Source organism: Triticum aestivum, chromosome 4B, assembly GCF_018294505.1.
Source record: "Triticum aestivum cultivar Chinese Spring chromosome 4B, IWGSC CS RefSeq v2.1, whole genome shotgun sequence".
NCBI classification, from domain to species: domain Eukaryota; kingdom Viridiplantae; phylum Streptophyta; class Magnoliopsida; order Poales; family Poaceae; genus Triticum; species Triticum aestivum.
In genome coordinates this window covers 623,950,954-624,023,042 of record NC_057804.1, presented here as the reverse complement: position 1 = coordinate 624,023,042, position 72,089 = coordinate 623,950,954, and the positions used below count along the sequence as shown (strand labels likewise).

At 46.6% G+C, this 72,089-nt stretch overlaps 2 protein-coding genes and 1 non-coding gene across 3 annotated transcripts; 1 reads left to right on the top strand and 2 right to left on the bottom strand.

Moving 5' to 3' along the window:
• Positions 1-38,456: 38,456 nt before the first annotated feature.
• On the bottom strand, positions 38,457-43,825 carry LOC123090295 (uncharacterized). Its single transcript, XM_044511666.1, has 5 exons — positions 43,441-43,825; positions 42,743-42,799; positions 42,062-42,150; positions 40,943-40,972; positions 38,457-39,143 (listed from the first exon to the last, which is right to left on the bottom strand). The coding sequence occupies exons 1-5, from the start codon at positions 43,823-43,825 to the stop codon at positions 38,457-38,459; spliced, it is 1,248 nt and encodes a 415-aa protein (XP_044367601.1).
• TRNAP-AGG (transfer RNA proline (anticodon AGG)) lies at positions 40,248-40,319 on the top strand. The gene has a single exon. It is a non-coding gene; the product is annotated as a tRNA-Pro (tRNA).
• Positions 41,765-44,704, bottom strand: LOC123093667 (uncharacterized). Its single transcript, XM_044515677.1, has 2 exons — positions 43,282-44,704; positions 41,765-42,150 (listed from the first exon to the last, which is right to left on the bottom strand). The coding sequence occupies exon 1, from the start codon at positions 44,630-44,632 to the stop codon at positions 44,240-44,242; it is 393 nt and encodes a 130-aa protein (XP_044371612.1). The 5' UTR covers positions 44,633-44,704; the 3' UTR covers positions 41,765-42,150; positions 43,282-44,239.
• Positions 44,705-72,089: the final 27,385 nt, after the last annotated feature.

Genomic DNA, 72,089 nt, shown 5'->3' with positions numbered 1-72,089 from the left:
TCTTTGATACGAGATCGGGCTTCTATAAAAACTTTAATTACTTTTCTTTAGAACATCCACCCTTTCTGTTACTTGCTCTTACCAAATCACTTATGGTTGAGCTTGTGCTTCAAAACCATCTCTTAATACTTCCATGGAGCAATCGAAATCCAAATAAACCATCCCATAGTTTTGTTTACTTTCCCTTATCAATCAATACCTAGGGTGTGGAAGACTTTTAATCATCAATAAGTGAGGAGACTTACTTGATGGTGCATCTAATATAATTTTTCGATGAGTGCAATGAAAGTGCTCATAAAAATAACCATTGCTTATCAGATAATGGGTTTCTCTCTCGATCATAAGGGGCTTAGAGTAATGGTATATCTACTTAAAGAAAGTTATGTGTTTTACGTAGGCTGTGACGAAGCCATGTACCTAGGGTAGGGTCACGGACCTGTCCAAAGTATCCTACCCAAGGACATCTCTAGAAGAAACTACCTTTCAGTCGACCTGGAAGGATTCCTCTAAGACAGTCGACCATGAAGAGTCACTCGACCACCAGAAGTTCTAGGGTCACTCTACAGCCAAACGGTCTGTTATTAAGTAGTCTTTATGGCCATGATATCACTTTATGTAAGGCGTTATCAGTAACGTCTGGCCTTTATGTACATTGAACTCTCTGCTACGTGGGCTGGCTGGGGTCCTGGCACACTCTATATAAGCCACCCCCCTCCACAGGCAGAAGGGTTCGCACCCCTGTAACTCTCACGCATATAATCCAGTCGACCGCCTCCGGGCACCGAGACGTAGGGCTGTTACTTCCTCCGAGAAGGGCCTGAACTCGTAAAACACTTGCGTGAACAACTACTCCATAGCTAGGATCTTGCCTCTCCTTTAGTATCCCCTACACTACTGTCAGACTTAGAACCACGACAGTTGGCGCCCACTGTGGGGCCGGTGTCTTAGCGATTTATTGGAGAAGTTGCAATTTTTTCCGATCGCCTTCATCATGGTTTCAGGTGGAGTTTTGGTCGAGGGCCGCGAGATCCGTCTCGGCGCGCTCACGTTCATCGCCGACGACTCTACCTGGCTTCAGGAGGCTCCGCTCGACGTCGATGCGCTCCCAGTCCGCGGAGCGACGCACTTTCGCGCGTGCGTCCGCGGTGTCCTCCTGCGGCAACCGTCGATCCAGTATCGACCGGTTTTTGTGTCATTCTCCCTCCCAGCTTCCCGCCGGCGCAAGCGCTCCGGTCGGTCGAGGCTTCAGCGGTGGGTGAGGCACGCGGTGGCTCGCCAGTCGACCACCGCCATGGTTTTAAATAGCGAATAGCGGGCTGGTAGCGGATTGGGGTCCGCGTAGCGGAATGCGGATAGCGGGTGATATTGCGGGCGCTATATCCACATAGCGGATTTGTAAAAACACTAGATTGTTGTGTATATTTCTAGATCCTTCACAAAAAGTAATTACATTTAGTTTGATCAATAGCGGACGCTCTTGCGCTGGCGCTATTGCGGACGCAATAGCAGATGCTATCTCCGCTATTTGAAACTATGACCACCGCCCAAGTCACGGCAATCGAGCCCGACGAATCTCTCTACGGCCTGTTCGACCTGTCGACTGGCTCCGCAGAGACTGCATCCGAGTGCGACAACAGTGCTCCAGCGGTGGAGGTCCTGATGGTCAATGGACCACACGGTCCCCCCGGCTTTCCCGGTGCCGAGGGAGGTAACGACGGAGGCGATCCATCGCATCCCCATGAGGAGTACCTTCCCGAGCCCCTCAATTCGCTGTAGAGGGAAGAACTTCACCGCCGGAACATGGATGCCCTTCATACTCCTATCGTTGGAGAAACCCCCGAGGCTCGCGCCTTGGAGGACGCGCACTTGGCCAACCTGGCTGAGCGCACTCGACTGGAGAACCTTCAGCGAGCACTCGACGAGCGTGCGCGACAACGAGTCCCTGACTCCAGTCGACGTCAACTCTTTCCACCTCCGACTTAGGTATATCAAACTCCGATTCAAAATTTAGCAGCTGCAGCCCGTATAGCAGAATCAATTCAGCCTTCCCAGTCAGAAGCTGGCAGAGGCTTGATGCAGATCAGAGATTTGCTCCGGGCAGCAGGAGATCAAAATTCAGCTGTATCACAGTCGCGGAACAGGATCCACAGCAAATCTGTGGCTGCGAATACGGTCCAGTCGGCTCATAGCCCCAGATCGCCCCCGAGGCGTGAAGGGCGTGGAGACCGGCACGATCAGTACAGGAAGCGTGAGCAGTATGATCACCGATTCGATCGCGATGATCGATGTCGAGTGCCCACCCCTCCCCCTAGGGGTGGATCCTACGTACCTCGACAGCAGGATGATAGACGCCAACACAGTGGCGAGCGAACAATTCCAGTCGACCCCAGGGAACCAGACTTTGATGCGAGATCCATCATCGTTCAAGGTCTGGTCGACCGGAACAGAGCTCACAGAGAGGGTCACGACAAAGATGTACCCGCCAGCAGCCGAGTGCATGTCTCCGGACCAGAGTGTTTCAGCAGAGCCATCAGAGCCGCAGTGATTCCCCCCAACTTCAGGTTGGCGACTGGAGTCAGTAAGTTCAACGGTCAGTCTAAGCCTGATACTTAGCTTGAGGACTACCGAGTGGCTGTCCAGATCGGCGGCGGAAATGACGTGGTGGCCATGAAACATCTACCTCTTATGTTGGAAGGGTCAGCCAGGGCATGGCTGAATCAGTTGACACCCAGCAACATTTACACGTGGGAAGATCTCTCCCGAGTGTTTGTCAGAACGTTTGAAGGAACATGCAAGCGACCAGTAGGACTGACGGAGCTGCAATCTTGTGTGCAGAAGTCGAATGAGACTTTGAGAGATTACATCCAGAGATGGATCACACTGCATCACACAGTAGAAAATGTATCTGATCACCAAGCAGTCTGCGCCTTCAAGGAAGGTGTTAAGTACAGAGAGCTAAGCCTGAAATTCGGTCGAACCGGAGACATGTCTCTAAGTCGAATGATGGAGATAGCCACCAAATATGCCAACGGTGAGGAAGAGGATCGGCTCCGGAGCGGCAAGCACAAGTCAGTCGCCCAGGAAACTGAAGGAGGGAACTCTAGTCGAAAGCAAAAGCGGAAAGCCGAGCCAACTGCTCCTGGAGAAACCTTGGCCGTGACTCAAGGAAAGTTCAAAGGAAAGCCCAAAGGACCTTGGAACCCCAAGAAAGTGAAGGATAAAGAGGGAAATGATGTGATGGATTTGCCGTGTCACATCCACATGAAGAAATATGAAGAGGGTAATTTCATTTACCCGAAGCATACCACTCGACAGTGTCGACTTCTGATACAACAGTTCCAGGGGAAACAACCCAAGGATAAGGAAAAGGAGTCAGACAAAGCTGAGGACAAGGGAGATAGTGACGAGGAATACCCTCAGGTCAATTCTACTCTGGTGATTTTTGCTGACGTTGAGAGCAAAAGTCGACTGAAAGTTATAAATCGAGAGGTGAATATGGTTGCTCCAGCAACACCCAATTATCTGAAGTGGTCTCAGACGGCCATCACATTCGACCAGTCTGATCACCCGACGCACATAGCCACCCCTGGGAGGCAAGCTCTGGTGGTCGACCCAGTCGTTGAGGGCACCCGACTGACTAATGTGTTGATGGATGGCGGCAGTAGTTTGAATATACTGTATGCTGAGACGCTGAAAGGGATGGGCATTTCGATGTCCAGACTCAGCACAAGCAACATGAGTTTCTATGGAGTCATTCCTGGCAAGAAGGCCGCATCACTCGGCCAGGTTGCTCTCGATGTGGTTTTTGGTGATTCCAAGAACTTCCACAAAGAAAAGCTGACATTTGAGGTTGTAGATTTCCAGAGTGCCTACCATGCTATTTTGGGCTGGCCAGCTTATGCACGTTTTATGGCTTAACCATGTTACGTGTACCTCAAATTGAAGATGCCTGGCCCTAAAGGCGTTATCACTGTTACTGGTAATCGCAACAAGGCAGAAGAGTGCTTCCAGAAAGGCTCAAAAATCGCCGATGCTCAGATGGTGGCAGAAGAGTGGCAGGAACACCAGAGGAATGCGGATCCGAGTGATTTGTTGCGAGCCAAGAAGCCCGCTACGGAATCAGCGTTTCAGTCGTCCAGTGAGACAAAACCAGTTCACATCCACCCGACCGACCCCAACGCTGCTCCGACTCACATCTCCACAACACTCGACCCCAAATAGGAAGAAGCGCTCATCCAGTTCCTCCGTGAGAACTGGAACATCTTTGCATGGAAACCTTCTGACATGCCAGGTGTACCCAGGGGGCTGGCTGAGCATTGTCTGCGAGTCGATTAAAAGGCAAAACCTCTCAAGGAACATCTGCGACAGTCCGCCGTCCAAAAAAGGAAGGCTACTGGCGAAGAGGTAGCTCGGCTCTTAGCAGCAGAGTTTATCCGAGAGATTAACCACTCCGAGTGGCTCGCCAATGTTGTCATGGTCCCCAAAAAGGACAACTCACTTCGCATGTGCATTGACTTTAAACATATCAATCGAGCCTGCCCGAAAGATCATTTTCCTCTTCCCCGCATTGATCAAATAGTCGACTCGACTGCGGGATGTGAGCGACTGTCTTCCTTAGATGCCTATTCCAGGTACCATCAGATCCGTCTGTATGGATCCGATGAGATCAAGACAACTTTCATCACCCCATTTGGGTGCTTCTGTTATGTCACCATGCCATTCGGCCTCAAGAATGCCGGAGCCACGTTCATGAGGATGATTCAGAAGTGTTTGCTCACTCAAATCAGTCGGAATGTGGAAGCATACATGGATGACATTGTGGTCAAGTCACGGAAAGGTTCTGACCTGCTGACTAACCTCGGTGAAACATTTGCCGACCTCGGGAGGTATGATATCAAGCTTAATCCATCCAAGTGCACATTCGGAGTTCCTGGCGGAAAGTTACTCGGTTTTCTCGTTTCCGAACGAGGAATCGATGCAAACCCAGAGAAAGTGGGCACTATACTCCGAATGAAACGACCTGTGCATGTGCACGATGTTCAGAAGCTTACTGGTTGCTTAGCCGAAGTCAATTCATCTCCCGTCTCGGTGAGAAGGCATTGCCTCTTTACCGACTGATGAAGAAGTCAGACAAGTTCGAGTGGACTCCTGAAGCTGACGCAGCGTTTGCAGAGTTAAAAACCCTGCTTTCCACCCAGCCGGTGCTTGCTGCCCCAATCAGCAAAGAGCATTTGCTGCTTTACGTTGCAGCCACAGGACAAGTCGTCAGTACAGTACTTACGGTCGAGCAGGAAGAAGAAGGGAAAACCTTCAAAGTTCAGCGCCCAGTATACTATATTTCTGAAGTCCTGACCCCATCAAAGCAACGATACCCTCATTATCTGAAGCTTGTATATGGGATTTATATGACCACGAAGAAAGTTGCTCACTACTTCTCTGACCATACCATCACAGTCGTCAGCGACGCCCCCTTATCAGAGATTCTGCACAACAGAGATGCAACTGGTCGAGTGGCAAAATGGGCGATTGAACTCCTTCCCCTTGATATCAGATTTGAGGCAAAGAAAGCTATCAAGTCTCAAGCAATAGCAGATTTCCTCGCCGAGTGGACTGAACAGCAGTTACCGACTCAAGTTCACTCGGAGCACTGGACTATGTTCTTTGATGGCTCTAAAATGTTGAATGGTTACGGTGTCGGGGTAGTGTTGGTTTCTCCCCAAGGAGATAAGCTCAGATACGTACTCCAGATTCACTTTGACTCCTCCAACAATGAAGCAGAATACGAAGCACTTTTGTATGGGTTGCGTATGGCCATTTCACTCGGCGTCCGTCGCCTCATGGTCTACGGCGACTCGGATTTGGTGGTCAACCAAGTGATGAAGGAGTGGGACGTCAGAAGCCCAGCTATGACTGGTTACTGCAACACAGTAAGAAAGCTGGAGAAGAAGTTCGAGGGGTTAGAGCTTCATCACGTACCCCGACTGAAAAATCAAGCAGCTGATGACTTGGCGAAGATAGGTTCCAAAAGAGAAGCCATTCCTAGTGGCGTATTTTTGAACATGTCCACGTACCTTCGGTTCAAGAGGATCCTTTCACCGAAGAAGCCCCGCAGCCAAAAAGTGCCATGGATCCGACTGAAGTTGAGGTCCCAGCTTTGGTTGACTTAATCATGGAAGTTCTGGTTATCACTCCCGACTGGACAGTGCCTTACATCGCGTATATCCTAAGGAAAGAGCTCCCAGAGAATGAAGAAGAGGCTCGGCAGATCGTCCGTCGATCCAAGCCTTTATTGTCATGAGGGTACAGTTGTACAGAGAAAGCGCGACTGGAGTCAGCCAGAAATGCATAACACCGGAAGAGGGTCAAATGATTCTCAACGACATCCACTCAGGGACCTGTGGCCATCACGCGTCCTCTCGGACCATCGTGGCTAAAGCATACCGAGCAGGCTTTTACTGGCCCAGAGCAAATGAAATGGCAAAAGAGATAGTCGACAAGTGTGAAGGATGTCAGTTCTACTCCAATATGTCACACAAGCCCGCCTCAGCCTTGAAGACCATTCCAATCGTCTGGCCTTTCGTTGTTTGGGGGTTAGATATGGTTGGACCACTGAGAACTGGCAGGAGCGGCTTCACCCATGTACTGGTGGCAGTCGACAAGTTCACCAAGTGGATCGAAGCCAAGCCCATTAAAAATCTTGATGCTAGCACTGCCATCAGCTTCATCAGAGAATTGATATTCAGATATGGAGTTCCGCATAGCATCATCATTGATAATGGGTCAAACTTCAATTCCGATCAGTTCAAAGCCTTCTGTGCTTCTCAAGGCACTCGAGTCGGCTACGCTTCAGTCGCCCACCCCCAGTCGAATGGACAAGCAGAAAGAGCAAACGGCCTAATTCTCAAGGGACTGAAACCCCGGTTGATGCGTGACCTCAAGCACGCAGCAGGCGCATGGGTCGACGAACTTCCATCAGTTCTTTGGAGATTGAGGACTGCTCCAAATCGGTCAACTGGGAGAACTCCATTCTTTTTGGTCTACGGAGCTGAAGCAGTTCTGCCAAGTGACCTGCTTCACAATGCACCGCGAGTCGAGCTCTACTCTGAAGTCGAAGCAGAACAAGCCCGGCAGGACGCAGTCGACCTTCTGGAAGAAGAAAGAGAGATGGCCATGATCCGGTCGACCATCTATCAGCAAGACTTGCGCCGATTCTACGCCAGAAATGTGAAGAGCCGAGCCTTCCAGGAAGGAGACTTGGTCCTCCGAGTGGACCAACAGAAGCCGCACAAACTCGCCCCTACTTGGGAAGGCCCCTTCATTGTTACCAAAGTTCTCCACAATGGAGCATACCTTCTTTACAACGTCGATCGCCAGATTGACGAGCCACGAGCTTGGAATGCGGATCTGCTCCGCCCCTTTTATACTTAAGTATTCACTCGGATGAGTTGTAATAAAAGTACTTCTGTAGTTTATTTATCAAAGACAAGAGTTTTATAATTTTCCCAGTGATTGTTGTTACTTTTGTTCACACAAATCAGTCCCCCAGTGGGTGGCTTAGCTGCGAATCCGTTTCGCCTAAGTTTGTAAAAAAATCCTTACCGAGTGGTGAGCCAGCCTCCTGCTCGGAGGCTTAGCTGCGAATCCGTTTTGCCTAAGTTTAAACAAAATCATACCGAGTGGTAAGCCAGCCTTCCACTCGAAGGCTTAGCTGCGCATCCGTTTCGCCTAAGTTTAAACAAAATCCTACCGAGTAGTAAGCCAGCCTTCCACTCGGAGGCTTAGCTGCAGTCCAAGTACTCGCCTAAGTTTAAACCAAATCCTGCCGGGTGGTGAGCCAGCCTCCCACTCGGGGGCTTAGCTGCAAGCTAGTGTTTGCCTAAGTATAAAATACAACGTGCGCTCTGCAAGGAAGATGAAGCGCAGGTCGACTGCTGCCTTCTCCTTTCGAGCTACGCCACAAATACAACGTGCGCTCCGCAAGGAGGACGAAGCGTAGGTCGACTGCTGCCTTCTCCTTTCGAGCTATGCCACAAATACAATGTGCGCTCCGCAAGGAGGACGAGGCGCAGGTCGACTCCTGCCTTCTCCTTCCGAGCTACGCCACAAATACAACGTGCGCTCCGCAAGAAGGACGAAGCGCAGGTCGACTGTTATATTCTCCTTCGGAGGTACACCACGAAAATCCTACCAAGTGGAGAGCAAACCTCCCACTCAGGGGCTTAGCTGCAGCCTAGTGCTCGCCTAAGTTTTTGAAAATCCTACCGAGTGGAGAGCAAACCTCCCACTCGGGGGCTTAGCTGCAGCCCAGTGCTCTCCTAAGTTTTTGAAAATCCTACCGAGTGGAGAGCAAACCTCCCACTCGGGGGCTTAGCTGCAGCCCAGTGCTCGCCTAAGTTTTTGAAAATCCTATCGAGTGGTGAGCAAACCTCCCACTCGGGGGCTTAGCTGCAGCCCAGTGCTCGCCTAAGTTTTTGAAAATCCTACCGAGTGGAGAGCAAACCTCCCACTCGGGGGCTTAGCTGCAGCCCAGTGCTCGCCTAAGTTTTTGCAAAAATCCTACCGAGTGGAGAGCAAACCTCCCACTCGGGGGCTTAGCTGCAGCCCAGTGCTCGCCTAAGTTTTTGAAAATCCTACCGAGTGGTGAGCAAACCTCCCACTCGGGGGCTTAACTGCAGCCCAGTGCTCGCCTAAGTTTTTGAAAATCCTGCCGAGTGGAGAGCAAACCTCCCACTCGGGGGCTTAGCTGCATCCCAGTGCTCGCCTAAGTTTTTGCAAAAATCCTACTGAGTGGAGAGCAAACCTCCCACTCGGGCGCTTAGCTGCAGCCCAGTGCTTGCCTAAGCATGACGAGTACAAGTCGATTGCAATTTGTGCTCCGTCCCTACCTGCAAAAGTGCATCACAAACACTAGTATATATTCCAAGCAAAGGGCAATGATCATTCGAAGGCAGAAGCAAACATATTCAACGGCAAACCCAAGTTCAGATAATGTCCTACGGATCCAGAAGTGCTCAGGCACCAAGCCTGTTAAAGTTTATTGGTTACAAAAACCACTCAGCATTCCGAGGCAAATTTAAAGCATCGAGCATAGAAGTTTTTTACTCCTCCTGTGGAGGACTGGAAGGCGCGACGAACTAGTCCAGGTCGATTCCATCTGCGATCCGAGTGGCAGCAGCAATGAAAATCTCCATAAAAGATCAGAAGTCATGCTTCTTGGTGTTGGCCACTTTGAGAGACGCCAGCTTGTCCTCTCACGCATCCTTGTAGTGAACACGGACCAGAGACAGAGCAACATCGGCACCACACCTGGCAGAAGATTTTTTTCCATTCTTGCACTCGACTTGGAACTTCGTTCAGTCGAGTCATCAGAGACTCGAGATCGTTCTGAAGTGTTTCTCCCGTCCAAAGTGTTGTGTCGATGCGGGATGTTGCAACCTTCAGTCTCGCAAGATAGTCAACCACAACAGCAACGCGAGACTCGAGACGGAGCACGTTCATGGCGGCTTCATCCTTCATAGGAGAGTTGATGGGATCTAAGCCAGTCTCCACTCGACTGGTCTCCTCTTCAAAGTTTTGGCAGAATTCTGTGGATACGATCCAAGGATAAGCTAACGTTCACACAATAAGTCAGTGATTACCATTCGGATATAAGGGGTTACCTTCGAGCATGAGGAACAACTTCTTGGCGAGCCCTCCCAGATAAGCTTCTAAGTCATTCTTCTTTCCCACCAGTTCGCTAGCCTTGTCACTCAGGGCCATCTTGTCATTCTTCAGTCGAGTGACCTCCTTGTTGGCCACGTCAAGAGCAGCTTTCAGATTGGTGTTCTCCTCTTCAAGTTTGCTGATTGAAGCCAACTTTTCTTCTGTGAGTTTCGTCTTGTCCGAAGCCGCTTTCTGCGCCTCGGCGAGGTCAAGGTCCTTCTTCTTCAGAGCATCCCTTATTTTATCTACGAAATGACAGTGAGGTCAGACTCAGGAATGGACAACAAATAAGGGCAGTCGTCAAGGTTCTCACCAAACATACCTTTTGCCTCCTCCTTCGTCTTCGTGAATTTCTCCTGGATAAGCTTCAGATCAAGTTCGAGCTGGATATGCTTCTTCTCCAACTCAGTATAACGAGCCACAAGCTCGCAAGATTTCTGTGAAAGATCAGTCGACAGACATCAAAGACAGGTCATTTCCGAGTGACTAAGAGAATAATCGTAGCATTTCTAAGACTGCAGCCGAACCAAAAATTTCAACTGTAGTCTCGGGGACTACACCCAGTGGGTGCACTCAACGTGGCCCCACTGGTTCTACCGGCTCGGATTGATCAGTCGACCGAAAGTAGCTAACTGCCAACAGTTAGACACACACACAAAAAAGAGCAAAGTATTCTTCAGACCATAGCCGACTACCAGCAGTCGACCACGGTCTCTGGGACTACACCCAGTGGGTGCACTCAGCATGCCCCCACTAGTTTCATGATTCCATTGGACCAGATCGAGTGAAGAAAGTAAAAAAAATTCAAGACATAAAGACTACAGTCGACTGCCAGCAGTCCACTGTAGTCTCGGGGACTACACCCAGTGGGTGCACTCAGCGTGCCCCCACTAATCCAGACCTTTCAATCGACACACCCAGTGGGTGTATGACAAGTATTAACATGTTCAGAAAGAAAAATTGTCAGGTATCATATCCTAACAGAACAGGCGGTGGTCAACTAACCTGGACATTGCTCTGGAGAGCTGAACTTGCATCATAAGCTGCTTGGTTGGCGTCTCGGATCGCCTTCACCTACTCCATCATGACCCCCGCCTGGCGTATGGCTTCCTTGGCAGCACCTGCTTGGTCCTCCGGGACGTGGTGTGTGGAGAAGAGGGAAGGTGGATCAACACTCGATGACGGAGGGCGGACACTCATCAACGACACCGCAAAGGACACGGTAGCCCGAGCAACGTTGCCCCCCTCCGGAACCAATGTCTCAGGCGCTGACACAACCTGAGCAGTCTTGCCAGCAGACGCTTTCCTGTTCTTCCTTTGCCTCAGTGGCTCCTCATCGTCGTCGTCGGGGAGATCAATGATAATGCTAGGTGGAGCTACAGAAAAGGTTCAAAGTTAAAAATGAAGATCCGATCGACCGAAGGTGAAACTGCACAGATCATACCAGGATTGGAAGTGGCAGCATCCTCCATTTCTTGATCGTCATGCCTGGCTGAGGTCTCAGAAGTAGCAGCTTTCAGAAATCAGTGAGTCAGCAATCGAGTCGACCAAGAATATATCCATGTTGAAAGAGAAAACATGAGTTATGCCGTTACCCAGAAACGGTCGGAATCTCCATCCTCATCTTTGGTAGAGCCTTCGCCGGCTTTGTTGGTGCCGCTCGGGGTTGCTTCGACGCTTTCTTAGTCGGCGCCGGAGAAGTCGTCCGAGGGCGTTTGGTCGACTGCCCAGCAGGCACGACTCCCTTGCCTCGCTCGACCGCAGGATCATGGGCGAGCTTGGACCGTCTTTCAGTACGAGGAGGCTCGACTGCCTCCTCCTCTTCCTCCTCCTCTTCCTCATCAGAGCCAGCACCTTCTTCACCTTCGTCACCGTCCGACTCCCACTCCTCCTGAATTTCACCTCCACTTCCTTCTTCTTCTTCGGTCTGTTCTTACGCCCCGTTGGGCATCAAGTACATCTCGGTTGTGATCTAGAAGACAACAAACAAGATAAAAGTCAGTCGACCGAATTGCAGCAAAGCAGAATGAAGAAAACAGAATCACAGTCAGGGAAATGTAGTCAGACCTTGTCTGCTTCGTAGGACTGATCGAGTGGTGGGATCCTCCTGGCTCCGCGGCGATTATCTCTGTTCCCCGTGATGGCGGTCATCCACCTCTCCAGAGTGACATCGTCGACCACCTCCGGGTGGACCCGAGTGGTGTCTTCAGTACCTGAATACAACCACATCGGATGGCCCCGGTACTGAAGTGGATGAATGCGCCGTCGAAGGAAAACCTCTAGAAGATCCATGCCCGTCACTCCGTCGCGAATGAGCTGGACCACGCGCTCCATCAACACCCTAACCTGAGCCTTCTCCTCCGGAAGCACCTTCAGAGAAGATGGCTTGTTCACTCGGTCCATGGATAACGGGGGGAGGCCAGTCGACTTCCCTGGCGTCGACTGGTCTTGGCAGTAGAACCAGGTCGACTGCCACCCTCGGACTAACTCGGGAAGGGTCATGGCTGGAAAGGCACTCTTACTCCTCATCTGAACCCCAAGACCCCCACACATCTGGATTACTTGGGTCCTCTCGTCATTCGGGCTAGCTTTTTTCACCGTCTGACAGCGACAAGTGAAAATGTGTTTGAAAAGGCCCCAGTGCGGCCGGCAACCCAAGAGGTTTTCACACAATGACACAAAAGCGGCGAGGTAGGCAATGGAGTTGGGTGTGAAGTGATGGAGTTGTGCAACAAAGAAGTTCAGAAACCCTCGGAAGAAAAGATTCGGCGGCAGAGAAAAACCGCGATCTACATGGGTGGCTAAGAGGACGCACTCACCCTCCTGAGGCTGCGGCTGCCACTCCTTCCCCGGAAGCCTCGCTGACCCATGGGGGATCAGTCCTTCGTTGGCCAGGTCTTCGAGGTCCTTCTGGGTGATGGTCGGGCGGATCCAGTCTCCCTGGATCCAGCCTTGTGGCAGGCCAGACCGCGACGAAGATCCGCCCCGACTAGGCGCTCTCCCCTTTGCCTTCACCGTCGCCTTCTTCGCCCGCTCCAAAGCCGTCGTCTTTTCCTTCACCATCATCGCCGGCGAGGCGCGCAAGGAGCAGCGAGGCGGAGGTGGAAGCGAGCGCAGCGGACGAGTTCGAGGAAGAGGGAGAGGGGATTGAGGGCACACTATTTGAAAAAACCCCGTCTGGCGCCTTATATGAAGACTCTTCCGAGTGGCTGACTAGTACGCCCGGGCGATCCTGTCAAATCCCGCAACAGTCGCGCGCGCGATACGCGGCGAAAAAGTTGGCGTGGAAATCGAGGCGTCCCTGCCTTATCCCTCCGAGTACTGCGGCTTCCTCTGCCCCGCGCGCTTCCCGAAATTCAGATCCCGCTAAATCCGCGAACAGCAGAGCAACTTGTCAGACTGAAGATTTCCTCTGATCCGTCGCTCAGAGATCTCCAAGTATAAAAAAAGTCACTCGACTAATATAAAGAATGGATCAAGGCGACTGAAAAAGAAGTTGGTGTCGTCGCCTAAGGTCACTGATCCAGAACAAGACATACTCATACCGCAAAAAGAGGGGTCGGAAGAATTCTCAACTCCTTCCTCACTCAAACCTCGATCCATTCGGGGGCTAATGACGAAGCCATGTACCTAGGGTAGGGTCACGAACCTGTCCAAAGTACCCTACCCAAGGACATCTCTAGAAGAAACTACCTTTCAGTCGACCTGGAAGGATTCCACTCGACGGACTCTAAGACAGTCGACCATGAAGACTCACTCGACCACCAGAAGTTCTATGGTCACTCTACAGCCAAACGGTCTGTTATTAAGTAGTCTTTATGGCCATGATATCACTTTATGTAAGGCGTTATCAGTAACGTCTGGCCTTTATGTAGATTGAACTCTCTGCTACGTGGGCTGGCTGGGGTCCTGGCGTACTCTATATAAGCCACCCCCCTCCATAGGCAGAAGGGTTCGCACCCCTGTAACTCTCACGCATATAATCTAGTCGACCGCCTCCGGGCACCAAGACGTAGGGCTGTTACTTCCTCTGAGAAGGGCCGGAACTCGTAAAACACTTGCGTGAACAACTACTCTATAGTTAGGATCTTGCCTCTCCTTTAGTACCCCCTACACTACTGTCAGACTTAGAACCATGACAGGCTGCAACATGGATAATCATGATTGGAGAAGGGTGGATAATCATGATTGGAGAAGGGTGAGGAAGGGCCCCACCCATCTAAAATTTAGGGAGGAGAGTGTTTTTAGGAAGTTTATGCAAAACATTTCATAAAGTTACGTAGATGTAGGTTTATCGAGTGACTTAGTTGTTCAAATCTATACGTACTAATAAAGGAATTAGTGCTTCTGCCCGTCCTAGGGATGGTAGTTTTGCCCATGGGTATGGGTACCCGCGGGTACCCTACCCGAAAATAGTGGGTATGGGTGAGACTTTCTACCACTTCATACCCATGGGTATGGGTATCCATACCCACAAAATGCATGGGTAGGGTATGGGTATGAAATTATACCCATGGGTAACCCAATGGATACCCAATAAATAAATAAATAAATAAAACCCTATAATATGCAGATAAATAATTATCTTAAGTTCTTAACTAGCTCATGGACCACCGATTAAGACCTTTAATTGTGTGTCAGTTGTCATTGTGAATTTTTGATGTAAGTGCAAACCTGATTGTTATGGATGGGTACCTAAATTAAGACCCTTTTCTCATCTTACTTTTGTCATGTCAATGCTATATAGTGTACCCACCGGATACCCATTGGGTATCCGGTGTACTATGTCTGGAGGGCATCCCTCTTCACCGACCTTTGGGACAGTTCAGACGCCGCCGAGCTCACAGCAATCAACACCAACATCTCAACATAAGACATTGATGTGTACTATGTCTGGAGGGCAGGCTTCGCCCCTTCGACGTAGTAACCGTCACGCCGTCTCCGCGGATGGTTCCTCTCCGACCGATGAACATTCACTAGTAAAGGCAATGCATCGACAGGCCTCGAGGAATTTGGACCCCACACCAGGTACCTCGTCTCCTCAATCTTTTCTTTCATTTTCGAATACCCACATTTCCTCTAGCTTAAAGAATGTTGGTATATCTATGGGAAGAAATGATAATGAAATTAATATGTCGGTTGGGGCACTTAAAAATATGGAGATTGACCGTTTAAAGGTTTCTCCAAAGTGTAATAGCACCCCACCTAACCCTGAGACCGAGGATGAAGATGAAACGGATGCCAAATATGATGGTCCGCTTATCTCCCACTTGGTTGGTGAGGTTACCGAGGTTGGTTTAGATGAAGCAAGACCTGGGTCCATGTTTTGTGACTTCACGGCGTCTTCGCGTAAATCTAAATTGCATTCCTCAAAAAAGAAACAAAAACCGCCCAAGAAGGCGAAATGTTCCACATCGACCCTGTTGGGGAACGTAGTAATTTCAAAAACATTCCTACGCACATGCAAGATCATGGTGATGGCATAGCAACGAGAGGGGAGAGTGTTGTCCACGTACCCTCGTAGACCGTAAGCGGAAGCGTTAGCACAACGCGGTTGATGTAGTCGTACGTCTTCACGATCCGACCGATCCAAGCACCGAACGTACGGCACCTCCGAGTTCAGCACACGTTCAGCTCGATGACGATCCCCGGGCTCCGATCCAGCAAAGCTTCGAGGATGAGTTCCATCAGCACGACGGCGTGGTGACGATGATGATGTACTACCGGCGCAGGGCTTTGCCTAAACTCCACGACGATATGACCGAGGTGGAATATGGTGGAGGGGGGCACCGCAAACGGCTAAGGAACGATCTGTAGATCAACTTGTGTGTTATGGGGTGCCCCCCTGCCCCCGTATATAAAGGAGGGAGGGGGAGGTGCGGCCGGCCCCCTTGGGGTGCGCCTGGAGGAGTCCTACTCCCACCGGGAGTAGGACTCCCCCCTCTTGCCTTCGTGGAGAAGGAAAGGGGGGAGGGGAAAGAGGAAAGGGGGGCGCCGCCCCCCCTTCCTTGTCCTATTCGGACTAGGGGGGAGGGGGCGCGCGGCCTGCCCTGGCCGGCCCTCCTCTTCTCCCTCATGGCCCACTAAGGCCCATTAACCCCCGGGAGGGTTCCGGTAACCCCCCGGTGTTCCGGTAAAATCCCGATTTCACCCGGAACCTTTCCGATGTCCAAACATATGCTTCCAATATATCAATCTTTATGTCTCGACCATTTTGAGACTCCTCGTCATGTCCGTGATTACATGCGGGACTCCGAACAAACTTCGGTACATCAAAACTTATAAACTCATAACAATACTATCATCGTAACTTTAAGCGTGCGGACCCTACGGGTTCGAGAACTATGTAGACATGACCTAGAACTATTCTTGGTCAATAACCAATAGCGGAACCTGGATGCCCATATTGGTTCCTACATATTCTACGGAGATCTTTATTGGTCAAACCGCATAACAACATACGTTGTTCCCTTTGTCATCGGTATGTTACTTGCCCGAGATTTGATCATCGGTATCCAATACCTAGTTCAATCTCGTTATCGGCAAGTCTCTTTACTCGTTCCGTAATGCATCATCCCGTAACCAACTCATTTGGTCACATTGCTTGCAAGGCTTATAATGATGTGCATTACCGAGAGGGCCCAGAGATACCTCTCCGACAATCGGAGTGACAAAACCTAATCTCGAAATACGCCAACTCAACATGTACCTTCGGAGACACCTGTAGTACTCCTTTATAATCACCCAGTTACGTTGTGACGTTTGGTAGTACCCAAAGTGTTCCTCCGGTAAACGGGAGTTGCATAATTCTCATAGTTACAGGAACATGTATATGTCATGAAGAAAGCAATAGCAATATACTAAACGATCAAGTGCTAGGCTAACGGAACGGGTCATGTCAATCACATCATTCTCCTAATGATGTGATCCCATTAATCAAATGACAACACATGTCTATGGTTAGGAAACATAACCATCTTTGATTAACGAGCTAGTCAAGTAGAGGCATACTAGTGACTATATGTTTGTCTATGTATTCACACATGTACTAAGTTTCCGGTTAATCAATTTTAGAATGAATAATAAACATTTATCATGATATAAGAAAATAAAATAATAACTGTATTATTGCCTCTAGGGCATATTTCCTTCAGACGACGCCACCAGCACTGCTAGAGAGAAAGAGACGGGAGTTTCTGGTTAATACAATTCTAGCATGAATAATAAACATTTATCATGATATGAGGAAATAAATAATAACTTTATTATTGCTTCTAGGGAATATTTCCTTCAGTCTCCCACTTGCACTAGAGTCAATAATCTAGATTACATAGTAATGATTCTAACACCCATGGAGTCTTGGTGCTGATCATGTTTTGCTCGTGAGAGTGGCTTAGTCAACGGGTCTGCAACATTCAGATCCGTATGTATCTTGCAAATCTCTATGTCTCCCACTTGGACTTGGTCCCGAATGGAATTGAAGCGTCTCTTGATGTGCTTGGTCCTCTTGTGAAATCTGGATTCCTTTGCCAAGGCAATTGCACCAGTATTGTCACAGAAGATTTTCATTGGTCTCGATGCACTAGGTATGACACCTAGATCGGAAATGAACTCCTTCATCCAGACTCCTTCATTTGCTGCTTCCGAAGCAGCTATGTACTCCGCTTCACATGTAGATCCCGCCACGACGCTTTGTTTAGAACCGCACCAACTTACAGCTCCACCGTTTAATAAAAACACGTATCCGGTTTGCGATTTAGAATCGTCCGGATCAGTGTCAAAGCTTGCATCGACGTAACCATTTATGACTAGCTCTTTGTCACCTCCATATACGAGAAACATATCCTTAGTCCTTTTCAGGTATTTCAGGATGTTCTTGACCGCTGTCCAGTGATCCACTCCTGGATTACTTTGGTACCTTCCTGCCAAGCTTATTCCTAAGCATACGTCAGGTCTGGTACATAGCATTGCATACATGATAGAGCCTATGGCTGAAGCATAGGGAACATCTTTCATTTTCTCTCTATCTTCTGCTGTGGTCGGGCATTGAGTTTGACTCAACTTCACACCTTGTAGTACGGGCAAGAACCCTTTCTTTGCCTGATCCATTTTGAACTTTTTCAAAATTTTATCAAGGTATGTGCTTTGTGAAAGTCCTATTAAGTGTCTTGATCTATCTCTATAGATCTTGATGCCCAATATGTAAACAGCTTCACCGAGGTCTTTCATTGAAAAACTTTTATTCAAGTATTCCTTTATGCTATCCAGAAATTCTATATCATTTCCAATTAATAATATGTCATCTACATATAATATCAGAAATGCTACAGAGCTCCCACTCACTTTCTTGTAAATACAGGCTTCTCCAAAAGTCTGTATAAAACCATATGCTTTGATCACACTATCAAAGCGTTTATTCCAACTCCGAGATGCTTGCACCAGTCCATAAATGGAACGCTGGAGCTTGCACACTTTGTTAGCACCTTTTGGATCTACAAAACCTTCTGGCTGCATCATATACAACTCTTCTTCCAGAAATCCATTCAAGAATGCAGTTTTGACATCCATTTGCCAAATTTCATAATTATGAAATGCAGCAATAGCTAACATGATTCGGACAGACTTAAGCATCGCTACGGGTGAGAAAGTCTCATCGTAGTCAACCCCTTGAACTTGTCGAAAACCTTTTGCAACAAGTCAAGCTTTATAGACAGTTATATTACCATCAGCGCCAGTCTTCTTCTTAAAAATCCATTTATTCTCAATGGCTTGCCGATCATCGGGCAAGTCAACCAAAGTCCATACTTTGTTTTCATACATGGATCCCATCTCAGATTTCATGGCCTCTAGCCATTTTGCGGAATCTGGGCTCATCATCGCTTCCTCATAGTTCGTAGGTTCATCATGGTCAAGCAACATGACTTCCAGAATTGGATTACCGTACCACTCTGGTGCGGATCTTAATCTGGTAGACCTACGAGCTTCAGTAGAAACTTGATCTGAAGTTTCATGATCAATATCATTAGCTTCCTCACTAGTTGGTGTAGTTGTCACAGGAACCGTTTCTTGTGATGAACTACTTTCCAATAAGGGAGTAGATACAGTTATCTCATCAAGTTCTACTTTCCTCCCACTCACTTCTTTCGAGAGAAACTCTTTCTCTAGAAAGGATCCGATTTTAGCAACGAAAATTTTGCCCTCAGATCTATGATAGAAGGTGTACCCAATAGTCTCTTTTGGGTATCCTATGAAGACACATTTCTCCGATTTGGGTTCGAGCTTATCTGGTTAAAATTTCTTCACATAAGCATCGCAGCCCCAAACTTTAAGAAACGACAACTTTGGTTTCTTGCCAAACCACAGTTCATAAGGCGTTGTCTTAACGGATTTTGATGGTGCCCTATTTAACGTGAATGCGGCCGTCTCTAAAGCATAACCCCAAAACGATAGTGGTAAATCAGTAAGAGACATCATAGATCGCACCATATCTAGTAAAGTACGATTACGACGTTCGGACACACCATTTCGTTGTGGTGTTTCTCGTGGACCAAACTCGTAACTCAAATATTCTCCTCCACGATCAGATTGTAGAAATTTTATTTTCCTGTTACGATGATTTTCTACTTCACTCTAAAATTCTTTGAACTTTTCAAATGTTTCAGACTTGTGTTTCATCAAGTAGATATACCCATATCTGCTCAAATCATCTGTGAAGGTGAGAAAATAACGATATCCGCCGCGAGCCTCAACATTCATTGGACCACAAACATCAGTATGTATGATTTCCAACAAATCAGTTGCTCGCTCCATAGTTCCGGAGAACGGCGCTTTAGTCATCTTGCCCATGAGGCACGGTTCACAAGTACCAAGTGATTCATAATCAAGTGATTCCAAAATCCCATCAGTATGGAGTTTCTTCATGCGCTTTACACCGATATGACCTAAACGGCAGTGCCACAAATAAGTTGCACTATCATTATTAACTCTGCATCTTTTGGTTTCAACACTATGAATATGTGTATCACTACTATTGAGATTTAATAAAAATAGACCATTCTTCAAGGGTGCATGACCATAAAAGATATTACTCATATAAATAGAACAACCATTATTCTCTGATTTAAATGAATAACCGTCTCGCATCAAACAAGATCCAGATATAATGTTCATGCTTAACGCTGGCACCAAATAACAATTATTTAGGTCTAAAACTAATCCCGATGGTAGATGTAGAGGTAGCGTGCCGACCGCGATCACATCGACTTTGGAACCATTTCCCACGCGCATCGTCACCTCGTCCTTAGCCAATCTTCGCTTAATCCATAGTCCCTGTTTCGAGTTGCAAATATTAGCAACAGAACCAGTATCAAATACCCAGGTGCTACTGCGAGCATTAGTAAGGTACACATCAATCACATATACCTTTGTTCACTTTGCCATCCTTCTTATCCGCCAAATACTTGGGGCAGTTCCGCTTCCAGTGTCCAGTCTGCTTGCAGTAGAAGCACTCAGTTTCAGGCTTAGGTCCAGACTTGGGTTTCTTCTCTTGAGCAGCAACTTGCTTGCTGTTCTTTTTGAAGTTCCCCTTCTTCTTCCCTTTGCCCTTTTTCTTGAAACTGGTGGTCTTGTTAACCATCAACACTTGATGCTCCTTCTTGATTTCTACCTCCGCGGCTTTTAGCATCACGAAGAGCTCGGGAATAGTCTTGTTCATCCCTTGCATATTATAGTTCATCACGAAGCTCTTGTAGCTTGGTGGCAGTGATTGAAGAATTCTGTCAATGACACTATCATTAGGAAGATTAACTCCCAGTTGAATCAAGTGATTATTATACCCAGACATTTTGAGTATGTGTTCACTGACAGAACTATTCTCCTCCATCTTGCAGCTGTAGAACTTATTGGGGACTTCATATCTCTCAATCCGGGCATTTGCTTGAAATATTAACTTCAACTCCTGGAACATCTCATATGCCCCATGACGTTCAAAACATTGTTGAAGACCCGGTTCTAAGACGTAAAGCATGGCACACTGAACTATCGAGCAGTCATCAGCTTTGCTCTGCCAGACATTCTTAACGTCGTCAGTTGCATCAGTAGCAGGCCTGACACCCAACGGTGCTTCCAGGACGTAATTTTTCTGTGCAGCAATGAGGATAATCCTCGGGTTATGGACCCAGTCCGTGTAATTGCTACCATCATCTTTCAACTTTGCTTTCTCAAGGAACGCATTAAAATTCAACGGAACAACAACACGAGCCATCTATCTACAAACAAACATAGACAAGCAAAATACTATCAGGTACTAAGTTTCATGATAAATTTAAGTTCAATTAATCATATTACTTAAGAACTCCCACTTAGATAGACATCTCTCTAGTCATCTAAGTGATCACATGATCCAAATCAACTAAACCATGTCCGATCATCACGTGAGATGGAGTAGTTTCAATGGTGAACATCACTATGTTGATCATATCTACTATATGATTCACGCTCGACCTTTCGGTCTCCATGTTCCGAGGCCATATCTGTATATGCTAGGCTCGTCAAGTATGACCTGAGTATTCCGCATGTGCAACTGTTTTGCACCAGTTGTATTTGAACGTAGAGCCTATCACACCCGATCATCACGTGGTGTCTCAGCACGAAGAACTTTCGCAACGGTGCATACTCAGGGAGAACACTTCTTGATTATTAGTGAGAGATCATCTTAAAATGCTACCGTCAATCAAAGCAAGATAAGATGGATAAAGGATAAACATCACATGCAATCAATATAAGTGATATGATATGGCCATCATCATCTTGTGCTTGTGATCTCCATCTTCGAAGCACCGTCATCATCACCATCGTCACCGGTGCGACACCTTGATCTCCATCGTAGCATCATTGTCGTTACGCCATCTATTGCTTCTACGACTATCACTACCACTTAGAGATAAAGTAAAGCAATTACAGGGCGTTTGCATTTCATACAATAAAGCGACAACCATATGGCTCCTGCCAGTTGCCGATAACTTCGGTTACAAAACATGATCATCTCATACAATATAATATAGCATCACGTCTTGACCATATCACATCACAACATGCCCTGTAAAAACAAGTTAGACGTCCTCTACTTTGTTGTTGCAAATTTTACGTGGCTGCTACGGGCTTTAGCAAGAACCGTTCTTACCTACGCATAAAAACCACAATGATAGTTCGTCAAGTTGGTGCTGTTTTAACCTTCGCAAGGACCGGGCGTAGCCACACTCGATTCAGCTAAAGTGAGAGAGACAGACACCCGCCGGTCACCTTTAAGCACGAGTGCTCGCAACGGTGAAACCAGTCTCGCATAAGCGTACGTGTAATGTCGGTCCGGGCCGCTTCATCTCACAATACCGCCGAACCAAAGTATGACATGCTGGTAAGCAGTATGACTTGTATCGCCCACAACTCACTTGTGTTCTACTCGTGCATATAACATCAACGCATAAAACCTAGGCTCTGATACCACTGTTGGGGAACGTAGTAATTTCAAAAAAATTCCTACGCACACGCAAGATCATGGTGATGGCATAGCAACGAGAGGGGAGAGTGTTGTCCATGTACCCTCGTAGACCGTAAGCGGAAGCGTTAGCACAACGCGGTTGATGTAGTCGTACGTCTTCACGATCCGACCGATCCAAGCACCGAACGTACGGCACCTCCGAGTTCAACACACGTTCAGCTCGATGATGATCCCCGGGCTCCGATCCAGCAAAGCTTCGGGGATGAGTTCCGTCAGCACGACGGCATGGTGACAATGATGATGTACTACCGGCGCAGGGCTTTGCCTAAACTCCGCGACGATATGACCGAGGTGGAATATGGTGGAGGGGGGCACCGCACACGGCTAAGGAACGATCCGTAGATCAACTTGTGTGTTATGGGGTGCCCCCTGCCGGCTTTATATAAAGGAGGGAGGGGGAGGTGCGGCCGGCCCCCTTGGGGTGCGCCTGGAGGAGTCCTACTCCCACCGGGAGTAGGACTCCCCCCTCTTGCCTTGGTGGAGAAGGAAAGGGGGGAGGGGAAAGAGGAAAGGGGGGCGCCGCCCCCCCTTCCTTGTCCTATTCGGACTAGGGGGGAGGGGGCGCGCGGCCTGCCCTGGCCGGCCCTCCTCTTTTCCCTCATGGCCGACTAAGGCCCATTAACCCCCGGGAGGGTTCCGGTAACCCCCCGGTGTTCCGGTAAAATCCTGATTTCACCCGGAACCTTTCTGATGTCCAAACATATGCTTCCAATATATCAATCTTTATGTCTCGACCATTTCGAGACTCCTCGTCATGTCCGTGATTACATCCGGGACTCCGAACAAACTTCGGTACATCAAAACTTATAAACTCATAACAATACTGTCATCGTAAATTTAAGCGTGCGGACCCTACGGGTTCGAGAACTATGTAGACATGACCTAGAACTATTCTCGGTCAATAACCAATAGCGGAACCTGGATGCCCATATTGGTTCCTACATATTCTACGAAGATCTTTATCGGTCAAACCGCATAACAACATACGTTGTTCCCTTTGTCATCGGTATGTTACTTGCCCGAGATTTGATCGTCGGTATCCAATACCTAGTTCAATCTCGTTATCGGCAAGTCTCTTTACTCGTTCCGTAATGCATCATCCCATAACCAACTCATTTGGTCACATTGCTTGCAAGGCTTATAATGATGTGCATTACCGAGAGGGCCCAGAGATACCTCTCCGACAATCGGAGTGACAAAACCTAATCTCGAAATACGCCAACTCAACATGTACCTTCGGAGACACCTGTAGTACTCCTTTATAATCACCCAGTTACGTTGTGACGTTTGGTAGTACTAGGGCTGGACCAAAAGCTCGTAACTCGCGAGCTTAATGAGCGCTCGATAGTTCGGCTCGTTAAGCACGTAGCTCGCTTCTTAATGAACAGAGCCAATCATTGATTTCAGCTTGTTAAGCTTAACGAGCTTAACGAGCGAGCTAACGAGTCTCACGAGTAGCTCGTTAAGCTCGTTAGTAACAACACAACACATATTTTCATCTTACGTGACAAACTTTTGTAGCACCTCAGCCCATATATTCAATCTAATCGACATATGAGGCAACAAACTACTGCATTTCTTTTTATAGTCACCATATTTTGTCTTGGAAACCACACCTACACATTCATCATGTATATCGTAACACATTATAATCTGTTAACGAGCGCTCGCGAGCGCTCATGAGCTTAACGAGCTTCAAATGAGCCGAGCCGAGCAGGGTTTTCTGCTCGTTAATCTTAACGAGCTTAACGAGCCGAGCCTTAACGAGCACGAGCTTAACGAGTACGAGCTTAACGAGCCGAGTTTCTCGTTAGTCCACCCCTAGGTAGTACCCAAAGTGTTCCTCCGGTAAACGGGAGTTGCATAATTCTCATAGTTACAGGAACATGTATAAGTCATGAAGAAAGCAATAGCAATATACTAAACGATCAAGTGCTAGGCTAACAGAACGGGTCATGTCAATCACATCATTCTCCTAATGATGTGATCCCATTAATCAAATGACAACACATGTCTATGGTTAGGAAACATAACCATCTTTGGTTAACGAGCTAGTCAAGTAGAGGCATACTAGTGACTATATGTTTGTCTATGTATTCACACATGTATCATGTTTCCGGTTAATACAATTCTAGCATGAATAATAAACATTTATCATGATATGAGGAAATAAATAATAACTTTATTATTGCTTCTAGGGCATATTTCCTTCAGACCCGAGTTTCCACATGAGAGGCATGTTTTGGAATAGCAGAGGTCTCTCAGACTTGGCTAAACATAAACACGTCAGTGATTGTGTACGTGAACATGGGTTGGACTTTGTGGCAATTTCCGAGGCTGGTAAATGTGACTTCCGGCCAAATGTCCTCGAGCACCTATCAAGTGGTTTCGACTACACATGGCATAGTCTACCAGCTCGTGGAAGGTCTGGAGGAATCCTTCTTGGGATACAGACCACGACCATGGACTTATGGCTTTTTCGACAGGTGAATTTCATATCAAATTTTACTTACGAAACAGAGCTGATAATCTTACTTGGAGCCTGGTCGCGGTCTATGGGGCTGCCCAAGATGAATACAAATCGGCTTTCCTTCGTGAATTGGTGAACCTGGCTAAGGATAACCCGTATCCAAATATTATTGGAGGGGACTTTAATATCCTTAGGTACCAACAAGGGAAAAATAATGACCGCTTCAACACTCATTGGCCCTTCCTATTCAATGTTGTGATAGACAGTTTGGATCTTCGGGAGGTCCGTATGTCGGGGCGGCAGTTCACCTGGGCTAATAACCGATCTGTGCCGACATATGAGAAGCTCGATAGGGTACTCATGGACACCGAATGGGAACTAAAATTTCCTATGGTAACCGTGCGAGCCCTAGAGCGTATCGAGGCATTATCAGATCATGCACCCATCATTCTGGATTCTAACTCCATGAACCCAGCAGCCCGTCGCCCTTTCAAATTTGAATTGGGATGGCCGCATCGGGATGGATTTGTAGACATAATCAAGAATGTTTGGGAGAAGCCCGCCGTTGGTCGCACACCTATTCAGAGATGGAACTTTAAAATAAGGGCCATGAGGCAACACCTCCCTGGATAGGCAAAACACACCAACGGGATATATAAAAAAGAAAAACAACGGCTCTCTACCATTATTGACGACCTCGACAAGATTGCAGAGACACGCACCTTATCTCAACAAGAGATTGAATTAAAAAATCAATCTAATGAGAAGGTCGCCCGTCTTTTGCGAGAAGAGGAGATCAAATACTACCAGAGATCTAAAGCTGATCTCATATTGATGGGTGATAGTAATACAAGATACTTCCAATTGATCGCCAATGGGTGACATAGGAAGAAATGTATTTACAGTCTCCAACAAGATGAGGGGATGATCGAAGGTCAGGAGGAGCTCAAAAAGTATATCACCAAATACTATAAATCGTTGTTCGGCGCGCCGACTGAGGGGAACTTCACCCTTGACGAGACTCGAACGGATGATATTCCACAAGTCACGGCAGAAGAAAATGATATCCTTGCGGCACCATTCTCAGAAGAGGAGGTGAGAGCGGCGGTGTTCCAAATGGAACATAACAAAGCTCCAGGCCCAGATGGTTTCCCCGCAGAATTCTATCAGAATTTCTGGGATATCATCAAGACTGACCTTTTGGAGTTGTTTAATTGTCTTCATGCCGACCGACTAGATCTATTCATACTTAACTTTGGCGAGATTGTCTTGTTGCCAAAGATTAAGAAGGCCGAACAGATCCAGCAGTTCAGACCCATATGCCTCCTTAATGTTAGCTTCAAGATCTTTACCAAAGTGGCTACGAATAGGTTAAACTTGGTAGTTGACCATGTTGTTCGGCCATCTCAAACAACGTTCATGCAAGGAAGGAATATACTAGATGTAATAGTAATTTTGCATGAGACCGTTCATGAGATGCACTGGAAAAACATGAGTGGAGTAGTATTTAAAATCGACTTTGAGAAGGCCTATGACAAGGTCAAATGGTCTTTCCTCCAACAGGCCCTAAGAATGAAAGGTTTCTTTGGTAAATGGCGCCAATGGACCAAAATTTTGTAACTGGAGGTAGTGTGGCCATCAAAGTCAATGATGATTTAGGCCATTACTTCCAGACAAAAAAAAGGACTACGGCAGGGTGACCCCATGTCCCCAATGTTATTTAACATTGTTGTTGACATGTTGGCTATTCTGATTGAGCACGCCAAGCAGGACGGCCAGATTGCAGGAGTAGTGCCACATCTTGTGGATGGTGGTCTCTCTATTCTGCAATATGCCGATGACACAATTCTTTTTATGGAACATGACCTAGACAAGGCTCGAAACCTGAAACTCTTGCTTTCAGCATTTGAGAAAATGTCGGGGCTCAAAATTAACTTCCATAAAAGTGAACTTTTCTGCTTTGGAGAAGCCGTTGAGGCGGCTGCAGATTACGCTGACATGTTTGGTTGTGCACATGGTCAATTCCCAATTAAATATCTGGGAATACCAATTGACTATCGGCGTCTCACCATTGTGGAGTGGAAGCATGTTGAGGAGCATCTAGAGAAACGACTGAGCAGTTGGAAAGGCAAGTTGCTCTCAGTTGGAGGACGGTTGGTTTTAATTAACTCTGTCCTCACAAATATAGTTCTCTATATGTTTTCTTTCTTCCAACTCCCAAAAGGGGTCCTCCAAAGACTGGACTATTTTAGATCCAGATTCTTTTGGCAGGGAGTGTTGGAAATATGCCCTAGAGGCAATAATAAAAGTATTATTATATTTCATTGTTCATGATAATTATCTTGTATTCATGCTATAACTGTATTATCCGGAAATCGTAATACACGTGTGAATATTTAGACCACACTATGTCCCTGGTAAGCCTCTAGTTGACCAGCTCGTTGTGATCAACAGATAGTCATGGTTTCCTGACTATGGACATTGGATGTAGTTGATAACGGGATCACATCATTAGGAGAATGATGTGATGGACAAGACCCAATCCTAAGCATAGCATAAAAGATCGTGTAGTTCGTTTTGCTAGAGCTTTGCAAGTGTCAAGTATCTCTTCCTTCGACCATGAGATCGTGTAACTCCCGGATACCGTAAGAATGCCTTGGGTGTACCAAACGTCACAACGTAACTGGGTGACTATAAAGGTACATTACAGGTATCTCTGAAAGTAGCTGTTGGGTTGACACGGATCGAGACTGGGATTTGTCACTCCGTATGACGGAGAGGTATCTCTGGGCCCACTCGGTAATGCATCATCATATTGAGCTCAATGTGACCAAGGTGTTGGACACGGGATCATGCATTACGGTACGAGTAAAGTGACTTGCCGGTAACGAGACTGAACAAGGTATTGGGATACCGACGATCGAGTCTCGGGCAAGTAACGTACCGATTGACAAAGGGAATTGCATACAGGGTTTGATCGAATCCTCGACATAGTGGTTCATCCGATGACAACATCGAGGAGCATGTGGGAGCCATCATGGGTATCCAGATCCCGCTGATGGTTATTGACTAAGAGAGTCTCGGTCATGTCTGCATGTCTCCCGAACCCGTAGGGTCTACACACTTAAGGTTCAGTTACGCTAGGGTTATAGGGATATGTATATGCAGTAACCCGAATGTTGTTCGGAGTCCCGGATGAGATCCCGGACGTCACGAGGAGTTCCGGAATGGTCCGGAGGTAAAGATTTATATATGGGAAGTCCTGTTTCGGGCATCGGGACAAGTTTCGGGGTTATCGGTATTGTACCGGGACCACCGGAAGGGTCCCGGGGGTCCACCGGGTGGGTCCACCTGTCCCGGGGGGCCACATGGGCTGTAAGGGGGTGCGCCTTGGCCTAATGGGCCAAGGGCACCAGCCCCACATAGGCCCATGCGCCTAGGGTTCAAGGGGGCAAGAGTCCTAGGAGGGTAAGGCACCTCCTAGGTGCCTTGGGGGAGGGAAAACCCCCCTTGGCCGCCGCACCCCCTAGGAGATTTGATCTCCTAGGGCCGGCCACCCCCCCTTGGCACCCCTATATATAGTGGGGGGAGAGGAGGGACTTCATACCTGAACGCCCTGGCCTTTGGTTGCCTCCTTCTCCCTCCCCAACACCTCCTCCACCTCCAAAGTGCTTAGCGAAGCTCTGCCGGAGTACTGCAGCTCCACCAACACCATGCCGTCGTGCTGCTGCTGGTGCCATCTCCCTCAACCTCTCCTCCCTTCCTTGCTGGATCAAGAAGGAGGAGACGTGGCTGTTCCGTACGTGTGTTGAACGCGGAGGTGCCGTCCGTTCGGCGCAGGTCATCGGTGATTTGGATCACGTCGAGTACGACTACATCATCACCTTGCAAGCTTCCGCACGCGATCTACAAGTGGTATGTAGATGCAAACTCTCTCCCTAGACTCGTTGCTTAGATGAACTCATAGATGGATCTTGGTGAAACCGTAGGAAAAATTTTAATTTTCTGCAACGTTCCCCAACAGTGGCATCATGAGCTAGGTCTATGCGTAGTTCTCTTTGCACGAGTAGAACACAACTTTGTTGTGGGCGTGGATTTTGTCATCTTACTTGCCTCTACTAGTCTTTTCTTGCTCAACGGTATTGTGGGATGAAGCGGCCCGGACCAACCTTACGCGTACACTTACGTGAGACCGGTTCCACCGACTGACATGCACAAGTTGCATAAAGTGGCTGGCGGGTGTCTGTCTCTCCCACCTTAGTTGGAGCGGAATCGATGAACAGGGCCCTTATGAAGGGTAAATAGAAGTTGACAAAATCACGTTGTGGTGATTCGTAGGTAAGAAAACGTTCTTGCTAGAACCCAATTGCAGCCACGTAAAAGATGCAACAACAATTAAAGGACGTCTAACTTGTTTTTGCAGCGATTGATCATGTGATGTGATATGGCCAGAAGTTGTGATGAATGATGAATTGTGATGTATGAGATCATGTTCTTTGTAATAGGATTCACGACTTGCATGTCGATGAGTATGACAACCGGCAGGAGCCATAGGAGTTGTCATTATTTTTTGTATGACCTGCGTGTCATTGAATAACGTCATGTAAACTACTTTACTTTATTGCTAAACGTTAGTCATAGAAGTAGAAGTAGTCGTTGGCGTGACAACTTCATGAAGACACGATGATGGAGATCATGATGATGGAGATCATGGTGTCAAGCCGGTGACAAGATGATCATGGAGCCCCGAAGATGAAGATCAATGGAGCTATATGATATTGGCCATATCATGTCACAACTATATAATTGCATGTGATGTTTATTATGTATTATGCATCTTGTTTACTTAGGACGATGGTAGTAAATAAGATGATCCCTTATAAAATTTCAAGAAGTGTTCTCCCCTAACTGTGCACCGTTGCTACAGTTCGTCGTTTCTAAGCACCACGTGATGATCGGGTGTGATGGATTCTTACGTTCACATACAACGGGTGTAAGACAGTTTTACACAGCGAAAACACTTAGGGTTAACTTGACGAGCCTAGCATGTGCAGACATGGCCTCGGAACACGGAGACCGAAAGGTCGAACACGAGTCGTATGGAAGATACGATCAACATGAAAATGTTCACCGACGATGACTAGTCCGTCTCACGTGATGATCGGACACGGGCTAGTCGACTCGGGTCGTGTAACACTTAGATGACTAAAGGGATGTCTAATCTAAGTGGGAGTTCATAATTTGATTAGAACTTTATTATCATGAACTTAGTCTAAAACCTTTGCAAATATGTCTTGTAGATCAATGGCCAACGCTAATGTCAACATGAACTTCAACGCGTTCCTAGAGAAAACCAAGCTGAAAGATGATGGCAGCAACTATACGGACTGGGTCCGGAACCTGAGGATCATCCTCATAGCTGCCAGGAAACAATATGTCCTAGAAGGACCGCTAGGTGACGCTCCCGTCCCAGAGAACCAAGACATTATGAATGCTTGGCAGTCTCGCGCTGATGATTACTCCCTCGTTCAGTGCGGCATGCTTTACAGCTTAGAACCGGGGCTCCAAAAGCGTTTTGAGCATCACGGAGCATATGAGATGTTCGAAGAGCTGAAACTAGTTTTTCAAGCTCATGCCCGGGTCGAGAGATATGATGTCTCCGACAAGTTCTACAGTTGTAAGATGGAGGAAAACAGTTCTGTCAGTGAGCACATCCTGAAGATGTCTGGGTTACACAACCGTATGACCCAGCTGAACATTAACCTCCCAGATGAGGCGGTCATTGACAGAATCCTCCAGTCGCTCCCACCAAGCTACAAGAGCTTTGTGATGAACTACAACATGCAGGGAATGGAAAAGACCATTCCTGAAGTGTTCTCGATGCTGAAGTCAGCAGAGGCTGAAATCAAGAAAGAACATCAAGTGTTGATGGTCAATAAGACCACTAAGTTCAAGAAGGGCAAGGGTAAGAAGAACTTCAAGAAGGACGGCAAAGATGTTGCCGCGCCTGGTAAGCCAGTTACCGGGAAGAAGTCAAAGAATGGACCCAAGCCTGAGACTGAGTGCTTTTATTGCAAGGGGAAGGGTCACTGGAAGCGGAACTGCCCCAAATACTTAGCGGATAAGAAGGCCGGCAACACCAAAGGTATATTTGATATACATGTGATTGATGTGTACCTTACCAGTAATCGTAGTAACTCCTGGGTATTTGATACCGGTGCCGTTGCTCATATTTGTAACTCACAGCAGGAGCTGCGGAATAAACGGAGACTGGCGAAGGACGAGGTGACGATGCGCGTCGGGAATGGTTCCAGAGTCGATGTGATCGCCGTCGGCACGCTGCCTCTACATTTACCTACGGGATTAGTTTTGAACCTTAATAATTGTTATTTAGTGCCAAGTTTGAGCATGAACATTGTATCTGGATCTCGTTTAATACGAGATGGCTACTCATTCAAGTCTGAGAATAATGGTTGTTCGATTTATATGAGAGATATGTTTTATGGTCATGCTCCGATGGTCAATGGTTTATTCTTAATGAATCTCGAGCGTAATATTACACATGTTCATAGTGTGGATGCCAAAAGATTTAAAGTTGATAACGATAGTCCCACATACTTGTGGCACTGCCGCCTTGGTCACATTGGTGTCAAGCGCATGAAGAAGCTCCATGCCGATGGACTTTTAGAGTCTCTTGATTATGAATCGTTTGACACGTGCGAACCATGCCTCTTAGGTAAAATGACCAAGACTCCGTTCTCCGGAACAATGGAGCGAGCAACCAACTTGTTGGAAATCATACATACCGATGTGTGCGGTCCAATGAGCATTGAGGCTCGCGGAGGATATCGTTATGTTCTCACCCTCACAGATGACTTGAGTAGATATGGGTATGTCTACTTAATGAAACACAAGTCTGAGACCTTTGAAAAGTTCAAGGAATTTCAGAATGAGGTGGAGAATCAACGTGACCGAAAGATAAAATTCTTACGATCAGATCGTGGAGGAGAATACTTAAGTCACGAATTTGGTACACACTTAAAGAAATGTGGAATCGTTTCACAGCTCACGCCGCCTGGAACACCTCAGCGAAACGGTGTGTCCGAACGTCGTAATCGCACTCTATTGGATATGGTGCGGTCTATGATGTCTCTTACCGATTTACCGCTATCATTTTGGGGATACACTCTAGAGACAGCTACATTCACTTTAAATAGGGCACCGTCTAAATCCGTTGAGACGACACCGTATGAATTATGGTTTGGAAAGAAACCTAAGCTGTCGTTTCTAAAAGTTTGGGGATGCGAAGCTTATGTCAAGAAACTTCAACCTGAAAAGCTCGAACCCAAGTCGGAAAAATGTGTATTCATAGGATACCCTAAGGAAACTATAGGGTATACCTTCTACTTAAGATCCGAAGGCAAGATCTTTGTTGCCAAGAACGGATGCTTTCTGGAAAAAGAGTTTCTCTCGAAAGAAGTAAGTGGGAGGAAAGTAGAACTCGATGAAGTACTACCTCTTGAGCGGGATAGTGATGCAGCACAGGAAACCATTCCTGTGATGCCCACACCAACTGAAGAGGAAAACCATGATAATGATCAAGGTACTTCGGATCAAGTTACTGCTGAACTTCGTAGGTCCACAAGGACACGTTCCGCACCAGAGTGGTACGGCAACCCTGTCCTGGAAATCATGTTGTTAGACAACAATGAACCTTCGAACTATGAAGAAGCAATGACGGGCCCGGATTCCAACAAATGGCTTGAAGCCATGAAATCCGAGATAGAATCCATGTATGAAAACAAAGTATGGACTTTGACAGACTTGCCCGATGATCGGCGAGCGATAGAAAACAAATGGATCTTTAAGAAGAAGACGGACGCGGATGGTAATGTTACCATCTATAAAGCTCGACTTGTCGCTAAGGGTTATCGACAGGTTCAAGGGATTGACTACGACGAGACATTCTCTCCCGTAGCAAAGCTAAAGTCCGTCCGAATCATGTTAGCAATTGCCGCATACTATGATTATGAGATATGGCAGATGGACGTCAAAACAGCATTCCTTAACGGGCATCTTAAGGAAGAACTGTATATGATGCAGCCGGAAGGTTTTGTCAATCCTCAGAACGCTAACAAAGTATGCAAGCTCCAGCGATCCATTTATGGACTAGTGCAAGCATCTCGGAGTTGGAACATTCGCTTTGATGAGATGATCAAAGCGTTTGGGTTTATGCAGACTTATGGAGAAGCCTGCGTTTACAAGAAAGTGAGTGGGAGCTCTGTAGCATTTCTCATATTATATGTAGATGACATACTCCTGATGGGAAATAATATAGAATTTCTGGACAGCATTAAGGCCTACTTGAATAAGTGTTTTTCAATGAAGGACCTTGGAGAAGCTGCTTATATATTAGGCATATCTATAGAGATAGATCGAGACGCCTCATAGGTCTTTCACAAAGTACATACCTTGATAAGATTTTGAAGAGATTCAGAATGGATCAGTCCAAGAAGGGGTTCTTGCCTATGTTACAAGGTATGAGACTGAGCTCAGCTCAGTCACCGACCACGGCAAAAGATAAAGAAGAGATGAGTGTCATCCCCTATGCTTCAGCCATAGGATCTATTATGTATGCCATGCTGTGTACCAGACCCGATGTAAACCTTGCCGTAAGTTTGGTAGCAAGATACCAAAGTAATCCCGGCAAGGAACACTGGACAGCGGTCAAGAATATCCTGAAGTACCTGAAAAGGACAAAGGACATGTTTCTCGTTTATGGAGGAGACGAAGAGCTCGTCGTAAAGGGTTACGTCGACGCTAGCTTCGACTCAGATCTGGATGACTCTAAGTCACAAACCGGATACGTGTATATGTTGAATGGTGGAGCAGTAAGCTGGTGCAGCTACAAGCAGAGCGTCGTGGCGGGATCTACATGTGAAGCGGAGTACATGGCAGCCTCGGAGGCAGCACATGAAGCGATTTGGGTGAAGGAGTTCATCACCGACCTAGGAGTCATACCCAATGCGTCGGGGCCGATCAAACTCTTCTGTGACAACACTGGAGCTATTGCCCTCGCAAAGGAGCCCAGGTTTCACAAGAAGACCAGGCACATCAAGCGTCTTTTTCAACTCCATCCGTGAAAATGTTCAAGATGGAGACATAGAGATTTGCAAAGTGCACACGGATCTGAATGTCGCAGATCCGCTGACTAAACCTCTCTCGCGTGCAAAACATGATCAACACCAGAACTCTATGGGTGTTCGATTCATCACAATGTAACTAGATTAGTGACTCTAGTGCAAGTGGGAGACTGTTGGAAATATGCCCTAGAGGCAATAATAAAAGTATTATTATATTTCATTGTTCATGATAATTGTCTTGTATTCATGCTATAACTGTATTATCCGGAAACCGTAATACACGTGTGAATATTTAGACCACACTATGTCCCTGGTAAGCCTCTAGTTGACCAGCTCGTTGTGATCAACAGATAGTCATGGTTTCCTGACTAAGGACATTGGATGTAGTTGATAACGGGATCACATCATTAGGAGAATGATGTGATGGACAAGACCCAATCCTAAGCATAGCATAAAAGATCGTGTAGTTCGTTTTGCTAGAGCTTTGCAAGTGTCAAGTATCTCTTCCTTCGACCATGAGATCGTGTAACTCCCGGATACCGTAAGAATGCCTTGGGTGTACCAAACGTCACAACGTAACTGGGTGACTATAAAGGTACATTACAGGTATCTCCGAAAGTAGCTGTTGGGTTGACACGGATCGAGACTGGGATTTGTCACTCCGTATGACGGAGAGGTATCTCTGGGCCCACTCGGTAATGCATCATCATATTGAGCTCAATGTGACCAAGGTGTTGGACACGGGATCATGCATTACGGTACGAGTAAAGTGACTTGCCGGTAACGAGACTGAACAAGGTATTGGGATACCGACGATCGAGTCTCGGGCAAGTAACGTACCGATTGACAAAGGGAATTGCATACAGGGTTTGATCGAATCCTCGACATAGTGGTTCATCCGATGACAACATCGAGGAGCATGTGGGAGCCATCATGGGTATCCAGATCCCGCTGATGGTTATTGACTAAGAGAGTCTCGGTCATGTCTGCATGTCTCCCGAACCCGTAGGGTCTACACACTTAAGGTTCAGTTACGCTAGGGTTATAGGGATATGTATATGCAGTAACCCGAATGTTGTTCGGAGTCCCGGATGAGATCCCGGACGTCACGAGGAGTTCCGGAATGGTCCGGAGGTAAAGATTTATATATGGGAAGTCCTGTTTCGGGCATCGGGACAAGTTTCGGGGTTATCGGTATTGTACCGGGACCACCGGAAGGGTCCCGGGGGTCCACCGGGTGGGTCCACCTGTCCCGGGGGGCCACATGGGCTGTAAGGGGGTGCGCCTTGGCCTAATGGGCCAAGGGCACCAGCCCCACATAGGCCCATGCGCCTAGGGTTCAAGGGGGCAAGAGTCCTAGGAGGGTAAGGCACCTCCTAGGTGCCTTGGGGGGAGGGAAAACCCCCCTTGGCCGCCGCACCCCCTAGGAGATTTGATCTCCTAGGGCCGGCCACCCCCCCTTGGCACCCCTATATATAGTGGGGGGAGAGGAGGGACTTCATACCTGAACGCCCTGGCCTTTGGTTGCCTCCTTCTCCCTCCCCAACACCTCCTCCACCTCCAAAGTGCTTAGCGAAGCTCTGCCGGAGTACTGCAGCTCCACCAACACCACGCCGTCGTGCTGCTGCTGGTGCCATCTCCCTCAACCTCTCCTCCCTTCCTTGCTGGATCAAGAAGGAGGAGACGTGGCTGTTCCGTACGTGTGTTGAACGCGGAGGTGCCGTCCGTTCGGCGCAGGTCATCGGTGATTTGGATCACGTCGAGTACGACTACATCATCACCTTGCAAGCTTCCGCACGCGATCTACAAGTGGTATGTAGATGCAAACTCTCTCCCTAGACTCGTTGCTTAGATGAACTCATAGATGGATCTTGGTGAAACCGTAGGAAAATTTTTAATTTTCTGCAACGTTCCCCAACAGGGAGACGGTGAAAAGAAAAAATATAGGCTGGCCAAATGGAGCGTGGTTTGTAGGCCGAAATAGCAAGGTGGCCTTGGAATTCATGACCGACAGGTCAATAATGAGGCCCTACTTAGTAAATGGTTGTTCAAACTTCTTACTGAGGATGGTGTTTGGCAAACCATTTTGCGCAACAAGTATCTAGGCCAAAAGGCAGTGTCTCAGGCTTATTGGAAACCTGGCAACTCACACTTTTGGGCTAGCCTAATGGCGGCAAAGAAACATCTTTTTCGCTTTGGGTCTTTCGTGATAATGGATGGGTCAGAGGTTCGTTTCTGGGAAGACATATGGCTAGGCAATGCCAGTTTCCGAGAGCAATACCCAGCCTTATATGTCATTGCTCGCGATAAGAGTAATACTATTGCGCAAGTGCTTAGTTCATCCCCGCCGAATATTTCGTGCAGGCGGGATTTGATTGGCCCTCGACTTTTGGCATGGCATAATCTTTTATCCCGTCTGGATTCGATTAATCTGACACAAGGCCGGGATGCGTTTCACTGGAAACTCACAACATCAGGGTCTTACACAGTAGACTCAATGTATCGTGCGCTTATGCATTCCGAGGTGCCAGTGAATAATAACAAAAAAAATGGAAGTCTAAGATTCCACTAAAAGTTAAAATCTTTATGTGGTATCTTCGTAGGGGAGTTGTGCTAACCAAAGACAATCTTGCACGGCGCAACTGGCCAGGAAGTAAGAAGTGTTGCTTTTGTGCTCATGACGAGACAATCAAACACCTCTTTTTCCAATGCAAGTTTGCATGTTCTACATGGTCAGTCATCCAAATATCGTCAAATTTGTATCCGCCAACGAGTATTGCCAATATATTTGGTCATTGGTTGGACGGAATTTCAAATAGTTTGAAAATGCTAATAAGGGTGGGGGCGTATGCCTTACTAGCGTCGCTTTGGCTATGTAGAAATGATTTGATTTTTAATGACAAAAATGCTTGTCCTCTACAGGTTATTTTCCGTTGTACGCACTCGCTTCATACGTGGTCTACACTACAACTGGCAGAGCACCAACCGCTGTTCAAGGCGGTGTGTACACGGTTGGAGCAGGCGGCTATGGAGGTTTTTTCCCAACATGGGTGGCAGCATAACCTCCGGATCGATCCACCACCGAGTTCGACATAGGCAAAGTGTCAGTCCATAGGACTCTACTGTTGCTGTTTTGTCGGTTTTCTTACTTTTTCGAGTGTCAGACTTTGGTGTTTGGCTGTGTGCATCCTAGTTATGCAGAGGCCGGGTGTTACTCATAATGTTTTGTATCCGCTTGATGCTACATTTGAGATAATAAAATCGCCCTTTATCGAAAAAAAACCATTGGGTATAGGATACCCGATGGGTATGGGCATGGGTACCAATTTGTACCCATGGATATAGAAGTGGGTGGGTATAGAAAAAAGATTTGGGTATGGGTTTGGGTAGAAAAGGGTCGTACCCGCCCATACCCTACCCATTGCCATCCCTAGCCCGTCTGTCATGTAGTTTTACAGAAAACCCCCGCCTTTTCTCATAATTAACCTACAATACACATTTAAGTTAAAAACGAATCTTTTTTGCATGTTTTTGAAAAAACCCCTACCTTTTCTAGCAATTAGCCCATGGTCCACCTTTAAGTCAAAGAAAAACAAAAGTCACTGATTGTGTGAGCACTAAGGCCACTGTCGACGGGGGTGACAAGGAGGATAAGCGGCACCATAGACATGATATCGTGTTGAAATGAAGGACGTGGATGTATTGACGTCTTAAGACATGGTTATTGGGTTAGGAGCGTGTTTTATTTTTTATCATGTTGCAACACACGAGCTCTTTTGTTATCCTCTTGTGGGTCTAAAGAACAAAGAACGTTCTGACGAATAGAGAACATGACTCCAACTAAGGAGAGCACAATGTAGAGCATGGCTATTTCTGATGTTTGCGTGTAGCGAGCTGTCATCATGTAATTAAGTCACAAAAGGTAACTAGTTCACAAATATTTATCCAGGAAAATATTAATCATCCATCAAATTTAGCTGGCTCTAGGAGAACAAATCTTCAACTCACTTCTTTCCCGAAAAAACATACACCAAAAATAGCATGAAATTAAAAGCAATTGTCTATCACGTAGCGGGTGCAACTATGCCTGAGAAAACAAGGTGCTGACCGACGATTTCCCGACTGTCTACTTCAATAAGTTTTGCCCGGCTCCATTGAGGGAGGAGCGATGATAGCGGCATGCCTTGGCTCGCTTCAGTGTTTGTGGCCGTCACTAGGCGGTTTACGGATCTGGATGTAATTTTTATTATTTTTGGTATTTATTGTACTATCATGATTGATGACGAATAGATTGAAAGTTTTTATTAAAAAAACAAGGCGCCGACACAAAAAAATAGGTGCAACTCAAGATTTAGGACCAACTAAACAACAGAGATCAAACAAACAATCTAGGGAAGAGATCAACTGAATAACAATTTCAATGATTACATTGGAGTTAAATATGATTTGGCTCAAAGAACAAGATGAATACAACGAAGCTCATAGACGAATATAGGAATTTCAAGAAATTAACTCAATGTCTCGTCCTAACCACCAAAGCCAAATAAAAATGAGATGAGATCGGCGCATGTAGCTGGCCTCCTGGTTACATGGGAGGGGAATGACTAGAACCGAACCCCATATCAAAGGACAACATCTGCATCATATCACTGCTAGAGAAGTTGGCGCCGGCATAGCCACTATAGACCAGGGTGTCGAGGTCCCCTGCGGAGCTCACCATGTCAGGCCGGCCCTCCTGCTGCTGAGGTGGTGTCGGATACAACACTGGAGACCCCATGTCAATGATGTCGGTGGTGACACATGGAGTTGGCGGCGGCACCTGGGAATGGATTTTTGCCATGCGTTCACTGATGCTCTTGAGAAGCATGTCCACCTTGTAGCCAACTCTGGTGAGCTCCTTGATGTTGAGGCCAACGAGGCCTGAGTGGTCGCCATGCATGGTTTTGTGAAGGAGGTACCTGATCTCGCCGTCCTCGCACTCGCGGCGGGTCTTGTCGACCTGGTCCCGGAGCTTGTTAATGCGCTTGGCGGTGAAGCCCTCCTGGTTAATCACCTTCTTGCACTGCCCCAACTCTGGCATGCTTTTGAATTGATTCAGGATATCCACCGCCTCGGCCCGGGAAGGGAACACCTCCGGCGCCGCCTTGCCCTCGTCGTACACCAGTATGCAGGTCTTGACATCGCACAGGATGGCTAGTTCGTCCACCTTCTTCATTAGGCCTTTGAAGCGCTTCTTGAATCTATGGCACCGGGTCGATTCATCGGGGATGTACTGGAGGGGTCACGTTGTGAACCATTGCTGGCAAGAGGATAAAACCAGCGAAGGAAAAGAAAGTTGCTGGTTTCGGCGAGGGAGGAGGGGTAGATTTATAGTGGAGGGATCACCGTCATTTGGTAAGAGTTTATTGTGATAGGTACAAAGAAGATTGCCTTATTTAGTACTTGTGAACGCGATCGAATATCTAGCAGATCTCTGACCCGACCTTAATTGTGCTCATCTATAAATTTGCCGTCAATTTAAACCTACTAACTTGGACGTGATAGCACATCACCGTTCCCCCATATGACGGGAGCGAGACATATCATACGGGTGCTAGTGGTTTCCCCGTGATGTGTCCGCTTGCACCCGAACGCTTCACACACGACATAATGACAACTTTCTAAGCCCATCAAGCCGTGCAAATGAATGGACCGAACACAAGCCTTGCTCCTATCGGTCAGGCCCATAAAGACACTAATTTTGTACGAAACAAGTAAAAATACTCACACAAAAACCACATCGCTGGAAGGAACAAAGAAAGCTCGGAGGAAAGAATAAAAAATGAACAGGCTCAAATCCTATTGCACTAACTCTCATACTACTAAGATTTTCAAAGTATTCAACCAACCGGCCCAAAAAGGAGACCAGAAAATACATGAAAAAGAAAGAATCCATTCATCTATCAAAAGGTTGCTATGTTTGGTTAGTTGTGGACTAAGATGAGATAAACAAAACAAGATACGTTGCCATGCTTTGTGCCCCACAAAAGAACATAGAAAATAAATACAAAAGGTTGAATGACTTTGATAGTAAAACCACGACATATCCAGCAACACACATACACTCACCCCTTTAAACACAGACACACACGATATCCATATCAGTACTTCCAAGATACCGAGCCGTCACAACATCTCACTACTATAGATTCAGAACCACTTACACCTTATCATTGATGGGCCACTAACCACGCGTCAGTGATGAGCATTATCACTGACCGGTCGACTCAGGCGCATAAATGATAAACGTTTTGGGGCTCGGCAGAATTTTTATCCGAGGCTGGTCTAATAATGACCACCCTTGATATTGTGTTCCCAAAATAAAATCTGCGTCAAAGGGCATTTGGTCTAGTGGTATGATTCTCGCTTAGGGTGCGAGAGGTCCCGAGTTCAATTCTCGGAATGCCCCTCCTTTTTCTCATTTTTTTTACCATTTTAGCTAGCGAACTATATATGTCATGAAAATCAACCTATAGATGCCAAATTCCCCTTTCAAGGGCCTTCCCCCCCACCCCTCTCAATTGTAAATAGTTCATGAACGTCTCATCAAGGAGTCACACTTTGACTTCCAACAGAGTTAACATCAGTCTGACAAAATAAATAAACGACCACACGATGTTCGTAAGCATCGATCGGGGCTCGATCATGTCGCAGTAGTTAAGCCTTCCAGCAACGCAGAATGACCAACAATATTATTCATGTCTAGTCTAGTGCCAAAGCATATATAGTTTCTGAATCTAGCTATTGGAATAGGTGTATACAGTTACCACCATCGATCAACCTGGAAAAATAGGGCGAGCGCCTTATGAATCACAGGAAGGGCTATCTAATGCTTCCATTCCATGAGAGGAAAAAACAATCAAGCAAAACCGCAGTCTGAAACAGTAAACCAGCTCAGATAAATATCCACCAAGAGCATAAAAAAACTTGAGGTCCACTTGTCTTTTCAGACACCACGGCATAGCAACCAGCGATGAATATCCCATTAGGAGAAAAGAACATCTTATATAGGAGAATTATCCAATGCTTTACCTTCACTGTGACCATCACCAATGCCATTGCCTAGGCACAAACATATATAACGAGTAGTCAGTAACCAATGCTTATTCTGATGAAAAGCGACTGATACAAAAAAGGAAGGGGTTACAAATAGGACGACATTTTAGATGAGCCGCAGTAGGGGTGTAGTTATTTATCGACTTGGAAAAGTTATCGCTTCGGTGCCAGATTTTGGAATAGATAAACATAAATGCATTGAACTCGTGAATGGACACAAAATCCACAAAATATCATGCTCGTCCACTTCACAGCAATATCCATGCCATGAATATGTCATTGACAGACCTACAATAGATCGATACAAGCACTAGTTAGAGAGCACAAGATGGACGGAGGAAAAAGGTCCCCATCGTATAAGCTTATAAAGGTCCCAATGCCATTGCCGCCACGAACATAATTAGCCAGTATTTTGATGAAAAGCAAGCGAAACAGGAAGGAAGGGATTATAGGACAGTTTAGATTCAGAAACTACACTTGGGAAAAGTTATTTGCTCCGGTACCAGAATAGGAGTAGATAAGCATAAAACTGCACCGAACTCGCAAATACAGGGCACTCATATGTGCTCAGAAATTGACTAACTCATTTTGGTACTCCACATCCACCTCGCAACAAATACCAACTTATACTAGTCATAAGTTCCCAACTTATACTACCTAGCCACCTAGGCGCGTGGAGGATCCTGAACCACCTAGCCACAGGTCTAGAAAATTTAGAACAGCTGCCAAATTTGTGGGCAAGGTAGAGAGAAACCTCAAGTTTGATAGAGGACCACATCTTTGTGAGAAACCTGAAGCTCTGGAAGTTGATGTTTGTATGATATCCACCTCTATTACAGCCAGTCCTCATTTGCACAAAACATCCATGCTCAGTTCATCTACAAGGGGTTACAGATGAACTCATTCACTCATGCAGATAAAAGCTAGTTCATCTAGACCAAGGACATGGATTAAAAGAGGGAACATAAGCCGAAGTCTTGCAACACAAACATCAGTACATAATATAAACCGGAGTCTTAGACCTCAGTGTTGGTCAAACTCAACTTGCTGACAGCATATCCTGCTTACATTCATACTAATACAGACATGTCAAACCACAACATGACAATCTTGAACATCCGCCATCCAACCCCAGGTGTAGATCGCCCAAGCAAGACCAAAACAACTAGCAAGCGAGCTCAGATCTGCATAAATGAACTTAGTTAGAAAACTGAAGCAACTGCAGTTGATGCAATGGGAAATTTCTCTATCCCAATTTCTTAGGAAGGAGGCATGTGCTAAACCGCGGAGTATAACATAACTTAGGAACAAAGGTGCCGAAGCTGCTCATTTTGCAGTATACACAAAAATTGGCAGACCATAACAGGTGAACGCTATCTGTTCTTGGAAACAGAACATGGTAAATAAGGAGTGCTCACAAATAGAAGACTCAGGGCCTTCAAACATCAACTTACAGGTTATGCAACATTCTTGTTTTGAACATCTTCATTCAACTGAATGAATCATGTGTAGTGAGTGCTAACTGGTAAGTATGACTAACGATGTACTTCCTACATAAAGATGCAAGCGCGAAAGCCATTTTCTCTCCTAAGATATGGAACAACAAAAACTAGCTGTCGAAACTAGTGTGTAATCTTTCTTTGCAGTTAGCATTCTTAATCACATACATGGGAGTTAAACATGCATGCAGAATCAAACCATGAATTGACTACCTGTCCTAGGTAGTTTGAGAAGGTAGTCAAGCCCTATAGAACAATAATTAACTTTCTATATAACCATGGGAGTAGAAATGTGAAGCAAGTGCACAGTTGGTGCAATGGGAATCTTTCCTATCTGCAAAATTACACAGTAAAATATAGCTTAAGAAAAAAGGCGCAAAAGCTTATTCGTGCTTCCCAAGAATCCTATAGCCATGCCCAATTGCACAGTTATTGCAGTGAAGCAAGATAAATAAAAAAATAGCAGACCATAACATGTGAACTCTATGCTCTAGAAAACAGAACAAGGTCAATAAAGAGTGCTCAGACATCAGTTTAAAACCATCAACTAGCTACCTCTTCTAGCTAGTTTCACAAGGTAGCCATGCCCAATAGAACAACAATTAATTTTCTACATAACCATGTGAGCAGAACAAGCAACGCATGCACCCAATTGAGATAATTAGGCTTAAAACCATCAATTGGCCACCTGTCCTAGCTAGTTTGACGAGGTAGTCAAGCCCAATAGAACAATAATTAATTCCCTATATAACCATGCAAATAGGGCAAGCAAAGCATGCACCCAATGGCAACATAAACTGAAACAATTAGGCTTACCAGTTGATCAGATAGTTGGTTCCGATAACAGCGGTGGGAAGCTAAAGTATGGGAGGGTACGTCTGGGGTTGAAGGTATTCTCCATCTTTGTGCAGACTTTGGTAATTTCATAAGTCTTGACCTCCATTGAGTAACAATCCACATTCCCAACATGAATACCTTCTGGAGCGCCTCGGAAGAACAAGAATCCCTCGGCTGCACGCATTGTGCAAATGGAATGATACTGCCCAGGAAGCTGTATGATCTTCTCTAACTTCCATTCCTGCGAATTATTCTTTAGAGAGGTATGGTAGATGGCAAAGGATCCATGTTGACAGACAAGGGAAAACATCTCAAGGGCTCCTTCCCTGCCCATCACAACGGCATTTAGGCTACGACGGCCACGGCTCTTGTCAGGCAGATTGCTGAGCTCCACATGGCAGCCGGTGAGAAGGTCGACAGTGGAAAACCTCATGGTGCACGTGTCCAGCACCATCAAATGGTCGCTCCAGCCAGAAGGCTGTGTCCAGTAGAAGCAGCCACGCACGCAGTCAAAACAGGACATGTGTTCCAAAGAAGGGAAAATGGGAGGCTGGACCATAGACCATTGCATAGTTGTGGACGGGAAGACAAAGAGGACAAGCTTCGTCGTGTATCTTGCTACGCATATCACCTTGAAGGGCTGTTCCTCGCCGTCATTGCTGGTGTTGGGAGCAAGCACGGCCTGGAAATCCCAAAGGCACTCCTGCGGCTGGGCGGCGAGGTCCTCGGGTATGGTTGGAAGCAGCTCGTATCTGCTGGACAGGGGGTCACAGACGGCGAGGTGGAAGTCGGCAGCATTGCAGCGCTCCCGTTTGGTCCACGTGAGGCGGTCACAGAGTTCGTTGTCACCGATCTCCCTGGAGTCCAAGAGGATGCTCACCTCGCGGCCGTCTTCGCGGTAGGTCCATATCTGGACGGAACGAGGGTAGAAGGATCTTCAATCGAGGAGGACGCGGCCGTCGCGGACGTCGCAGGGGCGCCAACGGGGGCCTTCCCCGTCGTCTTGGACGCCCGGCGGCACGAAGTAGGAGGAAGAAGAGACGACGGCCGGGACGAAGGAGAAATCGGCTGCGCAGGGGGCGAGGGCGCCGGCGAGCGGGGCGGAGGGGTGCGGCGCCTGGGCGGGGTGGAATCCGCCCGCGTCCATGAAGCCGAGGAGGGGAGGGCGATGCAGCGTGCGGAAGCGGCGGCGGAAGGCTCGGCCTTTGATGACGCGGCGGAAGGAGGTGCAGGCGGCGGAGGCGCGGGCGAGCGCGTCCGGGGTGGGCAGGCGGATGAAGATCTCCTCCAGGAGCTCGTCGGGAATGGTCGGCGGCGGCGGCGTCGCCATGGCGGCTGGGGTTGGAGGAAGGGGATCGAGGGTTAGGGTTGGGGATAGATGGAGCGAACAGTGAGTGAGACAGTGAGCTCTACGACCCCATTTAACTCCATGGATTCGAAAATTGTCGCTTTAAGCTTCAAAAAACGTTTGGAAAAAATATTACTCCCCTAATCCCACATACATCTGTCTGTTAAATTTCATGGATTGGAAAATTGTCGCTTTAACCTTCAAAAGCGTTTAGAAAATTAGGGCGACCAGTCACTGGTACTGAGCTCTACGAAGCCATTCAGCTCCATGGATTGGAAAATTGTCGTTTTAACCTTCAAAAACATTTAGAAAATAAATTATAGCTTAAAGCTCCATAAATCTGTCTATTAAATTTCATCTGTGGGTTGGATAAAAAGGGAAAATTTATCTAAGCAACATCCATATATAAATCACTTGTTGGAATCTTTCTGTCGGCAGAAATGGGGACGGGGTCCCCGGATACACGGAGAAGCAGACTTGGTGCCATCATGCTCAGGGATCCGCTAAGCGGGCTTAGAGGTGTTCGGGGGCTTGTCGCCGAGCACTTGCTTTCTTGGGCACGGGAAGTCTCGCTGCGGCCAGCCCCCGTGAGATTGGGGAGGGGGCGCGTGAGGAGAGGCCAATGCCAATGGCGGTACACACTATTTGGTGCGGTGCGGGTTAGGGATTGTGCAAACGCGCACTCTCCCTTCCCCCGGGCGCACAAGTTTGGCCGGCCCATTTGCGGGCCCCACGTGCCCTGTTTTTTTTCATTTTTCCATTTTTATTTTCTGTTTTTGTTTTATTCTTTGTTCAAATAATTCAGGATTAAATAGCCTCCCAAATTTTTAAAAATTGTGAATTATGAAAAAATGTTCAAGCAACCTTATAAATGTTAATGGATTAAAAAAATCATGATTTCCAAAAATGTTAACATAGTTCTAAATTGTTCAAGAAATTCAAAACTTGTTCATGAATTTGGAAAAACACGAATTAGAAAATATGCACGCGTATTCAAACACTGTTCATGATTTCATAAAAAATATTGAGGGAAAAATGTTTGAATATTCCAAAAGTATTCGTAAATTTGAAAAAACGTTCACCTTTTTTTAAATGTTTTTCAAAATTAAGAAAAATGTTCACGAGTTTCAGTAAAACGGTTTGCCAATTCAGAAAGATGTTCGCAGTTTCTAAAAATGTTCGTGAGTTTGTAGAAAATGTTCACAATATTCAAAAAAGTTCAGCGAATTTTCTCAATTTTTTTTAATAAATTTAAAAAATTACAGATTTGAAAAGTATTCATGAACTCAAAAAAGGTTCTCAAAAACAAAAAATGTTCTTGAATTAAAAAAATTCTTCCCAAATTTCAAAAAATAATGGCCGGTTCAAAAATATTGTTCATGTGTTCCAAAAATCTAGAATTGTTTTAGATTTTTGGAACACATGAACAATATTTTTGAACCTGCGATTATGGGTCTTAGATATGCAGGGATCTTTGGGACGGGAAGATTTTGCTAAGGTATTGACCACCTTGTGGGCCATATGGTGGGCGAGAAGGAGAGCTACGCATGAAGGGGAATTTCAGTCTCCTCTGTCTACCCTAGCGTTCATCAATAAATTTCTTGGTGACTTGTCCCTGATGCCAACATAGAACAAGGTGATTGTAACTGTTGTCCGAGATAACTGTGCAAAATGGGTTGCTCCGAAGCAAGGCTTCTCCAAGATCAATGTGGACGTGGCTGTTTCAAGGCATGGAGATAGAGGAGCTCTTGCTGCTATATGTCGGAGTGATGCAGGCGTTTATATGGGTTCCTCTGCTATGATTATCAGGGGCCAAATTGACCCTGAATCTCTAGAGGCCATGGCATGTGCGGAAGGTCTTGCTTTGGCCAGTGATCTATACCTGCAAAAAGTTCAGCTTGCTACTGATTGCTTTGCTACTGTCAAGAATCATCAGGGAAGTTATTTAGGCCGAAATAGCATGACAATTGGTGACATTAAGGGGAAGCAGTGGGAGTTTGTTGAAGCCCAGATTACACGTGAGAAGACGGATCACAGTTATGAAGCACACAACCTTGCCAAAGCTGCTGTAACTTTAAATTTCGGTCATCATGTATGGCTGTTATCTAAGCTGGGCTTGTTGTTTATCCCTGATGTTGTTCCTTGAGGAATACAGTTTGTTCAGCACTCAACTAAAAAGTGTTCCAAAATCTAGAAAACTTAAAAAAGGTTCATGAATTTAAAAAATGGTTGCGAGTTTGTAAAAAATGTTCACAAATTTTAAAAATGTACACGATTTCAAAAACAATTGTTCATGTATTTGAAAAGTGTTCATGATTCAACAATTGTTTACAAATTCAAAACGGTTCATGAGTTTTAAAGTTTTTTGCAAATTGAAAAATAGGAAAAAATAAAAAAGAAAAAGGAAAAAAGAATAAGAATAACAAAAAAGATAAAAACAAAAAAGAAAACCAAAAGGAAAAAACCGGTTCATGGAAGGTTCTAGAACCTTCCTGAGACGAGTGGAGATGAAATCCGGAAAATGGGCCGCCCCCTACGAATACCATTGCTGAGGGGGGGTATGCGCCATGTCATCGTACACACCAAATAGGAGCCGCCACCATTGGCAGGAGGAGTGACGTACGGCGCATGTCAGAGTGGGTCGCATATGGTCTTTTCTTGGACCATATGAAGGAACACGAGATGGGAGGCCTCGAAGAGCAGGTGAGCCCATAGAGCATACGTCAAGGAGTGGTCACCTTTAAGGATAGTTTTCTCTATCCTCTAGGGCACGGAGGCATCGTACCCTCTATGTACAAAGGGGTCGTTTCTCCCCTACGTACCATCGTCATGGTCGCCGGATGGGAGGGTGTGTGTCCAACCGTATAGGTTTAGAGACATTGGGATAATATATAGGAGATTGTATGTTGTTAAGTCATACAAATCGTCATGAATAGCATTGACAAGCTCATGTATTTTGTGATAACTTGCTTGTGAAAGTATACTGTTCCCAAGTTGACAATATATAAGGAAATTTGAAAATGAAAGATCTAGTCAGGTCTCATTTGAGAAGGATGTATTCTACTGCCTGTACTACTTATTGACCTCAGTGTAGAGATTTGACCATTTATTCATGTGACTATCCAAAAATATGCTTTAACAACAAAATTCTAGGTTGTGGCAGAATTTGCTATTCATTTCCCTAAAAAGAAACAATTTATCCGTTTAATCTAGTTGGCTAGTGAGTTTAATGCCTATTAGCATGAATATTATTTAATACCTATGGTTGTCTATGGGCATAATTTTCTATCCGTCAAGAAGAACTGCAGAGCTCTTGTTCATATTCTGGTTGTGTACCAAACATAGTGCATCACTTTCGCACAAGCCTTGCTTAATTTATTACCTACAATTTGAATTGTCATGAAATATAAAAATAGTTCTGTTACTAATTGCATTAAGAAAATAATGGTCAAATATGAGGGTATAGGACCTTGCTAGTTTCTAAAATATCGGAGTGTTTCAGTTGTTGTTTATGCATTTACAAATATGTTCAATGGATTATAAGCTAAATTAGTACATAAAAACAAGTACGATAGGAATTTACTCATCAGATTTATAAGATATTTTAGTTACTTATTGTAATGTTCATTTTTAAAAAGTGCTCCACGCTATTTTTCCTGTCAAATGTCCTGCAAGGGATACTTGTTCGCAAGTACATAAGAACTCATTCGTGTTACCATAGAATAAGTTTATATTAACGCAAGAAAGTTAGTATATGGCTCTTGAGTTCTAATGGATCCATTGAGCAGGCTTGGGGCGGGGGGGGGGGGGGGTGCGCTCCGGGGCTTGCCGACGAGCACTTGCTTTCTTGGGCATGGGAGCTCTCATTGCGGCCAGCCTTCCCAGGGATTGGGGAGGAGGACGCGTCAGGAGAGGACCATGACAATGGCCGAACCCACTATTTGGTGAGGTGCGGGCCAGGGATCGTGCGAATGCGTATCCTCCCTTCCCCCGACGCGCCAGTTTGGGCCAGCCCATTTGCGTGCCTCGACGCCCCCTATTTTTGAATTATGAAAAAATGTTCAAGAAATCTTATTCGATTAAAAAATATTGTGATTTAAAAAATGGTAAAATATTTCAAAAATGTTCAAGAAATACAAAAAATATTCAGGAATTTGAAAAGAATGTTTACGAATTCCGAAAATGACCATGGATTAGAAAAAAAGTCCGCATATTCAAATAATGTTCACTATTTCACAAAAAATGCCCAGGACAAAACATTTTGCATATTCAAAAAATGTTCATCAATTTGGTAAAAATGTGAATTAAAAAGTTTTCATCATTTTTAGAAAATGTTTTTACATTTTTTGGTAAAATGCCCACGACTTTCACAAAAAAATTTGCCGATTCAAAAATGTTACAGTTTCAAAAAATGTTCGTGAATTTGTAGAAAAGTACACAATATTAGAAAATGTTCCGTGATTTTTCTCAAAAAAAATCCCTTGACGTATCAAGTACAGAGTTGATCTACCTCGAGATCGTAATTCGAGGTCTAACTCTAGGGCTGGGTGAATGATTTTGTGTTGATGTCCCCTCTACTGGCTAAACCCTATGGCTTATATACACGCCAGGAAGGGTATCTAGGGTTACAAGGTCGGTAGCTATGAGCTAGGCGGCGGCAGGGATCTTGGAGTATACTTCAAGTCTTCGGGGGAGGCAATCCTGAACACGCCTCCTACGCGTGGCCTCCGGGGTCCATCTTGATCATGAATGGCGGCTCACCGGCCCAACCCGAGTAGAATGGGTCGGCTGGGTTAGTACCCCCTTATCCAAGACACCGTCACAATCCATTTCTCACCAAATCCTCTAGAAGTAAGCATTTCCAAATGGAAATCCCAATTTACTTTTTTTTGAACGTCAATGACTTTATTCCTCAAATAATGGCAAGATCATTTACATAGTGGTGAAGAACAAAGTCAGGGACGAAAGATTCCCAACTTTCAGAAATTCTACTGCTAAGACAATGCTTTGCAAGACCGTCCGCAAGCATATTAGCCTATCTGTTACAAAAATCATAACTAACACTTGTAAACTCCATCGCCAGGAGGGAGCACACCATCACCACAGGGACGTCGACTCCCATATACGTAGCCGGATCAGATATTGCCTCCATAGCATGCATACAATCCGACTCTATGATGATCTTTGTGCATCCCAGGTTAGCTGCTAGATATAATCCAGACCGGATAGCCAATATTTCAGCTGACCCCGCGCTTGATACATGAGATAGAACTTGTGTTGCTGCTCCCAACAGTTTGCCCTGGTCATCACCTGCAACAACGCCACATGCTCCCCGAAGATTCTCCTCATGAAATGATGCATCAACATTAAACTTTATAACTCCCCTACCTGGCTTTTTCCACACTTTATCTCTCTTCGGATGGCCAATTTTGTGTATGTGCCCGAACAAAGTTGGTAGCGAGGACTCGTATTGAGATAGTTAATTGTCGGGGTTGGAACGGCCTCCCATTTCGAAACTTGCCTCCGCTGCCACCATATAAACCACATGGCAACCAAAATAAGCTCGGCTATTGGAATGTCCCCTGCTAGCTTCTGCATTCGGATCAAGATATCCAAGTTAATAGATCCAGATCGGTCCTGTATAACAGCTTTTTCAATCTCATCCGTTAATCCTAGTGAAGCCCACACAAGTCGACCTCTATCACATGTGAATAAATAGTGTTGAATGTCTTCCAAGCCAACCTTACATATTGGGCATTGCGGGATCAAGGGAATGTGTCTACCTGCTAGCACTCCATAAAGGGTAGTACTCCCTTAAGTACTTTCCAACCAAAGTGTTTGATCTTTCCTGGTAAGCGAAGGTGCCAGATCTCCTTCCAGACCCCGTTTAGCTGAGCAGTTCCTGGACTGTTAGTCTCTCTGTAGTGCCGAATTGGTGGTCAAACTCAACGTGATAAACAAAGTGTGCTGAAAATGTTCCTGACTTTGTAAATTGCCATGCCACAAAATCCTCTAATACTTCAACATGTAGTGGAATTTGTAGTATCCTGCTAACATCAACGGGTGAGAACACACTCTGAATAAGTGCCTCATCCCACTGACCCGTGTGCGGGTCAAATATATCTTGCACTTTTGATAACATAACCCCCCCTCTAGGGGTGATAATTTTCCTTGATGGGCTTGATTGAATCCATGGATCCTCCCAAATGTTAATCTGTGAGCCCGAACCCACTCTCCAAATACACCCCCTCTTGAACGTTTGTATTCCCGCAAAGATACTTCGCCATGTGAACGAGGAGCCTTCCTTAGGGCCAGCTGAAAGGATTGATATAGTTGACTAGAGGGGGGGGGGGTGAATAGGCAACTAACTTTTTTTAGCTTTTCTTTACCAAATTAAACTTTGCATCAAAGTAGGTTGTCTAGATATGCACACAACCGACATGTTGCAACAACAATAAGCACACAAGCAAGTAAGGGATACAACACAAGTAAGCTTGCAAAAGTAAAGGCACGAGATGACCAAGAGTGGAGCCGGTGGAGACGAGGATGTGTTACCGAAGTTCCTTCCTTTTGAGGGAAAGTACATCTCCGTTAGAACAGTGTGGAGGCACAATGCTCCCCAAGAAGCCACTAGGGCCACCGTATTCTCCTCACGCCCTCACACGATGCGAGATGTCGTGATTCCACTATTGGTGCCCTTGAAGGCGGCAACCGGACCTTTACAAACAAGGTTGGGGCTCTCTCCACAACTTAATTGGAGGCTCCCAATGAAACCACGAAGCTTCACCACAATGGAATATGGCTTCGAGGTGACCTCAACCATCTAGGCTGCTCAAACAACCAAGAGTAATAAAATCCACACTAGAAAGTATGGGGGAAGAAAATATCCTTTGGTGGAAGTGTAGATCTAGGTCTCCTCCTTCAATCCCTAGAAAATCAACAAGTTTGAGTGGCTAGAGAGAGAGATCGGGCAAGAGAGCTTGAGAGCATTAATGGTGGACTGAGAGAGGTAAGAGGTGAAAGTGGTAGGTAGAAGAACCACCTTATATAGCAACCCTAATAAATCCAACCGTTACTGCGTTTTCAACACTTCAGCGGTACAACCGCTCCTTGTCCCCGTACAACCGGGGCTCACGGTGTATTGGCAGAACCCTACCAGGCGGTACAACCGGGCAACCAGGCAGTAGTACCGGTTTTAGAAAATAACCGGATCAACCGCCCGGCCACCGCACAACTACCGCACTGAAACAGAACGGAGTCACCCCTGAGGGCGGTAGTTGGGCGGTGTGGGGCCGGTGCAACCGCTTGGCCTTGAGCGCTTGAGCGGCTAAGGTCAGAGCGGAAGAACCGCTCGAACCTCCGGTGGTACCGGTTGACGAGGAACAACCGGACCAACCGGGCCACCACCGCCCGAGAACCGCATCAAAACAGAAGCTTGACCGGTACTTGGGCGGTGCATGGCCGGAACCACCGCCGCAGGTCTTTGCTGAGCCTTGTGGTGGTACCACTGCCCGGAGGCAGCGGTACCACCGCTCGATGAAGACAGGGAAACACCAAGAGCCAGCGGTACAACCGCTTGAACGAGCGGTACAACCGGCTGGGAAAACACAACAGGCAGTCAAATCAAAAAGGGAGACACTCTCTCTCACACCTGAGGAAGACACGAAGAGAGGGGTGATGGAGTTGTACATGAACGTATTCCCCTACTCTTTCCAATGTGGATTCCCTCTTGATAGTACGGGTTCCCTACGACCCAAGAGATAAAAAGCGTAGAGGACTCCGTCTTCAATCTTTTCCTTCGAGAGAGAACAACTATCCGATGTAAGTCTAAGCATTGAGAACCTGAAACATTTAGCACAGGATTAGACCAACAGAGGGTTGTCATCATCATCCAAAACATAAGGTAGGGAAATGCCCTTTCAATCTCCCCCTTTTTGGTGGATGATGACAACAACACGATTTGTAAGATAGAAATCTATAGAATCTAGTCGGAGCTCCCCCTAGATGTGTGCCCCAAGTTGAACTAGCTGTTAGAGAGCATGGGCACACTTTAAGGGCGAGACTCCCCCTAGATTTTATAGACTCGCCACTATAAGCACATAATATGAAGGTAGACAACATAACAGATAGAGAGCAATAATACTAATAATAACCAACAAACTGAAAATAAGATAGCAGGAGGAGCACAAGTCTCACACAAAGCAAGCCGAGAAACGAACAAAGTTCAACTGGAGACCACTGACAAAGTTCAACACGCACACGGAAAAACACACACGCAAAAACCCATGCAACTCCCGAGTCCTATAACACTCTCTCCCCCTTTGGCACCAAGACACCAAAAAGGAAAAGAGCGAAGCTAGCGCCCCAGAGCTCAGTCTTCCTCCTCTGACTCCTCGGTAGCATCTGGATCTTCATCATCATCAGATTCTTCATCATCGTCCCGATCTGAGTCCTCCATGATATCATCATCAGCAGCAGCAGCAAAGGAGGTGGAGGGCTGAGGGAGGGCTTCATCATCAGTCCAGGTGCTATGGGAATATATCCAACGCTCCTCCGATGTGATGCTCTTCTCAGAGCCACTCTGAACTGACATGTTGAGGTGCTTCATCATTGCAATTTGGCGACGCCGGGCAAGCTTCTCATTGACATGCGCCTCATACATCCTCTTCTGGATGTCAGACTGAAGGCATAAAGTCTTCTTCACCTTGGCAGCGAGCTTGTCCACCCACAAGGGCTTGGCCCCTGGCTCCAACTCAAAGTCCTCATCGTCAGAAGTGGCATAGACATCCTCAGGAGCATTGGCAGGGAAATGAGGCTCAGCGTGCTTCTTCTTCTTAAGGAGCTTGACTTCATGAACAGTGAGATTATCAGGAGAGGAGAGAGGCTCTCCAGGACGGCGAACCTCCCACACCGAGTTCAGAAAGCACATGACAAAAGGAGCGTAAATTGGGACCTTCCTGTAGATGACCATGTTGTACATCTCGTGCCACAGCCAGTTGGACACATCAAACGTCTCCCCAGAGCCCACCTTGGTCTTCATTGCAACCATCAAGTCAACAAGATAGCCATGTATTTCATCTTGATTCCCACCTTGGGCAGAAGCACATTGCGAAACACGCGATGCATGATGTCATAAACCTTCACCAAATCCTTAGATTCTCCAATAATACCACGGCCCCGAATGTACAGAGGGGCAAGCTTCTCCTTAGGCATGGAGTCAGGATGGTCATGGGGGCGAATGCCACCCCTTCCTTCTAGACCGGTATCATCATACCCAATAGCATTGCAAAAGGTCCTCCAGGGAACTTGAAATAGCTCATCACGGCACATGAAAGTGAGGGTGCGCGCGTCATCTTCTCCAAAGTGAACGGTGGCATAGAATTGATGGATGAGTTGAACATCAAAGTCACAGTTGACAGACATGAGCTTGACAAGATCAAACTCCTCACAGAGAGCCAAAGCCTCACCAAAATACTCCAGGTTGTTCCTCCAATGGTCAAGATCGATGGTCCACTGCTTGGCATATCTGTTCTTGTTGTGCTCAAAGAGTTCATGAACAATCCGCACTTACATCTCATTCCGAAACTGAACAGTGGTCCAACAAGGAGCTATGGGAACCTCATAAGGATTATTTGAGCGGAAGGCTTCCCAATACTTGGCTTTCCAATGGTGCAGCGGCATTACCACATGTTGCTTTGCAGCGGCAGACTTTTCACGGCGAGTGGGCTTCGTGGGAATCACAACCTCCTCCTCATCATCAGACACAACCGGGCGCAAGGTCCTTCGAGCCCTCTTCTTGGTCTTGCGAGGAGCAAAGCGAGAACTAGAGCCACCTGAACACACACACACACGAAGAGAACACACGAAAACCAGCAAGAATGAGAGGAAAGCACACAACAAATGCAACAGCAGAGAAGACAGAATAGTGCTGTGTGGTTTGTATATTCCGGTTGTACCGGATCTCCCACCGGTAGAACCGCCCCACCGGTTGTACCGCCCGTATAGGCGGTAGAACCGCTGACAGTGGCAATACCAGGGGGGATAGATCTAACCAAGATATATGAATCACACAAGTAATATTCTGATTTCTAGGTACTGCAAACTAGACAGGAGAAAAACAACAATCTCTCCCAACCAAAGTTCAAACACTAATCTCGGAAGGTCAAGTAATGCCCTAGACAATGAAAGAACCCTAGAACAAGGAACGAAGAACAAGGGCATTACCACCAGCCATGGGAGGAGATCGGGAGGCCTCCATGGAGAGAATCCATGGAGAGCCCACGGATCCGAAGCGCGAGACACACTCCGGGGCGGGGCAGTGGTGATCAGCGGCTAGGGCGAGGAAAAGACGAACAGGGACGAAGGGGAAAAAGAAGAAAACCCTTCACCCCTTCAGAGATAAATAGGCCCATCGACGCGCAGCAGTAGAACCGCTCTGAGAACCGGTTGTACCGCAAGTCAGGTACTGACAGGTGGATGTGGGCGGTACTTCCGTTGCATGAAAGGCACCGGTAGTACCGCTCGACATCAGCCGGTAGTACCGGACGAAGGAAACCACGGGCATTTGAGCGGTAAAATCGCCCAAGCATCGATTGCAAACCTACTGGGACAGCACAACCAGGTACCAGCGATAGAACCGCCCGTGACCCCGGTTGTACCGCCTGGCCACCAATGCCCAAACCAAGGTCAAAAGGAACAAAACAAGAGAAACAACAACTTAGAGAAACCAACACCTAGAACAAGGAACAAAACGAAAAGAAAAACAACCACACGAAAGCAGAGCGAGCTCTAGCCTCTCTCAAGAGAGGGCGGTGGCCGGAGCCACCTATGTTTGAGTCAATTGGTATGGCACCGCGAAGAATTATCCTTGGGTCCATGACCAAAACTCATCTTTGAAACACAAGTACCATCAAGAATGGCGAATGTGAAAGAGAGGCTCAATTTATGCATAATGGGGGGAGGAAGAGTTCATTGAGAGAGCAACACTCCCCCTATGTCCATGCCTACATCTAAACAAGACAACAAGTTGAGGATGGTGGGGTGTGCAAGGGTTCAAGCAACATTGCTCGAATCAATGATATTTAGCTCATGCCTTAACTCGCGAAATCTTGCTTCATCCAAGGGCTTCGTGAAAATATCTGCAAGGTTATCATGAGTGTTCACATACTTGAGCTCGATCTCCCCTTGCCTAATGTGATCTCGGATGAAGTGATACCGAATCTCAATATGCTTCGTCTTGAAGTGTTGCACCGGGTTGAGAGAAATCTTGATGACACTTTCATTGTCACACCAAAGAGGCACTTTGTCACAAATGACACCGTACTCCTTTAAAGTTTGCCTCATCCATAAGAGTTGTGCACAACAACTACCGGCTGTCACATATTCCGCTTCGGTGGATGAGAGAGACACACAACTTTGCTTCTTGGAAGACCAACTCACCAAAGAGCAACCAAGAAATTGGCACCCTCCGGAAGTGGACTTCCTATCCACTTTGTCTCCCGCCCAATCGGAATCCGTATATCCTTCAAGCTTGAAGTTTGCCCCTCTTGGGTACCATAAGCCAAAGTTTGGGGTATGAGCCAAATATCGAAAGATTCGCTTGACTGCCACATAGTGACTTTCCTTCGGTGCGGCTTGAAATCATGCACACATTCCCACACTCAACATGATATCCGGTCTAGATGCACAAAGGTAAAGCAAGGAGCCAATCATGGAGCGATATACCTTTTGATCCACCGCTTTACCATTGGGATCAATGTCAAGTTGGCACTCGGTAGGCATTGGAGTAGAAGCTGGCTTGACATCACTTAGCTTGAGTCTTTTTAGCATGTCTTGAGTATATTTGGCTTGGTTGATGAAGGTACCTTCCCTTCTTTGTTTGATATCAAAACCAAGGAAGAACTTCAACTCTCCCATCGAAGACATCTTGAACTTGGAGGTCATGAGAGTGGCAAATTCCCCATTGAAAGCTTTGTTAGGGGAACCAAAGATAATATCATCAACATATAGTTGGCATACAAACAACTCCTCTTTGACCTTCTTAGTAAAAAGAGTGGGATCGATTTGCCCCACCTCAAATCCACGATCTTGTAACAACTCGGTAAGGTGGTCATACCACGCACGTGGGGCTTGTTTAAGGCCATAGAGTGCCTTATCGAGTTGATACACATGATCCAGGAAGTAGGGATCCTCGAACCCGGGGGGTTGCTTGACATAGACCAACTCATTAATAGGACCATTAAGAAAATAACTTTTCACATCCATTTGTTGCAACTTAAAGTTGTGATGGGAAGCATAAGCAATCAACAAACGTATGGATTCAAGACGAGCAACGGGAGCAAAGGTTTCACCGTAGTCGATACCCTCGACTTGGGAGTAGCCTTGTGCTACCAATCTTGCCTTGTTGCGAATGATGTTCCCATGAACATCTTGCTTGTTCTTGAAAATCCACTTGGTTCCAATGATGTTGTGGTTCCCGATGGCCTTGGCACCAATCTCCAAACCTTGTTGTACTCGAAGTTGTTGAGTTCTTCATGCATGGCATTGAGCCAATTCGAGTCTTCGAGCGCCTCATAGACCTTTTGGGGTTCAACACAAGAAACAAACGCGTGATGTTCACAATAGTTTGCTAATTGTCTACGAGTGCTTACCCCCTTTCTTAGGCTTCCAACCACATTTTCCATGAGATGGCCTTTGGTGGTGAGCTTGGAAGCAATCTTCACGGCACGACGCTCTAATTCCTCCTCGGATGTGGAAGGAGGAGGGTTAACTTGATTATCTTGAGCGACGTCTTGACCTTGTTCTTGATCTTGAGCTTGCTCATGATCTTGAACTTGCTCGAGGGGGAGAACTTGACCTTGGGCATCATTTGGAGGTTCACCACTATCTTGAGATTGATCTTGCCCTTGGTCTTGTTCACGAGGTTGAGGGCCTTCACTTTGTTCTTTGGAAGCGTGTGGGTCTTGGGGAGGTGATGGCTCCACTTGAGTGGAGCATTGTCCTTCTCCTTCGGCCACAAGGGGTTCCTCAATGGGTAGAATATGACCAATACCCATTCTTCTTATGGCTTGGGGAGAAATTTCATCACCTACATCACAAGTACCACTTTGCTCCACTTGGGAGCCGTTATTTTCGTCAAACTCCACGTTACACGTCTCCTCAATGAGTCCGGTGGACTTGTTGAGAACACGGTAAGCATGAGAGTTTGTAGCATAACCAACAAATATGCCCTCATAAGCTCTAGGCTCAAATTTAGACAAATGAACACCTTTCTTGAGAATGAAACACTTACACCCGAACACCCGAAAGTACTTGAGATTGGGCTTGTTGCCGGTGAGTATCTCATAAGGAGTCTTGTTCAAGCCTTTGCAGAGATAGAGCCGATTAGATGCATGACATGCGGTGTTGATGGCTTCGGCACAAAAGTTGTATGGAGACTTGAACTCCGCCATCATGGTCCTTGCCGCATCCATCAACGTCCGGTTCTTCCTCTCCGCAACACCATTTTGTTGAGGGGTATATGGTGCAGCATATTGATGCTTGATCCCCTCATCACTAAGAAACTCATCCAAGGTGTAGTTCTTGAACTCGGTGCCATTGTCACTTGTTATTGTCAAGATCTTTGCATTATGTTGATGTTGAGCTTCATTTGCAAAGTCGATGACGGTTTGTTGAGTCTCACTATTCCTCTTGAAGAAGTATACACAAGTGTATCTTGAATAATCATCCACAATCACCAAGAAATACTTTCTACCTCCAAGACTATAAAAAGATGGAGGCCCAAAGAGATCCATGTGAAGGAGCTCCAAGGGTCTCTTCGAGTAGATGATGGTCGTGGGAGGGTGAGCCTTCTCATGGAGCTTTCCTTCAATACAAACACTGCAAGCACGATCTTTGGCAAAACTAGCATTTGTTAGTCCACGACATGGTCCCCTTTGAGAAGAATTTGCAAAGATCTCATATTGACGTGGGCTAAACAGCGATGCCAAAGCCATCCCACGTCAACTTTAGCCATTAGGCATGTCGCGGTCTTAGTGGGTCGCTCCGAAAAGTTTATCACATAAAGACCGTTCTCGACATGCCCAACAAAGGCTACTTTAAGAGTCTTGCTCCACAAGAGGGCCACGATATCAATGTCAAAGAAAGTGGCAAAGCCCATGAGTGCAAGTTGACGAACGGAAAGTAAATTGTATGCAAGCGACTCAACAAGCATGACTTTCTCGATCGTTAGATCATGAGAAATGACAACCTTGCCAAGACCCAATACCTTAGAATGTGAAGCATCACACCACTCGACATTGGTGGGCATAGATGGAATCTTTTGCATGTCCACCACCAAGTCCTTGCTCCCGGTCATATGATTTGTTGCTCCACTATCGAGCAACCATGATCCCTCACCGGAAGCAAACACCTACAAGAGATCAATGCTTGGTTTTAGGTACCCATTTAGTAATGGGTCCTTTGATGTTAGTAACAAGGGTCTTAGGAACCCAAATAGACCACTCAATGTACTCATAAGGAGAACCAACAAATTTGGCATAAACATGTCCATCACTAGCACGACACAACACATATGATGGGTTAAAGTCGCCGGCTTTGTTGGAGGAGATGGTTTTGCCCTTTTTGCCATCAACACCCTTCACATTTTCCTTCTTCTCCTTAGGAGCACCCTCTCCCTCTTTCACAAAAGTTTCCTTGAGAGGAGGAGGTCGTTTGGTCTTGTCGTTCTTCTTCTTATTCTTGGACTTAGGTGCAAACCCAATTCCCTTCTTGGCCACAACTTCCTTTTGATTGCTCAAAAGGTCGTTGAGGTTCTTCTCACCTTGAATGCATGTCACAAGGCCTTTCTCAAGTTGATCCTTCAACTTGGCATTCTCCTCCACAAGATGCACATGCTCACAACACGGGTTAGTAGAATATGCATTATCAATTAATACCATATGAGGAAAGGTGGCCTTTTCCTTGGTTAGCTTAACTTGGAGTTGAGCATGAGACTCCTTGAGGTTAGCGTGAGCACCCTTCAAGACCTTGTGGGCCTTGTCAAGCACATCAAACTCCTCCTTGAGTCTAGCATGATCAACCCCAAGTTTAGCCTTCTCGGAGGTTAGCACATGAGACATGACAAGAGCATGATCAAGATCTTTCTTTAACTTAGCATGGTCATCATTGTATGACTCCTCAAGATTCAAATAATGCCCACGCTCTTCCTCAAGAGCATTAGAGAGATCTGATATCTCATTGTTGGGGAACGTTGCAGAAAATAAAATTTTTCCTACGGTTTCACCAAGATCAATCTATGAGTTCATCTAGCAACGAGAGAGAGGAGTGCATCTACATACCCTTGTAGATCGAGCGGAAGCATTCAAGAAAACGGGGTTGAGGGAGTCGTACTCGTCGTGATCCAAATCACCGGAGATCCTAGCACCGAACGGACGGCACCTCCGCGTTCAACACACGTACGATCAGCGTGACGTCTCCTCCTTCTTGATCCAGCAAGGGGGAAGGAGAGGTTGATGAAGATCTAGCAGCACGACGGCGTGGTGGTGGATGCAACAGGGATCCCGTCAGGGCTTCGCCAAGCGTCTGCGGGAGGGAGAGGTGTAGCAAGGGGTAAGGGAGGCGCCAAGTGCAACGGTGCGGCTGCCCTCCCTCCCCCTCTATATATAGGGTCCCCAGGGGGGCGCCGGCCCTAGGAGATGGGATCTCCTAGGGGGGGGGGCGGCGACCAAGGGGGTGCCTTGCCCCCCAAGGCAAGTGGAGGCGCCCCCTCCCTTAGGGTTCCCAACCCTAGGCGCAGGGGGGCCCAAGGGGGGGGGGCACACCAGCCCACCAGGGGCTGGTTCCCTCCTACTTCAGCCCATGGGGCCCTCCGGGATAGGTGGCCCCACCCGGTGGACCCCCGGGACCCTTCCGGTGGTCCCCGTACAATACCGGTGACCCCCGAAACTTTCCCGATGGCCGAAACTCGACTTACCATATATAATTCTTTACCTCTAGACCATTCCGGAACTCCTCGTGACGTCCGGGATCTCATCCGGGACTCCGAACAACTTTCAGTTTGCTGCATACTAATATCTCTACAACCCTAGCGTCACCGAACCTTAAGTATGTAGACCCTACGGGTTCGGGAGACACGTAGACATGACCGAGACGGCTCTCCGGTCAATAACCAACAGCGGGATCTGGATACCCATGTTGGCTCCCACATGCTCCTTGATGATCTCATCAGATGAACCACGATGTCGAGGATTCAAGCAACCCCGTATACAATTCCCTTTGTCAATCGGTATGTTACTTGCCCGAGATTCGATCGTCGGTATCCCAATACCTCGTTCAATCTCGTTGCCGGCAAGTCACTTTACTCATACCATAATGCATGATCCCGTGACCAGACACTTGGCCACTTTGAGCTCATTATGATGATGCATTACCGAGTGGGCCCAGAGATACCTCTCCGTCATACGGAGTGACAAATCCCAGTCTCGATCCGTGTCAACCCAACAGACACTTTCGGAGATACCCGTAGTATACCTTTATAGTCACCCAGTTACGTTGTGACATTTGGTACACCCAAAGCACTCCTACGGTATCCGGGAGTTACTAGATCTCATGGTCTAAGGAAAAGATACTTGACATTGGAAAAGCTCTAGCAAACGAACTACACGATCTTGTGCTATGGTTTGGATTGGGTCTTGTGCATCACATCATTCACCTAATGATGTGATCCCGTTATCAATGACATCCAATGTCCATAGTCAGGAAACCGTGACTATCTATTGATCTACGGGCTAGTCTACTAGAGGCTCACTAGGGACATATTGTGGTCTATGTATTCACACATGTATTACGATTTCCGGATAACACAATTATAGCATGAATAAAATACAATTATCATGAACAAGGAAATACAATAATAATCCTTTTATTATTGCCTCTAGGGTATATTTCCAACAGTCTCCCACTTGCACTAGAGTCAATAATCTAGTTACATTGTGATGAATCGAACACCCATAGAGTTCTGGTGTTGATCATGTTTTGCTCGCGGAAGAGATTTAGTCAACGGATCTGCGACATTCAGATCCGTATGTACTTTGCAAATATCTATGTCTCCATCTTGAACATTTTCACGGATGGAGTTGAAACGATGCTTGATGTGCCTGGTCTTCTTGTGAAACCTGGGCTCCTTGGCAAGGGCAATAGCTCCAGTGTTGTCACAAAAGAGAGTGATCGGCCCCGACACATTGGGTATGACTCCTAGGTCGGTGATGAACTCCTTCATCCATATTGCTTCATGCGCTGCCTCCGAGGCTGCCATGTACTCCGCTCCACATGTAGATCCCGCCACGACGCTCTGCTTGCAATTGCACCAGCTTACTGCTCCACGATTCAACATATACACGTATCCGGTTTGTGACTTAGAGTCATCCAGATCTGTGTCGAAGCTAGCATTGACGTAACCCTTTACGACGAGCTCTTCGTCAGCTCCATAGACGAGAAACATGTCCTTTTTCCTTTTCAGGTACTTCAGGATATTCTTGACCGCTGTCTAGTGTTCCTTGCCGGGATTACTTTGGTACCTTCCTACCAAACTTACGACCAGGTTTACATCAGGTCTGGTACACAACATGGCATACATAATAGATCCTATGGCTGAGGCATAGGGGATGACACTCGTCTCTTCTTTATCTTCTGCCGTGGTCGGGCATTGAGCCGAGCTCAATCTCACACCTTGCAATACAGGCAAGAACCCTTTCTTGGACTGATCCATATTGAACTTCTTCAATATCTTATCAAGGTATGTGCTTTGTGAAAGACCTATGAGGCGTCTCGATCTATCCCTATAGATCTTGATGCCTAATATGTAAGCAGCTTCTCCAAGGTCCTTCATTGAAAAACACTTATTCAAGTAGGCCTTAATGCTGTCCAAAAGTTCTATATCATTTCCCATCAGAAGTATGTCATCTACATATAATATGAGAAATGCTACAGAGCTCCCACTCACTTTCTTGTAAACGCAGGCTTCTCCATAAGTCTGCATAAACCCAAACGCTTTGATCATCTCATCAAAGCGAATGTTCCAACTCCGAGATGCTTGCACCAGCCCATAAATGGATCGCTGGAGCTTGCATACCTTGTTAGCATTCTTAGGGTCAACAAAACCTTCTGGCTGCATCATATGCAGTTCTTCCTTAAGATAGCCGTTAAGGAATGCCGTTTTGACGTCCATCTGCCATATCTCATAATCATAGTATGCGGCAATTGCTAACATGATTCGGACGGACTTCAGCTTCGCTACGGGAGAGAAAGTCTCATCGTAGTCAACCCCTTGAACTTGCCGATAACCCTTAGCGACAAGTCGAGCTTTATAGATGGTAACATTACCATCCGCGTCCGTCTTCTTCTTAAAGATCCATTTATTTTCTATCGCTCGCCGATCATCGGGCAAGTCTGTCAAAGTCCATACTTTGTTTTCATACATGGATTCTATCTCGGATTGCATGGCTTCAAGCCATTTGTTGGAATCTGGGCCCGCCATCGCTTCTTCATAGTTCGAAGGTTCACCGTTGTCTAACAACATGATTTCCAGGACAGGGTTGCCATACCACTCTGGTGTGGAACGTGTCCTTGTGGACCTATGAAGTTCAGTAGCAACTTGATCCGAAGTACCTTGATCATCATCATTAATTTCCTCTCCAGTCGGTGTAGGCACCACAGGAACATTTTCCTGAGATGCACTACTTTCCGGTTCAAGAGGTAGTACTTCATCGAGTTCTACTTTCCTCCCACTTACTCCTTTCGAGAGAAACTCCTTTTCCAGAAAGGATCCGTTCTTGGCAACAAAGATCTTGCCTTCAGATCTAAGGTAGAAGGTATACCCAATGGTTTCCTTAGGGTATCCTATGAAGACGCATTTTTCCGACTTGGGTTCGAGCTTTTCAGGTTGAAGTTTCTTGACATAAGCATCGCATCCCCAAACTTTTAGAAACGACAGCTTAGGTTTCTTCCCAAACCATAATTCATACGGTGTCGTCTCAACGGATTTAGACGGAGCCCTATTTAAAGTGAATGTAGCTGTCTCTAGAGCGTATCCCCAAAATGATAGCGGTAAATCGGTAAGAGACATCATAGATCGCACCATATCCAATAGAGTGCGATTACGACGTTCAGACACACCGTTACGCTGAGGTGTTCCAGGCGGCGTGAGTTGTGAAACGATTCCACATTTTCTTAAGTGCGTACCAAATTCGTGACTTAAATATTCTCCTCCACGATCTGATCGCAAGAACTTTATCTTTCGGTCACGTTGATTCTCTACCTCATTCTGAAATTCCTTGAACTTTTCAAAGGTCTCAGACTTGTGTTTCATCAAGTAGACATACCCATATCTACTTAAGTCATCAGTGAGAGTGAGAACATAACGATATCCTCCGCGAGCCTCAACGCTCATTGGACCGCACACATCAGTATGTATGATTTCCAATAAGTTGGTTGCTCGCTCCATTGTTCCGGAGAACGGAGTCTTGGTCATTTTGCCCATGAGGCATGGTTCGCATGTGTCAAATGATTCATAATCGAGAGACTCTAAAAGTCCATCAGCATGGAGCTTCTTCATGCGCTTGACACCAATGTGACCAAGGCGGCAGTGCCACAAGTATGTGGGACTATCGTTATCAATCTTACATCTTTTGGTATTCACACTATGAATATGTGTAACATTACGTTCGAGATTCACTAAGAATAAACCATTGACCAGCGGGGCATGACCATAAAACATATCTCTCATATAAATAGAACAACCATTATTCTCGGATTTAAATGAGTAGCCATCTCGCATTAAACGAGATCCAGATACAATGTTCATGCTCAAAGCTGCACTAAATAACAATTATTGAGGTTTAAAACTAATCCCATGGGTAAATGTAGAGGTAGCGTGCCGACGGCGATCACATCGACCTTGGAACCATTCCCGACGCGCATCGTCACCTCGTCCTTCGCCAGTCTCCGCTTATTCCGCAGCTCCTGCTTTGAGTTACAAATATGAGCAACGACACCGGTATCAAATACCCAGGAGCTACTACGAGCACTGGTAAGGTACACATCAATTACATGTATATCACATATACCTTTAGTGTTGCCGGCCTTCTTGTCCGCTAAGTATTTGGGGCAGTTCCACTTCTAGTGACCCTTCCCTTTGCAATAAAAGCACTCAGTTTCAGGCTTGGGTCCATTCTTTGACTTCTTCCCGGCAACTGGCTTATCGGGCGCGGCAACATCCTTGCCGTCCTTCTTGAAGTTCTTCTTACCCTTGCCTTTCTTGAACTTAGTGGTTTTATTGACCATCGACACTTGATGTTCCTTTTTGATTTCTACCTCTGCTGAGTTCAGCATTGAAAATACTTCAGGAATAGTTTTCACCATCCCCTACATATTTTAGTTCATCACAAAGCTCTTGTAGCTCGGTGGGAGCGACTGAAGGATTCTGCCAATGAACGCCTCGTCCGGGAGGTTAATGTCCAGCTGGGACAGGCGGTTGTGCAACCCAGACCTTTTGAGTATGTGCTCACTGACAGAACTATTTTCCTCCATCTTACAACTATAGAACTTGTCGGAGACTTCATATCTCTCGACCCGGGCATGACCTTGGAAAACCATTTTCAGCTCCTCGAACATCTCATATGCTCCGTGTTGCTCAAAACACTTTTGGAGCCCCAGTTCTAAGCTGTAAAGCATGCCGCACTGAACGAGGGAGTAATCATCAGCACGTGACTGCCAAGCGTTCATAACGTCTTGGTTCTCTGGGATGCGTGCTTCACCTAGCGGTCCTTCTAGGACATATGCTTTCTTGGCAGCTATGAGGATGATCCTCCGGTTCCGGACCCAGTCCGTATAGTTGCTACCATCATCTTTCAGCTTGGTTTTCTCTAGGAACGCGTTGAAGTTCATGTTGACATGAGCGTTGGCCATTTGATCTACAAGACATTTTTGCAAAGATTTTAGACTAAGTTCATGATAACTAAGTTCATCTAATCAAATTATTTAATGAACTCCCACTCAGATTAGACATCCCTCTAGTCATCTAAGTGTTACATGATCCGAGTCGACTAGGCCGTCTCCGATCATCACGTGAGACGGACTAGTCATCATCGGTGAACATCTCCATGTTGATCGTATCTTCCATACGACTCATGTTCGACCTTTCGGTCTCTGTGTTCCGAGGCCATGTCTGTACATGCTAGGCTCGTCAAGTTAACCTAAGTGTTTTGCATGTGTAAATCTATCTTACACCCATTTGTATGTGAACGTTAGAATCTATCACACCCGATCATCACGTGGTGCTTCGAAACAACTAACTGTCGCAAGGGCGCACAGTTAGGGGGAACACTTTCTTGAAATTATTATGAGGGATCATCTTATTTACTACCGTCGTTCTAAGTAAACAAGATGCAAAAACATGATAAACATCACATGCAATCAAATAGTAGTGACATGATATGGCCAATATCATATAGCTCCTTTGATCTCCATCTTCGGGGCTCCATGATCATCTTCGTCACCGGCATGACACCATGATCTCCATCATCATGATCTCCATCATCGTGTCTCCATGAAGTTTCTCGCCAACTATTACTTCTACTACTATGGCTAATGGTTTAGCAATAAAGTAAAGTAATTACATGGCGTTAAATCATTGACACACAGGTCATACAATAATTAAGACAACTCCTATGGGTCCTGCCGGTTGTCATACTCATCGACATGCAAGTCGTGATTCCTATTACATGAACATGATCTCATACATCACATATATATCATTCATCACAACTTTTGGCCATATCACATCACAAAGCAATTGCTGCAAAAACAAGTTAGACGTCCTCTAATTGTTGTTGCATCTTTTACGTGGCTGCAATAGGGTTCTAGCAAGAACATTTTCTTACCTATGAAAAAGCCACAACGTGATTTGTCAACTTCTATTTACCCTTAATAAGGACCCTTTTCATCGAATCTGCTCCAACTAAAGTGGGAGAGACAGACACCCGCTAGCCACCTTATGCAACTAGTGCATGTCAGTCGGTGAAACCTGTCTCACGTAAGCGTACGTGTAAGGTCGGTCCGGGCCGCTTCATCCCAAAATACCGCTGAAGAAAAATAAGACTAGTAGTGGCAAGAAAGTTGACAACATCTACGCCCACAACAGATTTGTGTTCTACTCGTGCAAAGAGAACTACGCATAGACCTAGCTCATCATGCCACTGTTGGGGAACGTTGCAGAATTTTTTTTCCTACGGTTTCACCAAGATAAATCTATGAGTTCATCTAGCAACGAGAGATAGGAGTGCATCTACATACCCTTGTAGATCGAGCGGAAGCGTTCAAGAGAACGGGGTTGAGGGAGTCGTACTCGTCGTGATCCAAATCACCGGAGATCCTAGTGTCGAACGGACGACACCTCCACGTTCAACACACGTACGGTCAGCGTGACGTCTCCTCCTTCTTGATCCAGCAAGGGGGAAGGAGAGGTTGATGAAGATCCAGCAGCACGACGGCGTGGTGGTGGATGCAGCGGCGATCCCGGCAGGGCTTCGCCAAGAGTCTGCGGGAGGGAGAGGTGTAACAAGGGGGAAGGGAGGCGCCAAGTGCAAGGGTGCGGCTGCCCTCCCTCCCCCTCTATATATAGGGTCCCCAGGGGGGCGCCGGCCCTAGGATATGGGATCTCCTGGGGGGGCGGCGGCCAAGGGGGTGCCTTGCCCCCCAAGGCAAGTGGAGGCGCCCCCTACCCTAGGGTTCCCAACCCTAGGCGCAGGGGGGCCCAAGGGGGGGCGCACCAGCCCACCAGGGGTTGGTTCCCCTCCCACTTCAGCCCATGGGGCCCTCCGGGATAGGTGGCCCCACCCGGTGGACCCCCGGGACCCTTCCGGTGGTCCCGGTACAATACCGGTGACCCCCGAAACTTTCCCGATGGCCGAAACTCGACTTCCCATATATAATTCTTTACCTCCGGACCATTCCGGAACTCATTGTGACGTCAGGGATCTCATCCAGGACTCCGAACAACTTTTGGTTTGCTGCATACTTATATCTCTACAACCTTAGCGTCACCGAACCTTAAGTGTGTAGACCCTGCGGGTTCAGGAGACACGTAGACATGACCGAGACGGCTCTCCGGTCAATAACCAACAGCGGGATATGGATACCCATGTTGGCTCCCACATGCTCCTCGATGATCTCATCGGATGAACCGCGATGTTTAGGATTCAAGCAACCCCGTATACAATCCCCTTTGTCAATCGGATGTTACTTGCCCGAGATTCGATCGTCGGTATCCCAATACCTTGTTCAATCTCATTACCGGCAAGTCACTTTACTCGTACCGTAATGCATGATCCTGTGACCAGACACTTGGCCACTTTGAGCTCATTATGATGATGCATTACCGAGTGGGCCCAGAGATACCTCTCCGTCATACGGAGTGACAAATCCTAGTCTCGATCCGTGTCAACCCAACAGACACTTTCGGAGATACCCGTAGTATACCTTTATAGTCACCCAGTTACGTTGTGACGTTTGGTACACCCAAAGCACTCCTACGGTATCCGGGAGTTACACGATCTCATGGTCTAAGGAAAAGATACTTGACATTGGAAAAGCTCTAGAAAACGAACTACACGATCTTGTGCTATGCTTTGGATTGGGTCTTGTCCATCACATCATTCACCTAATGATGTGATCCAGTTATCAATGACATCCAATGTCCATAGTCAGGAAACCATGACTATCTATTGATCAACGGGCTAGTCAACTAGAGGCTCACTAGTGATATATTGTGGTCTATGTATTCACACATGTATTACGATTTCCGGATAACACAATTATAGCATGAATAAAAGACAATTATCATGAACAAGGAAATATAATAATAATCCTTTTATTATTGCCTCTAGGGCATATTTCCAACACTCATCGGCATAGTCACGACTATGACTTTCCATCTTAGAGATGGTTTCTTCGTGAGCCTCGATCATGTCATTGGCTTCACCAAGTTGTTCCAAGAGAGAAACAAAGTGCTTCTTGGATTTGCCCTTGAGCTTACTCATAAATGACTCAAATTCATTCACTTCCTCATTAGACCCATCATGTTCATCGATGCAACCCTCCAACGAGGGATTAGTAATGATGGTGGTTTTGATATTGGGGGTTACCTTGTTAGAGGCTTTCGCCATGAGGCATTTGGCGGTGATGTTCTCGTTGGGTGAATCAAAGAGAGACACCCGGGGAGTGGTAGCAATGGCAACGGAGGCCATGGCCATTGCTTCTCCATTTTCATCATCATCGTCATCCTCATGGTATTCTTCTTGAACCACCAACCCACGAGTAGGAGTCTTCTTGGTGAAGTTGCTCTTGTTGGGGAAGGACTTGGCTTTGTCTTTTCGGATGAACTTGCCACCATTGTCTTCCCGCTTCTCGTAAGGACAATCCGCAATGAAGTGGCTCACATTGCCACAGTTGAAACAAGTTCTAACTCGTTGCTTGCCCTTGAAGCCACTTGAGTTGTTCTTGTTGAAGTTGGGTCTTGTATTCTTCTTGCTCCAAAATTGTCTTGAAGCAAGAGCCATGTGCTCATGATAATCATATTTTGTGTCTTCGGGGTTGCTCTCCTCATCTTCCTCTTCTTCCTCTTCTTCCACAATAACCTTGGCCTTCAAGGCAAGGTTGGGATTCTTTGCCCTTTGAGAACGGAGCACCGCATTGTCGGCGGTCTTGTCCAAGATGCTCATTGCAACGAACTCATCCAAAACTTCACTTGAGGTCATGGAGTGGAAGTCCGGTCTTTGACGAATGACGGAGGACATGTCCTTGTGGTAGGGCATCATGGCCTTGAGGAACTTGCGCTCGATCCAATTGTCATCGGTGTCCTTGCTCCCATGATCTCAGAGTGAGACCGCGAGTTTGGTCACTCTTCGAAAGAGCTCACGAGGTTCTTTATCTTCTCTAATTGCAAACTCATCGTCTTCATCTTGCACCACTTCATAGTTGGAGCGTTGAATGCTAGCACTTCCTCGATAGAGAGACACAACACATTGCCACGTGTCTTTAGACATGGCATGAGGTCGAAGATGAGGGAGATCTTCGGGAAGGATTGCATCTTGGATGATGAAGAGAGCACTCTCTTTGAATTAATTATCCACGGCTTCTCGAGGGGATAAGTTGCTTGGGTCATGTGGATAGAAACCTTCTTCAATGATTCTCCAAAGATTAGTATTCACATGTTTTAAATGACACTTGAAATGATAAACCCAAGAATAAAAATCCTCATTTTTCACAACCTTAGGAGGAGGACTGGCATGATTTAAATGAGTAGAGGGAATCGGTCCACCATAAGTTGGAGGTTCCACATGGGCAAAGATGCCGGAGCCATTTTTACCACTAGTAGAAGGACCCTTTTCACTATTAGCTCCCCCCTTGTTGGAGGTAGCATCCGTCACCTTGTTAGTGGGATCACCCACTTTCATCGGTGAGGTGGATAGTTTAAGTCCTTCTAGAAATTTAGTAAACATGCTTTCAACCTTGGTCGTCATGGAGTCTTTCAATGTGTCTAGAGCCACATTGAATTCCTGACGAGAGGCCGAGGTTCCCCCATCGGCCGTAGACGAGATAGGATTCACACCGGAGTGCTCCTCCGCACCGTCTGCGGTGTCAACCATACTCTTCGGACGACAAAGTCCTTAATAAAGAGACGAGGCTCTGATACCAATCGAAAGGATCGATATAGTTGACTAGAGGGGGGGGGGGTGAATAGGCAACTAACAATTATTAGCTTTTCTTTACCAAATTAAACTTTGCATCGAATTAGGTTGTCTAGATATGCAACTAAGTGAACAACCTATATGATGCAACAACAATTAGCACACAAGCAAGTAAGGGATACAACACAAGTAAGCTTGCAAAAGTAAAGGCACGAGATGACCAAGAGTGGAGCCGGTGGAGACGAGGATGTGTTACCGAAGTTCCTTCCTTTTGAGGGAAAGTACATCTCCGTTAGAATAGTGTGGAGGCACAATGCTCCCCAAGAAGCCACTAGGGCCACCGTATTCTCCTCACGCCCTCACACGATGCGAGATGTCGTGATTCCACTATTGGTGCCCTTGAAGGAGGCAACCGGACCTTTACAAACAAGGTTGGGGCTCTCTCCACAACTTAATTGGAGGCTCCCAATGAAACCACGAAGCTTCACCACAATGGAATATGGCTTCGAGGTGACCTCAACCATCTAGGCTGCTCAAACAACCAAGAGTAATAAAATCCACACTAGAAAGTATGGGGGAAGAAAATATCCTTTGGTGGAAGTGTAGATCTAGGTCTCCTCCTTCAATCCCTAGCAAATCAACAAGTTTGAGTGGCTAGAGAGAGAGATCGGGCAAGAGAGCTTGAGAGCATTAATGGTGGACTGAGAGAGGTAAGAGGTGAAAGTGGTAGGTGGAAGAACCACCTTATATAGCAACCCTAATAAATCCAACCGTTACCGCGTTTTCAGCACTGCAGCGGTACAACTGCTCCTTGTCCCGGTACAACCGGGGCCCACGGTGTATCGGCAGAACCCTACCAGGCGGTACAACCGGGCAACCAGGCGGTAGTACCGATTTTAGAAAATAACCAGATCAACTGCCCGGCCACCGCACAACTACCGCACTGAAACAGAACGGAGTCACCCCTGAGGGCGGTAGTTGGGCGGTGCGGGACCGGTGCAACCGCTTGGCCTTGAGCGCTTGAGCGGCTAAGGTCAGAGCGGAAGAACCGCTCGAACCTCCGGTGGTATCGGTTGACAAGGAACAACCGGACCAACCGGGCCGCCACCGCCCGAGAACCGCATCAAAACAGAAGCTTGACCGGTACTTGGGCGGTGCATGGCCGGAACCACCGCCGCAGGTCTTTGCTGAGCCTGGTGGCGGTACCACCGCCCGGAGGCAGCGGTACCACCGCTCGATGAAGACAGGGAAACGCCAAGAGCCAGCGGTACAATCGCTCGGACAAGCGGTACAACCGCTGGGAAAACACAGCAGGCAGTCAAATCAAAAAGGGAGACACTCTCTCTCACACCCGAGGAAGACAAGAAGAGAGGGGTGATGGAGTTGTACGTGAACGGATTCCCCTACTCTTTCCAATGTGGATTCCCTCTTGATAGTACGGGTTCCCTACGACCAAAGAGATAAAAAGCGTAGAGGACTCTGTCTTCAATCTTTTCCTTCAAGAGAGAACAACTATCCGATGTAAGTCTAAGCATCGAGAACCTGAAACATTTAGCACAGGATTAGACAAACAGAGGGTTGTCATCATCATACAAAACATAAGGTAGGGAAATGCCCTTTCAATCTCCCCCTTTTTGGTGGATGATGACAACAACACGATTTATAAGATAGAAATCTATAGAATCTTCGGAGCT

What these genes read in the sequence shown, in the direction of transcription:
- LOC123090295 (XM_044511666.1), bottom strand. Translation starts at nt 43,825, where the DNA reads ATGTCCTGTTTTGACTGCGTGCGTGGCTGCTTCTACTGGACACAGCCT. An exon ending in TTCAAGATTGTCATGTTGTG is followed by an intron (nt 40,973 to 42,061) that starts GTTTGACATGTC and finishes GTTTGTGCCTAG; the next exon opens with GCAATGGCATTGGTGATGGT. An exon ending in TGGTGATGGTCACAGTGAAG is followed by an intron (nt 39,144 to 40,942) that starts GTAAAGCATTGG and finishes TGACCCCTCCAG; the next exon opens with TACATCCCCGATGAATCGAC.
- LOC123093667 (XM_044515677.1), bottom strand. Translation starts at nt 44,632, where the DNA reads ATGGCGACGCCGCCGCCGCCGACCATTCCCGACGAGCTCCTGGAGGAG.